The 72,089-nt window shown below is 44.1% G+C and overlaps 2 pseudogenes; one reads left to right on the top strand and one right to left on the bottom strand.

Moving 5' to 3' along the window:
* Window positions 1–15,799: 15,799 nt before the first annotated feature.
* On the top strand, window positions 15,800–16,886 carry LOC129038153 (actin, cytoplasmic 2-like; annotated as a pseudogene).
* Window positions 16,887–27,687: 10,801 nt separating this feature from the next.
* Window positions 27,688–69,034, bottom strand: LOC129039012 (MHC class I polypeptide-related sequence B-like; annotated as a pseudogene).
* Window positions 69,035–72,089: the final 3,055 nt, after the last annotated feature.

The following is a 72,089-nucleotide window of genomic DNA, read 5'->3' as shown; positions in this document are numbered from 1 at the left end:
TCTAAATAAATGAATGCAAACATAAAGCTGCCTTAGGTTCCAAATGCACCATCAACTCCACAGGCAAGTGTTCTATTCTGTTAATTAACCTGTCCTCAAAGTACACTATATACTTTCTGGCACCTGGGCCATTACTCAGCTTTTTCCTGTCACCTGGAATATCTTTCTTCTCTTCTGCCATGCACAGACTTGTAAACACTCAAAGACCACTGAAGTTTCATTCCATGTCTTTGCTTTCCTTTGACCTCCTCATCCCTTCATCCCTATTGTAATGACAAAATTTAATCCTCCCTCAGTGGTTTCCCCTTATCAAACATTGGATGTACTTCTTTTTTTTTTTTTTTTTTTTTGTTCCCCAGGTTGGAGTGCAGTGGCGCGATCTCGGCTCACTGCAAGCTCCGCCTCCCTGATTCACGGCATTCTCCCGCCTCAGCGTCCTGAGTAGCTGGGACTACAGGCGCCCGCCACCACGCCTGGCTAATTTTTTGTATTTTTAGTAGAGACGGGGTTTCACTGTGTTAGCCAGGATGCTCTCAACCTCCTGACCTCGTGATCCGTCCGCCTCGGCCTCCCAAAGTGCTGGGATTACAGGCGTGAGCCACTGCGCCCAGCCCTGGATGTACTTCTAGGAGAGCATTTTTTGCTAGGAGAATGGTAGCCCACAAGGCTAGTATGATAGCTAAATAATGGCCCCCAAACATATCCATATCCTAATCATTTTTATGATTAATGCTTTATGTTGGAGGCCCCTGATGGGAACCCAGGAGATCAGGTATAGTCTAAGCACTGTCCCGCCTGGAAATAGTTAATATACCAATTGCATTCAATAGAAGAAAGCAGAAACCACCTTGGACTTTTAAAAAAACCATTCTTGGCCAGGTGCGGTGGCTCACGCCTGTAATCCTAGCACTTTGGGAGGGCCGAGGTGGGCAGATCACCTGAGGTCAGGAGTCTAAGACCAGGCTGACCATTATGAAACCCTGTCTCTATTAAAAATACAAAAATTAGCCAGGTGTGGTAGCATGCACCTGTAATCCCAGCTACTAGGGAGGCTGAGGCAGGAGAATCACTTGAACCCGGGAGGCGGAGGTTGCAGTGAGCTGAGATTGTGCCATTGCACTCCAGCCTGGGCAACAAGAGGGAAACTCCATTTCAAAAAAACCAAACCAAAATAACACACACACACACACACACACACACACACAAAACAACAACAACAACAACAATAACAACAGCAACAAAAAACAAATAAAAAACCATTCTCAAAGACACTGTCACCCCAGGCCTCTTTCCTTGGACATGGGGGTGGCCTGACCTTGCCTTTTTTCATCTGGGCAATAGAGTGTTCTTCAGAGCTTGCCCACAGGATCAGAGATCCCAACCCCAGGGCCAACCGAGAGAGGTTTCCCACTCCTTTCTCGTGGCCCATAATGACACCCACACCCTGAAGCCACCAGTGAGGTCTGCTCCCTTGATCACCAAAGGGGAAAGAGGGGACTGCACAGAGCAGCAGAATGAAAGTCCTTCCAAGTTCACTATTGTGACAAACCTGGAGACCAGAAATAGAAATAGGGAAGCCTGGTCTTGATGCGGGGCTGACCAGAGACTACAGGTCTCCCACTCCTCCTTCACGGTGCTGGAGGCTTCACAGGCTTCTCCCAGGGAAGATCAGTGTTTGTCCTGGAGAAGAGATTGGTTCTCAAACCCTTGGAATGCAGATCCAGTACCCTAGGCACCTGATTGTACCTGGTCCCCCAGGCACAGCGTGAGGGTGATGGGGTCTCCAGGCCCCTGGGAGCTGCACTGCCCTTCACACCTGGACACTGACTGCATCTTTCTTTAGCTTCTTCTCTGCTTCCACAAGCCACAAGCAGCTGGGCCCTGCAGGAGATCCCAGCCCACCCAGCCCAACTCTGACGGCTCTCCTTGTGCACCTGGTCTCGCTGTTCCAAGGCTTTCCGGAGAGGCCAGCCCAGATTCGGAGGAAAGGGTTACCCATGCTGCAAGCCTCACTCAGCCCAAGAGAGGAGGAGCCCTGGTTCCCTGAGCCCAGGGCCAAATGCTGCCAGACAGGCCCTCAGATCCTGGGTCTGCTAAATTGTCACCTGATCTTCCTCGGCTACCAACTGTGGAAGCCAAGTGGGCAGCTTTACAGGTGTTGAGCTTTTGGTTCCTCAGCAGATGGCTGCAGTTGGGCCTAGGGCCTCCAAACTGCAATGTACAGTACATCTAATGTTCGCTAAGGGAAAACCACTGAGGGAGGACTTATTTTTTTCATTACAATAGGGATGAAGGAATGAGGAGATCAAAGGACAGCAAAGACATAGAATGAAACTTCAGTGGTATTTGAGTGTTTATAAGTCTGTGCATGAGAGAAGAGGAGAAAGACATTACAGGTAAAAGGAAAAGCCTACAGGTTTCTTCTTGTTCTGGAGGCATCTGTGGTTAGAAAAGGACTTTGGTGCTTATTCTCAATTTTTTCTGAGGTCTCAGCCCAATTTCCCCAATCAGTTCAAGCTTATTAGCAAAGAGCACAACAGTAGGGAGAAGAGGGTCTCCAGTGGAGTCCGGAGGAGATCTTGGAGAACCGCTGGACCTGAGGTTTCCACAAGTTCAAGACAGTGGTGTGCACAGAGCTTGATTGGCACATGGATCTGTGAGTCTGGAGTTGGAAGAGGAAAATCAAGGTTATTATATGTACATAATCAAGGTCCTTAAAACATGTATGTAAACTTCATTTAGTAATTATTCTGAACCTTCTAGTATCTATCTCATAGTTAAGAGTTATACCAGCTACCCCCACCCCGCCCCCATCCCCACCCTGCCAGGGCCCAGAAGCCATGTCTCTCCCCCATCACCACCTTCTTCCTTGCCCCTGAACCATCCTGACTAAGCCTGCCTTAGTTTAGAGGTAATTTCTTCATGTTTCTCTGTGTTTTCCCATGATGTTTACACTCTCTATGAAACAAGGGATAGCTTTGTCATTCTGGCTTTTCCTTTCCACCCACAGAAAAATTTTCCCTAGGAGCTGACACCCTCACTGTGGACCTGGAGCCCCAGCCCTGGTGAGCTCTGGTCACTGGGGCAGTCCCTGGTGAGCTATGGTCCCTGGGGCAGTCCCTGGTGCACTCGTGCTCTGGCTGGGCTAGGCGCCCTTGTCACCAACTGGTAAAAACAAACCCCAGAGTATGTGCAGAACAATACTTTGATGACATGTTGGTGGTGTGGGGTACAGGAAATAAGGGGAGGAATTACACTCGAGGAAATGAATTTAGAGAGAATTTGTCATATAACTCTTAGAAAAGGAGCCATGAGGGAGGCTAGAGTATGCCCGGCTGCTCAGATCAGATGAAGACAATTTGGGATCTCAGGGAGCTGCCAGCACTTCCTGGAACCCTGTTTTCTGAGTCGAACTGGCTCCAGAGGCTCCCTGCTTTTCTTTTTCTTCTTTTTTTTTTTTTTGCCGTTTGCAAAATACTGATTCTCCTCTACTCCCTCTCAACCATTCCCACCCACCGCCTTTCAAGTAGACAGCCCCTTTCAAGATTTTTGGCTTATGTTTCTTTTCTTCTTTCTCTCCATGTCTCTTAATAGCATACATTTGAGTGACTTAAAACATTTCAGTTTCAGGCACTCTGTACTAATTTTTCAGTATTGCCTTCACCCTTGGTACCTGGCCCCAACATACCCAATTTCATCCTCCCAGTAAGTATATGGTAATTTTGACTTGATTGGGAATCAGAGATACAATTATTTATGCATGTGAATATTAGCCAAACCCAAGCCGCATGTTAAGCCCCCTTAACTTGTCTTTTCCATGCACACATACTGATGTTTTCCAGGGATTTAATAATTACCTGGTGTTTTCATTTTCTCACTTACCATGATCTTCTACTTTAATAAATGTATCCCCCAAGTCTACCCTAGTTGAGTAAATCCCTTCTTAGCATCTTCAAACTCATGGAGGTTGTTGTCAAGGACATTTTCTTGGGGAAGACTCTCTCTGCCTTCCCACCCACCTGGGCCACCTTGTCACTTTCTGGGCCTGCTGCCTTGTCAACTCTTCTCCTACCCCCACCTACTTCTCTGGTGAGTTTCATCCCCTCTTACCAGTGCCCCAGTTCCCCAGATCCAAAATCTTCCTCTTTGGGTATAGGTCTTCCTTTCTGGAACATATCCCAAAATTTCCTGACAAAGGATTTAATTCTTGATGCATTGCATGTTTGAATTTCTTCCCATTTTACAGAGAAGGATTGTAGAGATGAGGTCATCTTTGGCCGGAAAAACTGGGGCCATAGGAGAAGCTCATCCAAGGGTGTAGGTGGCCCCTCTGATGCACAAAATATCTAAATCATTCCTATCCAATTTCCCCAGCAGGCAGCAGAATAAAACACCAGGGGCTGGAGTCTACTGTTTTGGGCTAAAAGTCGGGCTTTCTACTGTTAGGGCTCTTGCGAGATGTTCCAGAGGTTCAGCTGAAGGGTTGGATGAACTCGGGCAAGCATCCTTAAGGCTCTGGGCCAGAGTTTCCTTCCCCAGGCCTTGAGTCAATCTGATGACCTTCTCATAGCTGAGGATCAGATGTGGGGAAAATGCTTTGAGACCAAGGACAATGTCATTGTCCTCAAATACAGAGGAGTACTGAGTAAAGTATTAAAACACCTGACCTCAGCCTGCATCTGGTCCTTCCTAAGCTACCAGAGGGGAAGAGAGGGGAGAGGCAGTGTGAATGGGGCTTCAGGCCAGGAGAACAGAAGAGGGAGGGAGAGGGTGAGAGGAGAAGAGGAGGGAGGGCAGGCTGGCGTCAGCACACAGAGGGATCCCAGGATTCAGGATTCCTTCCTAGAAAGTGTGGCAGAGGAATGGGCCAGGGAATACATTCATGAGCCCGCATTTGGCTGGTCTCACAGCTTGGATTTCTCCACTTGCTGGAGTCTCTTACCAACGTGATTATAACCTAATAAAGCAGAACCCAGCACCTGTATCTGAGACTGGTGCCATCACCCAGCCCCTAGTTCTTTCTTTATTCCCTTCCTGTCTCCTCATTCCCAGCCACTGACCCCTTTCCCTGGTGATATTCTTCCCATCTTGCCATTCTTCCCATCACAAACTACAAGGAAGCTGCCTCTTGGGCTCCTGTCATGACTGAGAAAGCCTTGAATGACTAAAACATGTAATCTCTTTTTGCTCTGTAGTCTGGGGTGTCTTCCCATCTCCACCTCCCTCTCTGGATCGGCAGAACCCAGGTGACCCCACACATGCCTTTCCCCTCCGATGCCTCCCCATCCTCTGCAGGACAAATCTTTTCACCTCCTGACTCTGTCTGGTGGGGACCTGCTGGACAGCCTGCATGCCTGTCAGCCCCAGGGAACAACCCAACTTCCGGTGCCTCTCTGTACCCACTCACCTCTCCCCAGGACACCTTTCCTGGCTCTAACTTTAAGATCCTCTCCAGCTGTTACAAGCTCCTGGGCAGTGTTTCATTGATCAGAGTGGCAGGGCGCTGGCAGCTCAATTAGTGGCTTGGGAGCTGAGATCCTCTGCTGGGTGTTTTCTATTTTTCAAGAGGAGGAGAGACTTGCTTTTAAAGCGGAGGAGCTAGATAAGATCTTAGGAGGCCTGTTCTAGTTCAGGCACCATCCTCCTGGGGAAAGTTTAATTGACAAGCTGGACTTTTTAGGGGATGGTACAATCCAACTTGACTTTTTCATTTTATTATTTTCTCCAAAGGCATCCTCACTTCCAGGTTTTCTTGGGGCAGAATGGTCCTGGCCTGCCCAGTGTTCGTCTTAAATGTTTCTTGAATTTATCAGATCTTGAAGACTTACCTGGTGGTGCTATCCAAACCCTTATTCTCAAGGGATCTGAGGCTGTGTTAATTGTATTATTCTCTGCTGGCATTGTTACATGCATTCTTTCAAGATCATAATTGGGCTCAAGCACCAAGAGGCAACCACATGGATGATCTGGGTTCCAAACGTATTCTTATCTGCTGGCATTGTGGAACACCACATCCTCTCAGTAGGGTCAACTGACCCCTGCCAGTGCTGGATCTTTTTGGTCTGATTGGTGTTTGAAACCATGAAGGCCAGAGTGTCCAGGCAACAGCTACAGCTTGTATGGCTTTTAGTTCAGTGTAGTTAATGCCATGGCACCGGGGAAGTGAGAACCATAATTTTTTTTTTTTTTTGACACAGGGTGTTTCTCTGTTGCCCAGGCTGGAGTACAATGGTGTGACCTCATCTCACAGCAACCCCCACCTCCTGAGTTTAAGGGATCCTCCCACATCAGCCTCCTGAGTACCTGGGACTGCAGGTGCATGCCACCACGCCCATCTAATTTTTTTTGTATTTTTTGTAGAGATGGGATTTCACGATGTTCTCTAGGCTGGTTTCGAACTGCTGGGCTCAAGTGATCCATCCACCTTGGCCTCCCAAAGTGCTGGAATTGCAGATGTGAGCCACCATGGCTGGCTGAGAGCCATGACTTCTAATCTAGCAGAGCCTCCATTTAAAGAAACCAGAAGCGCTTTTTTTTTTTTTTTCCCCAATGGGCCTTTGATTGTGATGGAAAAAGGCCCACTCCTGCCATCTCTTGATTCCTGGACCAAAGCCCTTTTTTCATTAGGAACAGAGCACCGGATAGCTTATAGGGGTCCCTGATTCAATACCTGCACTGCACGTGTAAACATGATGGAAGTTTACACCCCATCTGAAGAAGTGTTGCCTCTCAGTTGGTTTTTCAGCAGAATAATGCACAGATTATCTCAATACCAGGAGTGACAGAAGCCAGCAGCTTCAGAGTGGTGCAGTGTGTGATACCGTCAGTAGATCCCATGATAATGGGCCATTCCTACACTTTTTTTGTTGTGAAGTTGGTTTCCTGGACAGGGTATGGTGTACGAGATCAGATATGCTGTAAGCCCCTGGATGGTAGTATTTGGCTGATATACTATGAACAGAAGAAGAAGACTTCTACCTAGCTTGCTTCTATTTCTGTGAGAATGAACTGCCGGCTATTTGAGGATGGAGGACTTGCAATATAGTCAACTTGGCATCAAATTGCTGTTTGGTTTCCTCAAAGAATATTGCCATATTGCTGGCTCAACATTGATCTTTGTTGCTGGTGGGAGGGACATTCAGAGGTGGCCCAAACTAAAAATGAAGTCACAAAACCAATTCAATTGACAATAACATCCAATATTTAGGAATCAGTTTATGAAAATATGTCAAAATATGTATGCTAAAAACTACAAAACACTACTGAGAGAAATTAAATCAGATCTTAACAAATGGACAGACATTTAGTGTTCTCGACAGGAAGACTCAATATTGACAAGATGGTATTTTTATCTAAATTGATCTATAAATAAAATTCCCGTCGAAATCTAAGGAAATGTTTTAGTAAAAATAGACTCACTGATGCTAAAATGTGTATTGGATCTAGAAGAGCCACAACAATTTTTAAAATGGAGAACGAAGTAAGAGGACTTATACCACCCAGTTTCAAACGTTCCTCTAAAGCCACAGTAATCAAAACAGTGGTGTATTGCCCCACAGACAAGACAATACCAACTGATGGAACAGAGTTGAGAGTCCAGACTTACTTTCTTGTATCTAGGGTTAATTAATTTTCAGCAAAGGTGCCAAAGGAAAGTTTTTTCAACAAGTAGGGCTTGGACTTTTGGATATGCACTTGCAAAAGATCAAGTTTTACCATTACCTCACATCAAACACAAAAATAACTCAAAATGGATCATAGACCTAAATGTAAGACCCAAAACTATACAAATAGTTTAGAAGGAAATGTAGGAGAAAATCTTCCTGACCTGAGGGTGGACAAACAGTTCTTAGATATTGTGATCTCATGCAAAGAATGCTTGGATAGATACATAATAGAAAAAGATTGATAAATTGGATTTCATCAACATTAATAACTCTTCAGTTTCAAGGACACTATTAAGCAAATTAAAAAAAAAACAAGTCACAGACCCGGAACAAATATTGGCAAATCATATACCTGATTAAAAGGAAAGAAAGAAAATTACCAACTAATGTTACTCAGTATTATAGATATAAAAATATTTAACAAAATATTACCAAAACAGACTTAGGCTACAAGGTCAATAGAAAAATAAAACCAAACTAAAACAGAAACAAAACTAACAACACTCCGCAAATATATTCTTTTATATTGGCAGTAAACAATTGGAGATAAATTTTTAAAATCTTTCCAAGTACAGTAGTGTCAAGATCAGAAAATATTTAGGAATAAATAGTACAAATGATGTCTAAGACTTCAGAAAACTAAGACACTGAAAACCAAAAAACAGTGTGGAGAGAAAATAAAGAAGACCTAAATAAATTGACACCTTGATCATGAATAGCAAGACTCAACATTGTTAAATACGATCCTTCACAAATTGATGTAGAAATTCAACCAAATACCAAACCAAATTCTAGGAGGCTTTTTGTCGGAAATTAATGAACTGATTTTAAAATGTATGCCAAAACATAAAAGACCTAAAAAAACTAAGAGATTTTTAAAAAGATGAACAAAGTTAGAGAACTTACTTTCAGCTCAAAATCTGAGATACTATTGTTTATAATTATTCTTGTACAATTACACCTATTTCTTTTATTTTTATACTGTAAGTTCTAGGATACATGTGCACAACATGCAGGTTTGTTACATATGTACACATGTGCCATGTTGGTATGCTGCACCCATTAACTCGTCATTTACATTAGGTATATCTCCTAATGCTATCCCTCCCCTGTCCCCCCACCCCACGACAGGCCCCGGTGTGTGATGTTCCCCTTCCTGTGTCCAAGTGTTCTCATTGTTCAATTCCCACCTATGAGTGAGAACATGCGGTGTTTGGTTTTCTGTGCTTCTGATAGTTTGCTGAGAATGATGGTTTCCAGCTTCATCCATGTCCCCACAAAGGACATGAACTCATCCTTTTTTTATGGCTGCATAGTATTCCATGGAATTACACTTATTTCTTAAAAAATTTCTGGTTTCTATTACTGCAGCCTTGGGCTTGGTGGCATCACCAAGAGAGGAATGTTTCTACCAAATAAGAACTCATTTTTTTTTTTAAAATAGAAGTTGAGGCAGCATGTAGGTGATTTTTGGCTATTCTTGCTCCTGAACATTTAACACATTCGGGGGTGAACAATACTAATGATCAAGGAGAGAAACAGTAAGGAAAGTAGTTAAAATTTAGTGCAATATAAATTTGACTGAAATACGTTTCAATAAATGATTTTCTAACAGAGATATCATTATTTTCCTCAGCAATACAGTCAAATATGATTTTCTTATGATTAATATTTTCAGCTTTTTGGTCACCTAGCTTTTACTACTAAAGATGACAGTTTAATTGAAATGATAAAAGTGATTGATCGTATAAAACTAAATAAAAAATTATAGAAGAAATAAAGTTGTAGCAATATGAAAATGGAATAAAGTATTTGAAAGTAATAAAAATAAAACAATGACGAAGATGAAACGATCATAAATTACATAGCTTGCATGTTTGCTCCCTAAACTCCTATTGGATGAAGCTTAAGATTTCTTAGCAGTTTAAAAATGTTTCCTGTCACTCACCTACCTCATTTATTTAGGTGCTATGTCCTATTCATTCTACCTCTGAAATAGTGTTAAAAGAATCTGGCCAATGGTTCCAATCCTATTGCACACTTGGTTTGGCTCATATCCCCCCACCCCTTTTCCTTTTTCCTTTTTTAGGTGGAGGGGCGCAAGGGCAGAGTCCAGTCTGCCCTTCTCTGTCTGTCGCCCTGGGGGAGGGGGCAGTGTGACTTCCTTAGTATCTGGCTGGCCTCAGGCGCGGCTGGCGCTGCCCCACTTGGCCGTGGCCACCCCTGGGACAGGGGCCACCAGACAGCCCCCCGACACAGCTGTCGACCTTCCCGCTGCAGCCCAAGTCCCATTCCGAGGCCTTGGGGAGCCCTGGTTGGGCACGTACCTCTCTCCGGGTAAGCCCCTAGGGAGGGAGGAGCGCCTCCCAACCGCACTGCACATTTGGTGCAGGCGAGCTCCTGGGCAAGATGCGCAACCTGCTCTGAGGCTCGAGTCAGGGGGATGTTGTAGGGAGCGCGCCTCCAGCCAAGGACAAACCACGGGGGTTGGAGGAAGGAAGGATGAAATGGACATGCTCGCGGTGGGACAAACCCTTGTGCGGAGAGCTGACTTTCAACAGATCGAAGCTCGGGAGCTGCTCTGCTATTGTGAGAACCTCAGCTATTGTGAGAGCCTTCATCTGGAAGCAGGTCCCCTAGAAATGGTTCAGCACCAGATTCCGCCAAAAATATACATTGCGGGATGAGCGAGGGGGCGGCCACCTTTCTGGCCGCCCCTCCTTTCCTACGAAGAGGGATTCTCTGCACCAAACCAGCTTTTGCACAAGCACTGCGGAGGGGACCGGCTACCCCAGTCCAACCAAAGCCAACCAAAGCTGCCTGCACTGCAGTGTCATTCTTCCTGGTCGGGATTCTGACTTAGAGACTTTCACTCATAATCCCCTTGAATTATTTAATGGTTAAAACCAGATTATTTCCTCACGTCCTCTAAAAGCTATTTGAGGGGTGGTGGCTGTGGCTCATGCCTGTAATCCCAGCACTTGGAGAGGCTTAGGTGGGAGAATCACTTGAGGCCAGAAGCTCAAGATTACAGGGAGCTATGATTTTGCCACCGCAGTCCAGCTTGGGTGACAGAGCCAGACTCTGCCTCTAACTAAATAAATACATAAAGCTACCTTAGATCCCAAATGCACCATCACTGCCACCATCAACTCCATGGGAAAGTGTTCCTATTCTTCTGTTAAGCTCTCGTCAAAGCACACTATAAACTTCCTGGGCCATTACTCAGTTATTTCCTCTACCTGGAAGGTCCTTCTCCTCTTCCCTGATGCACAGATTTATAAATGCTGAAGGACCACTGAATTTTCATTTCATGTCTTTGCTTTCCTTGACCTCCTCATGCCTCATCCCTTTTGTAATGAAAAATTTAGTCCTCCCTCAATGGTTTTCCCTTAGAAAACATTGGATGAACTTCTAGGAGGACATTTTTCATAAGCAGAATGCTGTTTCTCACAAGGCTAGTGTGGTAAGCTCAATAATGGCCCCCAAAGATATCCATGTCCTAATCATCCAAGCCTGTGACTGTTACCTCATATGGCAGAAGGAGCTTTGTAGATGTGATTAAACTAGAGACAGGGAGTGCAGCCTGCCTGATATGGTGCTTCCTAAATATAATCTCGAGTGTCCTCATAAGAGGAGGCAGAGGGAGACCTGACCACAGTAGTAGGGGATGTGAACACCCAAGCAAGAGATGGGAGTGATTCCAGGAAGAAGCCAGGATCCAAGGAATGTGGGAGGAATTGGATTCTGTCTTGCATCCATCAGAGACACCAAATCTACCTGCACCTTGACTTTAACTCAATGAGACTGGTTTTGGACTTCTGACCTCCAGAACTGTAAGAGAGTAAGTTTGTTTTGAGCCAATAAACTTGTGGTAATTTGTTATGGCAGTTATAGAAAAGTAATGCAACTTATCTTAGTTTGATAATCTTTCCTGATTATCTGATGTAGTAAATCCCATCCCTACAAGTGTGCACATGGAAACACACACACACACACACACACACACACACACACCCCTTTAAAAACAAAATGAAACAAACCATTTTTGTTTCCCCAAATCCAGGAGGAAAGATCTTCTGGAAAGCTCTTCTAACCAGGCATCAGGAAGTGAAGAAAACAAGCAAGATTAGCCTCATGGGATCCCCTGAAAAATCCCTCTTGGAAGGAAGGACTCCACCCTCATTTTGGCAGCTTTTGGAATTCCAGAGGGGAAGAAACTTTGAGTAGGGGTCGCAGACAGTGGAGTAGGAGGAGGGGTGAAGAAGTGACAGAAAAGGCCCAGTGAGGAGGAAAGCAGGGCACAGTAGGGCAGAAACTGATGAATCACATGGGGCAGGTCTCACTGGACTCCTCTCCAAGTTGTCAGAGACCCAACAAAATGCACCTGGCACCTGGTACCCAGCATGGTGGGCTCTTCCCTCATCTCTCTTTTTTCTGTTCCTTGTTCTGTGGTTTCCATACTACTCATTCCTTATTCATTAAGTTGGACTGGCCTGCCACTTCCTTTGCTTTCATGACTCCTAAAGTTCTGAGTTACAAAGTCACATGACTCATTTTCATCTGGTGGTCAGAGGTTCCCATCTTCTCACCATTCCCTGCCTCCCACCTTGCCGGGTGATTCAGCAGCTGATGTACTGGGCTAAGTAAGCTCCCAAATACCATTTGTCTCTCCCTGGTGCCCTGCCTAGAAGTCTTTTTCTGCTCCCATATCATCTGTGGACTTGAAAAACAGTGCAGGAGACTCAATAGCTCCTCTCCTGAGGCCAGCGTGCCCCTGGACACACCTGGAGATGGGCAACCCCAAAGGAGTCACCACCCTGACCCTGGGTGTGTCTAGGTGCATTGTGGCCCCAGGAGAGGGCTGTACTAGAGTCCCATGATCTGACTGGGGGCACAGACCAGTCAGAGAGTGAAGGGGACATCTGATCACTGAGGAGGAGCTGCACAAGAGCCCTGATCAGGACCAGCCTGATCTGGGAGACTGATTCCCTGGGCCTGGCTTGTGAGTGCCTTCTCTTGAGTAGACAGTGAAAAGGAACGAGTCATTTTTCTTTGTATAATTCTCTCCAAAGACATCCTTACCCATAGGCTTCCCAGGGCTCAGAGAGGGCCTACCTGGTGCTGGGTTCATGTGGGAAAGCTGAGAAGTCTTTTTGACTCTGTCCTCCTGGGAAGTGATTGGGACCCATCCCAAGGGAGCTGTGGTCAGATTCAGATAAAAAAAAGATTACCCGTTCATTCCATAGTCAGTAGAAGATTCATCACACCTCTCTGCAATAGATACAATTGAACAAAGTGTCCTCAGAAACTGATAATCTCACCCACCCTGATCTAGGTGTCACTTATGCACCATTACTTCTAGGAATAGAAGAATAAAGTTTTTGTTTTTTTCTCCAGTTCATGAGGTAGATACACTGTGCAATTCTGGGGCAATATTCTGAGCTGGAAAATGGCCTCAATTAATTTAACATCATAGAAGTCATCAAAAAAGTAATTCTGGGTATAGAGATGAGTAGACAGTCTCTATAAAGATATATATATTCCTGAATGTTATAATGGCACCATCACCACCTCTATTCTCCTCACAGGACTCTGCTTGCTCCTGGGTGCATTTTCCAGGGTCCCGTAACTGTGTGGACATGAGAGTTTTCAGGACTACAGATGATTTTTTGGATCCTGATCATCCCTTTATTTGGAATGTGATGAAGGAGCATACAGAACATAAGACCCCTCTGGTCATCTCATGGGGGAATTAGAAAACTATTGGCCCCTAGACCTGTCAAGAACAACAGAATGTAGTCTGAGTCCTTCACTTTTCAGAGAAGTAAACAGGGCCCTAGAGCTGGTCAGTTCCACTCTGATAACTAGAAGTAGAGCAGATAAAAGTACCCAAATTCCTGAAATCAGGCCAGGGTGCTGTCGGCTGCAGTGGACTAGAATTAATAGAAAAATGGGGCTCAAGGTCCCTGCCAAAAGAGGCGAGTGATTTTGAGGCCAACTGGCTCTGGTGGACTCTGGGAGGCAGAGGCCAGATCCATCACTAGAGAACAGAAGTGAAGGAGGGAAATAGGAGTGTACTTAAGAGATACGTGTGTATATTTATGTCTTTCTCTGTGTATATGTGTGTTTCATAGTGTGTGTGTGTGCAGAGAGAAAGCTCCTATCAATGATCTAGATTGTACTTTTTGCTTAAGGATCTAGGGGAAGTGAAAAGAGGGGATAGGTTTGAAGGCAAAGGTAAATTGAAAAAAAAGGGCCAAGATCTGTCTCCTTACTCTGTAGAAACCAGAGAGAAGGGCCGCTGGGAGTTATGGAAGGTCAGAGCAGCTCAGGCAGCCCAGGGATGCCACAAAGGTCCACATGGGGTTGGAGGGCACACAGCAAGCGCATGAGATCTAGGGTTGGGAAAGGGATTCTCCACTCCTGTGTCTGTTGCGTCTTCAGGTCAGAGCAAAGCTCTGCAGCCATGGACTCTCCTTCAGTGCCTCTACTCCCAGGGCCAGGTCAGCCCATACTCAGCTCTGCTTCTCCATCGCCTGGAGCACTGGGGTCCCTATTTCCCTTGGGGTTGGGTCATTGCCTTTCAGGGGAATCTGAGGCATTCTCTGAGATCCCTAGATTTGACTTCAGGTGATGTCCAGCAGGGAGGAGGAGTTTGGAGTTTCCTCTGAAGGGGGAGTGAGAAAAGCGTTATCACGGGAACCTCCCATGACACATAGAAGCAGGGTTGGGGGCCACGGGCTTCTTGAAGAAACCTCAGAATTTGGGCTCTGCTGGAGCCAGGAACCATGCCCAGGCAGGAGCTGCAGGGCCCTGAGGGGCCCAGAGCTGCCTTGTGATACCTGCTCTTGGGTCTTCTTTCCTCTCACTGTCCTGCTCGCTTCCTAATCTGCTCCTGAGATTAGGAGCAGCAACTTGACTTGCAACTTGCCACTTGACTTTATGTCCCCGGTCCCATTTTGACCACAAGCCTGATCTCACCTAACATCATTAGGGGCCTGGAGAGGAAACAAAGTCTGAGAACATCTGGGTAGGGTTGCCCTGTGCCAATCATGGAGCCCCCCCAGGCTGACGGGGAGTGAGCATCCCTGGATGTGATGCTCTGGAGCTTAATACCCCAGTCAAATTCCTTCCCTCTCTAAGGGCTCTGACTGATGGCACTTCCAGTAAAGGCAGTGCGGGTGGCATCTCACAGGCCAGTCTGACACCCACTCTGTACCAGCTTCTAGCTCAGCCTGGATAGCAGAGACAGGCAGGACATTGACTGTTGAGGGCTGACCGTCCCACGGCTGTCTGAGTTCTCTTAGGGCCAGGAGCTCACCCCACTCAGGCTGCTGTCCAGTGTCTATCACTGTTCCTGGATGGCCCTGAAAGTTTAAATCAATGAATGAACAAATTAATAAATACCATTCTATAGCAGTTGTGGTTATCAACAGTGTTTTGGGAACATCTTGGTAATACTTTATTCTTTGTGTTTAGAGATCAATTTTACCTCTTGGAAAAACGGATATGAAGATTCAGACAATGATTATTTAAAATGTGAAAACATCCACAGTAATTGTAACATAGAATTAAGAAAAACAAGAACAACATGGTTTAAAACAGATTTGGCCCCTTTAAAAGGCATTGCTCTCTGTGGAAGTCTTGGAAGACACTCTGAGTAAAACAGAATCATTCCATTCCCTATTGAAATGCAAAAAAAGAAGACAATCAAATTGTCCTTTGCTCTTTCTATAAAATCGTTAATCAAGTTTCTTTGGACCTCTGTGGCATAATATTACTGGAACAAAAGCAGTTTCTTACAAAATGGTTTCCTTTTTCTAGGGTGCCAGAAACACTGGCTCTGGTGTTCGGTGGGAACTGCAGCTGCTGAGCATGGCATATCGGGTAGGAAATGCACTTTGGAGTCCTCCACTGTGTTCACCAAATAGAAGCGTTACTCTGTTTGCACACTAAGTCAACCAACAAACATGTGAAAACTTAGAGTGGACTGTGTTTCATGACATTTAAAATTGTTGTAAGGCTGGTCTCAGTTGACACTGCCAGCCCAGGCACTGTGTCCTCTCGCCACTGGCCTGCCCGCTCCTCTGCCAGTCGCAGTGGAAGGAGAGATCGTGGCGTTTGTCATTGACAATGGGTCCGGCATGTGCAAAGCTGGCTTTCCTAGGAATGACGCCCCCGAGCCATGTTTTCCTCCATCTTTGGGCGCCTCCGGCACCAGAGCATAATGGTGGGCATGGGCCAGGACTCCCACATGGGCGATGAGGCCCAGAGCAAGCAAGGCATCCTGACCCTGAAGTATCCCATCGAGCATGACATCATCACCAACTGGGACGACATGGAGATCTGGCACCTCACCTTCTACAACAAGCTGTGCATGGCCCCAGAGGAGCACCCGGTGCTGTTGACCATGGCTCCCCTGAACCCCAAGGCCAACAGAGAGAAGATGACTCATCATGTTCAAGACCTTCAATACTCAGGCCATATACATGGCCATCCAGGCCGTGCTGTCCCTCTACACCTCTCGGCGAACCACTGGCATTGTCATGGACTCTGGAGACTGGGTCACACACATGGTGCCCATCTATGAGGGCTATGCCCTCCCCCACACCATCCTGTGTCTGGACCTGGCTGGCTGGGACCTGACCCACTACCTCATGAAGATTCTCACTGAGTGTGGCTACAGCTTCACCACCATGGCTGAGTGGGAGATCATGCGCGACGTCAAGGAGAAGCTGTGCTACGTTGCCCTAGACTTCTAGCAGGAGATGGCCACGCTGCATCCTCCTCTTCCCTGGAGAAGAGCTACAAGCTGCCCAATGGTCGGATCATCACAATCTGCAATGAGTGGTTTCGGTGTCCGGAGGCACTGTTCCAGCCTTCCTTCCTGGGCATGGAATCTTGCGGCATCCACGAGACCACCATCAACTCCTTCATGAAGTACGAGGCAGACATCTGCAAAGACCTGTGCCAACGCGGTGCTGTCAGGTGGCACCACCATGTACCCGGGCATCGCCAACAGGATGCAGAAGGAGATCCCTGCCCTGGCACCCAGCACCATGAAGATCAAGATCGTTGCACCCCCCAGAGCACAAGTACTCGGTGTGGATCGGCGGCTCCATCCTGGCCTCACTGTCCACCTTCCAGCAGATATGGATTAGCAAGCAGGAGTACCACGAGTCCGGCCCCTCCATCATCCACTGCAAATGCTTCTAAATGTACTGCAAGCAGATGCATAGCATTTGCTGCATGGGTTAATTCAGAAGTATAAATTTGCCCCTGGCAAATTCATACACCTCATGCTAGCCTCACGAAACTGGAATAAGCCTTTGAAAAGAAATTGTCCTTGAAGCTTGTATCTGATACCAGCACTAGATTGTAGAACTTGTTGCTGATTTTGACCTTGTATTCAAGTTAGCTGTTGCCCTTCGTACTTGTTTAATACCCTGTACATATCTTTGATTTCAACCCTTAGTACATGTGGCTTAGTCACTTTGTGGCTGATGTAAGAACGTGCTTTTGGAAGACAAGTCTGTGGTTTGGGGGGGTCTGCGTGGCCAGCAGTCTCTGATCAATGCAGGGTTTTAATGTGTCAGGGCTGAGTGTTCTGGGATTTCCCTAGAGGCTGGCAAGGGCTCCTGAACCAGTTGTTTCTGTCCTGCTGGTCTGTCAGAGTTGGAATAGTCCAAGCCATAGGGCCCAGTTTCCTTTCTTAGCTGATGTTTTCCTGCCAGAATGCTGCGGGCTGTTACTTGCCTTGAGTTGGAAGCGGTTTGCATTTATACCTGTAAATACATTCATCCTTTCAATTTATGTAAGGTTTTTTTGTACACAATTCTTGATGCTTTAAAGAGATGACAACAAATTTTGGTTCTCTACTGTTATGTGAGAACATTAGGCCTCAGCAACACGACATTGTGTAAGGAAAAATAAAAGTGCTGTGGAAAAAAAAAATCATTGTAAGGCTAACAGTATAAGAGGAAACCACATATCAACTCATTTGCTCCTCATGACACTCTCTGTGGTAGGTACTAGCTTTATGGCCCTCACTTAATGATGACCTCACTTAATGGTGGCAGAAGCAGCATTTTAAGAGAGGAAGACAAACTAGGTTTACTAGTTTAGTTTTTTTTTTTTTTTTTTTTTTTGCCACAGTTCTGCAAACAAACAGACATCAACAATAAAGGAAAAACAGCACAATCTCAAAACAAAACAAAAAAAAGTGGGCTGTGCATAATCACCCTCATTCCCATTGATTAGCATTCCCATCAGCCACATTGTTTATTGGAGAGTATACTTCTGCCTGAAGAAGATAAGTAGTTAGTAATGGGTCAATCTGGAGGTCAAATATCCCTTCATTAAATGTCCGGGGGTTTTTGCACAAACACTGTTGGCCTTCTGGACTCTTAAAGACCAGTGGGATGGAGTCTGAACCTGCAAGCCCAGAGTGCCAGAGCTCCCCAGAGGATACAGTCAGGTTCTTGGGAGCGACTGGATGGGAAGGTTCATGATGACTCAGTGAGCAGTTCCCAAGGAGAGCCTGAGGCAGATACAGAGGAAGGAAGACCCAGGGGCTGGGAATGCCCTCGGAAGCCCAGGCTTGACTTGAATCCTCTTCTCTGCATTTTCCCTACTCCCTTGATGGACACCCACTCCCTCTTCCTTTATTTTTGGAAGCTGCTGCTTTTGCTTCACTCAGGACTGCCAGAGGTTTGAGTTACAAACATACCCATTCCCTTTGGGCAATGTGCTCTAGGTTTCCATTGGAGAGCCTGTACTCCTTACCTCTCATCTCCCTCTCCAGTTTGCCACGAAGTCCAAGTGACCCAATGCCCACCTCTACCCTTCCCTCGCCTCTACTAAGGGCACCCTTCCTGCTCCGGAATGGGCCTGGTGAGGACCTGCAGGATGGCCTGAGTGGGAGCTGCCCCACGGGCCCGAGGAGTTCCTGGAACCCCTCCGCACTGGCTCACCTCCCACACCAAGCTCGCTGCATTCTTCCTGCACTGCGCTCTAGGTATTGACCGCTCCTGGACAGTGTGGCGGGTGCCTGGCAGCCCAGGCTGAATTGGAGCTTGGGAGCTGAGATTCTCTGCTGGGGATTCCCGGTTCCAAGAGGTGGGGATTCCGGCTTTAGGAGAAAAGGCCTGGATAGAAACCAGGAGACCAGTACAGGCTCTGGGACCAGTTAATTGATCTGTGTTCAGTAGAGAATAGCAAACATGAATTTTACTTTTTCTCGTGTAACTTTTTTCAGACACCATTACACCCAGGCTCCCTTCCCTGGACACAGAGGCTGCCTGTCCTGGAGGTTTTTTTTGTGGAATTAAAGTCTCTTGGGCTCAGCTCTCCTCAGGGGTGGTCAGAACTCACCAAGCATAGAGCTGCAGACTTCTGGTGGTTAAATAGGGAATAAAAAGACCACACCCATAATCTTTCTTCCTCTTGCTGCAGTGCCCCTCACTTAGTCACCTGCCCTGGGTGGAAGATTCTGGGGCCCTCCTGGGTTCCAAACCTGTGGGCTCCAGGTTCCCCATTTTCACGTCTAATCTCACTGGAACCCCTCCCCCCGACACCATTTTTGACCCCCTCCACAGAACACCCTGGGCTTACTAATGGACCAGGTCCTCCTGAGAGGGGCAGGGAGGTGGAGAGGAAGTGTGGACGCCGAGCATCTGCTGGGCAAACCTGAATCTGGGGCCTGACCTCGCCGGGAGCCAGTGAAGGGGCCCCATGGGCCCGTGATGGCTTGGTGGCTCCTCTCCCATCCTCTGCTCTGGGCCGCAGCCCCAGGCTCACAGCCACGTCCTGAAGCCACCAGCGTTGTGCCCTCTCGGCCACACAGGGGAAGGAGTGGACTGGACAGAAGCAGTGGACTCTGGGCGCTGTCAAGGTCACTGTTGTGAAAAACTGAGAGAACGGATGTGGACACAAGGTGGCCTGGGCCAGAGGCCTTGTGTCTGCCTCTCTTCACAGCTTCCTCCTCCCAGGGAAGCTCCCCGTGTAACCTCAAAGCAGAGAGTGGTTTCCAAATGGACCCCCACAGTGCCCGATTGGGCCATCCTGCCCCAAGCTGGAGGGTGGGTGCTCATGGGGTCCCCAGGCACCAAGGGTCCCACCTGCGCAGACCCAGTCTCTCCTCCAGGCTCGGCTGGGCCTGCAGGGCTGCAATCAGCTTGGCTCCGAGGGAGGCCTCGGCCGGCGCTGCCCAACTCAGACAGCCTTCCTGGCCCACCCTGTCAATAACTGACACTCTAATCAAGAGTGCTAGGTGCCTACGCTGTTTGTGTGTCTCTTCATTGGTAAGGCTGCTCTCATGCTTGACTTATAATGGAGAGCAATAACACACTGCCGCATCCCTCCCCACCACCTGCATGTCCAGTAGTGTGCCTGGTTTGCTCTTGTATGGAAAAATAGAAGGAATCGGACTCATGCCTTCTCTTTACTTAGACTGATTTGAAAGTTCCCTCAAAAGCCTGTTACATAAGGCATAGCATGTGATATTCTGGCTTTTACCCTGAGCCCTGGTGAACAACAGGTGGTGACCCCAAGGGACCTGCTTCGCATGGCAACCTCGCACCTCTCTCAGCCCTCTCCCAGTTTCTCCTCTTTGCCTTGTAAGTTCAGTTTCACCCCAAACACTGCCTTTGGCTATTTTATGGCTGCTATTTGCAGCTTGAGGGACAGATTTTTCCTGCCTTTTGCTCACCATCTGCTCCTGGGACCCCAGCCTGAGTGGAAGAGGTCTTGGAGAGTGGCTTGGACATTATTAATCAGGTTTTCTCCACACCAGCACACATACACGCCCATGTACACACACACACACACGCATGCCAACACACACATGCACTTTCTTGTGGAATCTGGTGGCTATGGTGTTACGTATACCCACACGAATTTGTGCTTAATGGATATATCAAGCAGTCTTCATTGGTTACCCACACCCACTGTTATGCTTTATGAACAAACTCATGCGTTCTTTCCTAATTAGACTGCATATTTCCTTTGCTTTTCTAGCAGACTGGATAAAACTTCCAGCCTTGGAGTCAGGCTGTCTGGGTCCAAATCTCAGCTTAGCTTCTTAGTAATTGTGTACTCTTGAGGAAATTCTTTAATCTTCTCTAGCCATCAGTTTCCTCACCTGTAGAGTGGGGCGATAACTGTTCCTACTTCGCAGGAAGAATGTGAGGATTAAGTGCACACAAAGCATCTCGTATAGCATCTGACACCCAGTGAGCATGGAATAGATGTTTACAGGTCTCAGTCCTCACAGCAATCCTGTGAGTAGGTACAATTTTTATCCATTTCAAGGTGAGGAAAATGAGACTAATTTGGCTACGGCAATGGAGGAACTGAATATAAAATACACTTCAAGTTTCAAAGATTTAGTGTGAAAAAAGAATGTAAAAAGTCTAATGAATACTTTTTATATTGAGTACATGTGGCAATGCTAGTATATTAGCTATACTGGGTTAAATAAATATACTATTAAAATTTTTTCACTTTTTAAAAAAAATTTATTAATATGGCTACAGGAAACATTTAAATTACACATGTGGCTTTCATTCTGTTTTTATTGGACAGAGCTGATTTTGATAATGAAAACAAATCCACTCACAACCTGTTTTCTGAGTGTGAAATAGCTAGCACAGAGAGTGCTGGTAAATCCCTTCTTTGTGCTAAGCACTTTGTAACAGCTAGCTGAGGATTGGAGCCTGTCACTACTGAGCCTAATTTTCAATACTGAGTCTATCAATAGCAGTACTGATACTACCAATATGCAGCATAACTACTAAACTGAAGGCAATTTCTCTTTTTTACTCCAACTCAATTACTTACCTCTGTTCGTTCAACTGAAGGGAATCAGGAAAAGATAAACCACTACCCTTGTCCCCCAACTCCACAAGAACCATGCAGTAGGAGTAGGAATCCTACCTCCTGGCCGGGTGCGGTGACTCATGCCCGTAATCCGGGCACTTTGGGAGGACAAGTTGGGTGGATTGAGGCCAGGAATTTAAGACTAGCCTGGGCAACATAGCGAGACGTCATCTCTACAAAAAATTTAAAAAATTAGCCGGGTGTGCTGGCACTCGCCTGTAGTTGTAGCTCGGGTGACTGAGGTGGGAAAATCACCTGTGCCTTTGGTTTGAGGCTGCAGTGAGCTATGATCACACCACCGTACTCCACCCTGGGTGACAGAGTGAGACCCTTTCTCAAAAAAAAAAAAAAAAGTCTTACCTCCTGAGGGTCCTTCTTACTGTAATTTCTAAAAGTGCCCCACCAGCCTCCTGAACCTAATTGACTCAGTACTTAATGCAAGTGGGTGAGTGAGGGCAAGATGTTGAACTTGCCTCAACCTCAAGCCCTTCTACAATCAGTATTAATCCATTCATAAAGTTGGAACCCTCATGGCCTAAACACCTGTCATAAGACTCCACCTCCTGATATGGTTGCATTGGGGATTAAATTTCCAACACATGCATTTTGGAGGACACATTCAAACAACAGCACAGGTACTTTATATTAGTTTTATAATAACTCTCTCAGGAAAATGGTGTCATGTACAAGATGAGGAACTGGAGCCCAGACAGGTGAAGCCCCACAGCATAAGTCACACAGGTAGGAAATGGCAAAGTAAAAATTAACACCCAGGACTCCCTGGGCTTTGCCACCATGCACATTACCTTCTCACTGGATATCACCTGACAGAATGAGACTCAGGTAATTAGGAGGATCAACCAGGGAGAAGGGGAAAGTGGACATAACCAGAACTAGAACACAGATCAGGGAATGCAGTTCTGGGTGGCCCATGGCATTGGAAGCCCAAGGATGGATTGAAAGTAGTTAAAAAACAAAAAGAATAAGGTGCAAAATGGACAAATGAAATACAAGTGATGCTCAAATACAGCTTTAATTTTACTTTAAAGTTTGCCACAGCTCATCTTGGGAGTGTGAGGAGAATGAAGAAGATTCTGTTAAAGGGTCACGGGAGAGAAACGGTGTTCATGGGAAGTGGATTATGATTTCTTTGGACTCCATTTGCTTCCTTCCAGACACACTAGAGCAGGTGTTGGGTCCCAAGGCCTCAGGTAGCCCTGTGTCTGTGGCTTTGCTTGGTGCAGCCCACGTGACTTCTAGTATGGGTTGGAGGCTGATGCCTGAAGCTTTCCCAAGTGGGCGTTGCGTGCTGCTACCAACTCCAGTTCTGGGGTCCTGCTGGTGGTTGGGTCCTGGTGGCAATCAGGTTCTGCTCTCACCACCACACAAGGCACTCTCTCCGGTGGCCTGGCTTCCACGGCTCCACTAGACATTTTCCTGGTGGGGTCTCTCTGTGGCAGCTCCACCTCACATTTCTACTTAGCATCACTCTAGTGGAGGCTCTCTGTGGTGTCTTCACCTCTGCAACAAATCTCTGCCTAGTCTTCTAGGACTTCAATGACATCTTTGAAATCTGGGTGGAGGAAGCTTCCACAGCTCTTATTTTCTGCAAGCCTGCAGAGTTAGCATACCCTGCACACCACTGAGGTCTATGATTTGTACCTTCTGGAGCTGTGGCATAGGCCACACCTAGAGCCACTGCTGGGGTGGCCACTGAGTGAGTACTGTGCTGGGGTGTAGGGAGCAGCGTCCCAAGGTGGTCCTGGGCAGTGAGCTCTTGGAGACAGCCTGTCCCCTGAAACTATTCTCTCCTCCTAGGCCTCTGGCCCTATGACAGGAGGGGCAGCCTTAAAGATTTCTGAAATGCCTTTGGGGTCTTCCATTCTCTTGAGAAATAGCATCTGGCTGGGCCGGGCACAGTGGCTCATACCTGTAATCCCAGCACTTTGGGAGGCAGAAGTGGGTGGATCATGAGGCCAAGAGACAGAGACCATCCTGGCCAACATGGTGAAACCCCATCTCTAATAAAAATACAAAAAAATTAGCTGGGTGTAGTGGCACGTGCCTGTAGTCCCAGTTACTCTGGAGGCTGAGGCAGGAGAATCACTTGAACTCGGGAGGTGGAGGTTGCAATGAGCCGAGATCACGCCACTGCATTCCAGCCTGGTGACAGAGCACGACTCCATCTCCAAAAAAAAAAAAAAAAAAAAAGAAATAGCATCTCACTGTCTTCTATCCCTTGCTCTTTAACAAATGGTCACTGAGGTATATCCTTGGTTTCCTCCCCTGAAAATGCTTTTTCACTCTTCACATGGCCAGGCTCAGTTTTCCAAATCTTTCTGCTCTGCTTCCTTTTTAATTATAAGTTCTGTCTTTAACTTATTTCTTTGCTCCTGAATCTCAGTGTAAGTGGCCAAAAGTAACCATGTAGCTGTTTTTATATTTTGCTTAGAAATTTCTTCTGCCAGATATGCTAATTAATCACTCTAAAGTTTGGCCTTCCACAAAGAGCTTGGGTATGGACAAAGTTCAGCCAAGTTCTTGGCGAATTTATAACATGGATGGCCTTTAGTCCAATTTCCAATACTTTGTTCCTCAGTCTCATCTGAAACCTCATCAGAATGGTCTTTAATGTCTACATTTCTATCAACATTCTGGTCATGACCATGTAATAAGACCATGTAACAAATCTCTGAGGAGTTCGAAGCTTTCCCTAGTCTTCTTGTCTTCTAATCCCTCACCAGAATCTAGGCTTCCTCCTCCTCCAGATTGTTCCAGTTTCTACCCATTACTCAGTTTCAAAGCTGAATCCACATCTTCACGTATTTGTTATCAGCAACCCCCTACTTCTCAGTACCAATTTCCTGCCTTACTCCATTTTCTGTTGCTTTTAACAGAACATATGAAACTGGGTAATTTGTAAAGAAATGAAATTTATTTCCCATAGTTCTGAAGACTGGGTAGTCCAAGGTTGAGGGGCTGTATCTGGTGAGACCTTCTTGCTGATGAGGACTCTGCAGAGTCCTGAGGCAGTGCAGGGCATTGCATGGTGAGGGAGCTTGGTATGCTAGCTCAGTTCTCTCTTCCTCTTTTTATAAAGCCACCTGTCCCATTCCTGTGATAACCCATTAATCCATTAACCCATGAGTGAAGGCAGAGCCTTATGATCCAATCACATCTTAAAAGTTCCACCTTTAGTATTGTCACATTAGGGATTAAGTCTCAACATGAGTGTTGGAAGGAACATTCAAACCACAGCAGTATGAAAACAATATTCAACTCCAAGGGATATGGTCAAGATTGCAGGTGGTAAGGAATAGCCTAGAGAATAGGAATAGGCTAAATTTGCTAGAGATGTGCTGTGGAATTATTTGTCTGTATTTCTAGCTATCACCTTAGCTTCCTTAACTCCATTTCATCACATGAATATGAACAAATAAATTGAGATCCAGGTTCTTATTTTTAACAGAAAAGTAAGAGGCTGTGGCTCAGTGCACCATGATGTTGAGACAGGGACGGGGACATCTCAGCCACACTCCTCTAGAACAGGGAAGGAACACAGGTCAGTGTAAGAAAGGAGCTCATGATGGAAACAGAGGTGGGCTGTCTCTCCACTTCCTCACATTAACAGGGACACAGATACATTTAGATGCCTTTGCAGAAAGAGAAGCCAGAGTCTCTTGAAGTCACAAAGGGGAGGCGTGAAGAAATCCTGCATCTCCATCCCTCACAAGGCAGTTGTCTCAGGCTACAGAAGAAAATAGCCATGAACAAATTCAGGCCAGTCATGGTAAGTGGTGACACTCTGAACAGCCCACCACACAATAAAAAATTCCCAGTCAACGAATCCCCATTACCCATTACTATCCCCTCTGCCCCACCCCCAACCCACTTCAGGCCCTCCAGGATTTTATCTTTACAAGCCTTGAGTGACACACCAGAGCCCTGGGCACTGTTGCTGCCTGGGGTAGAAGAAAAAATGGACTTGGCCGAGCTTGGTGGCTCATCTTTGTAATCCCAGCACTTTGTGGGGCAGGCAGATTTGCTTGAGCTCAGGAATTCCAGACCAGCCTGGGCAACATGGTGAAACCCTGTCTCCACAACAAAATACAGAAGTTAGCCGAGTGTGGTAGCATGTGCCTGAAATCTCAGCTTCTTGGGAGGCTGAGGTGGGAGTAGTGCTTGACCTAAAATTTTGCCACTGCACTCCAGCCTGGGCAACAGAGCCAGACCCTGTCTCAAAACAAAACCAAAACCAAACACAAACCACTGAAATTCCATAAAATAAAGAAAGGAGGGGAAACAACAATAACAACAAAAAACAGGACCTGGTCAAAGCCCACTGGAGATGTGGCTCGAAGATGAACTGTGGGCTGGGTGAGCTCCTCCATGGGCTCCTGACCACAATATTGCAAGTATTTCAGGGATCAGCCCTCTTCATACTTACCGGCAGCCTGAGAGTCGCTCCCTCCTTTTCTATCTGTAGGAAGAAAATGTCCTGTGAGAGGCCAGGGAGGAGGCAGGGCCACGAGGTCCTAGAGGAACCCCCAGGACTCGGATCCCAGAGTTTTCAGAACTGTGACTGCAGACCCAGGGCAGGATCAGGAACAGGAAGAAAGGAGATGTGGGTTCTAGACCAACCATCCTCCTGAGATCTGTCCTCAGCAGGGAACTTCCCCTGACCTGTGACTGCTGGAATCAGGTCCCCATCACCACAATCATCAAGGTGATAAATCTGTCCTTCGTTGTCACAGGTGCTTTGCAAAAGAGAAAGTGCTGGCACAGTGCCGGGGTCACTCACCAGCCTCGCTCTGGTTGTAGTAGTGAAGCAGGGTCCACAGGTTCACTCGGTGAGTCAGTGCCTGGGCCCTGGCTCTCAGTGTTTCCTCCTCCCAATACTCTGGCCCCTCTTGCCCCACCCACGGCTCCATCCTCGGACTCACGGCGTCGTCGAACTGCACTAACTGCGTGTTGTCCACGTAGCCCACGTCACTGAAGCGGGGCTCCCCGCGGCCGGGCTGGGACATGGCGATGTAGAAATAACTCAAGGAGTGGGAACCTGGGGGCGAGGAGGGGCCAAGTCTGGAGGTTAATGAGCAGAGTAGAGGAAGGGGGCGCAGTGGAGGGGGGCAGGGGGAATGGAGGAAAGGGTTGGGGCAGGGGTGGGGAGTGGGGTGGGGCGTTGACACGGTTTCTCTGGGTCCTGTGCCTCGCCGGGCGGGCCCCTTGGTCCTCCCTCCTGAGGCCGTTTCCCTCCTGACCCTGCACTCACCTGCCCAGGTCTTGGTCAGCAGCAAAGCCATGGAGAGCATCAGGAGGAGGGTTCGGGGCGCCATGACCGCCACCCTCGGGATCTGGGGAGGATCTGAGTTCTGGTGGGTGCGTGGGGACTTTATAGTCGGGAATCGTGGTGACGCTGATTGGCTCTCTAGAAACCTGACACCCAATGGGAATGAGAACTAAGGCCTAAAAGTCCAGGAAGAAGGACCCGACATCAGTTTGGAGAGCAAGAAGTGAAACTCCTGGCAGTGTGGAATCCTCAAAGCTGAATTTCCCAATCCCGACTCTGCCCTCAGGGCCTGAGACCCTGAGAGCCACGCCCAGGGACCTGGAACTTTGTCCTGCTCCTTTTCCTCCTACCTCAACTGCTCTTTGTCACACTATCTCCCTGAGTCCTGGCCCAAGAACTGTTTAAATCAGTGTTTTGTTTTTATTTCCGCCCCACGCCCCACAAGGTCTCACTCTGCTGGCCAGGCTGGAGTGCAGTGGTGCAATCCTAGCTCACTGCAGCCTTGATCTCCTGGGCTCAGGCCTTGATCACCTGGTCTCCAACCTCGGCTTCCTGAATAGCTGGGACTACAGGCCCATGCCACCACACCCAGCTATGGAGTTTCACCATATTGTTCAGCATGGTCTCGAACTCCTGGCCTCAAAGGATTGCCCACCTCTGCCTCCCAAAGTGCTGGGATTACAGGTGTGAGCCACCGCACCTGGCCTTAACTCTGCTTATCTTTGAAAAATAGGATTTGCTTCAGGAAGTTGCCTTTGCAATCAAACCAGCTGAAACTGGTTAGAACGAAGATAGCCGGCCAAACGACTTAAAAAGGGCCTCAGGCTTCATTATCATCCTGTTTCTGTGCTAAATGGCACTCCCACCAGCGCCATGACAATTGGCAATCTCCATGACAATGACTGGAAGAAATCCTAAAAGGACAAAAAAGAAGGCTGTAATGCTGGTTCAGAGAAGTTCACCCGCAGCCCCCACGCCCCCGCCCCGCCCCCGACTTCCCATAAAATACATGATCATTCCTCCCCTCACTTTTAATTCCCTAACGCCTTCATTAGAGCAAGCCTATATTTTTACCCCCTCACCCTTCGCTAGCCGAGAAGTTGATTTGCCAGAGCTGTTCCCACCTTTTCACTTCCTGGCCAGGAAATAAAACTTGCTCTGCTTGATGCTCACTTTTGGTTTCATGTATTGGCTCTGCAACTCCCAATGGGAAAAGATTCCACCTTCTGGAGCTGTTACCAGAAAGGGGTCCCCATCCAGACCCCAAGACAGGGTCTTGGATCTCATGCAGGAAAGAATTCAGGGCAAGTCCACAGTGCAAAGTGAAAGCAAGTTTATTAACAAAGAAAAGGAGTGAAAGAATAGCTACTTTATACAGAATAGGTCATTCCCAAAAGGAAAAGGAAAAGGAAAAGAACAGGCCCGTCCTAGGTACAATGCATGTTCATATATAGGATAACAAAAATCATGGGGAGATGTGCTCTACTACAAAGGTTTGTAATAAAGGATTAATTTTTTAAATCACTGTATTTTTACAAGAATCGATATTATTGTCTTTAAAGCAAATTTAGGAAGGTGTCTGTTCTCAAGATATCAGAATATCAGGACATTCTTGAGTCTGGTCTGTTCAGTAAGCATTATCATTCTGATCTCTTAACCATACACCTCTAGAGGCTAGGAACGCCTAACCTCCTGGAAATACAGCCCAGCAAGTCCCAGCCTCATTTTCCTAGCCCTCATTCAAGATGGAATCGCTCTGGTTTGAAGGCCTCTGACAGACTTTCCAAGATTTTTGATAACAAGAAGAGTGATTATTTTGCATTTTTGCAAGTATCATTCTTGTCTGTCTCAAATGATACATTCTACTTTTTAAGTTGTAACTTTTATTTTAGATACAGGGGGTACATGTGCAGGTTTGTTACATGGCTATGTTGTCTGATGCCGAGGTTTGGGGTATGGATCCTGTCACTCAGGTAGTGAGCATAGTACCCATAGGTAGTTTTTCAACCCATGTGCCCACCCTCCCCACTATAGTCGTCTGCAGTGTCTGTTGTTCCCATGTTTATGTCCATGTGTGCTCAGTGTTTAGCTCCTAATTGTAAGTGAGAAATGCAGTATTTGGTTTTCTGTTCCTGCATTAATTCACTTAGGATTATGGCCTGTAATTGCATCCCAGACATTCTCTTATTTTGATTGACGTGTGTATTTAAAAAAATCTGGCCTTACACAAATATCGAGTTGAAAAAGGGAGGATTATTATTATTGCTGTTGTTTTAGAGACAGCGTCTCGCTGTGTTACCCAGTCTGGAGTGCAGTGGCGTCTGTAGCCTGGAACTTCTAGGCTCAAAGAATTCTCCCGCCTCAGACTTCCCATTAGCTGGGACTACATGTGGGAGCTACCACGCCCAGACTGGGAGGATTTTAATAGCTTTTTCATGTAATTGTGGATATTCATCTTTCACATTACACAAAAGCTATACAAGTGTTCATTTCTTTTGAAAACAAATAATTCATTTTTAATTTTAAAATTTTTATTTTATTTTTTTAAAATATGTTTTACTTCGATAGTTTTTGGGGAACAGGTGGTGTTTGGTTACATGGATAAGTTCTCCAGTAGTGATTTCTGAGATTTTGGTGCACCCATCACCCGGGTAGTGTACACTGTACACAACGTGTAGTTTTTCATCCCTGATCCCCCTCCTGCCTTTCCCCTTGAGTTCCCAAAGTCCCAAAGTCCACTGTATCATTCTTTTACATTTGCATCCTCATAGCTTAGCTCCCACTTATAAGTGAAAGCATATGATGTTTGGTTTTCCATTCCTGAATTACTTCACTTAGAATAATGGTCTCCAACTCCATCCAGGTTGCTGTGAATGCCATTATTTCATTCCTTTTTATGGCTGAGTAATATTCCATGGTGTGTGTGTGTGTGTGTGTGTATGTGTGCATATATATATGTGTGTGTGTATATATGTATACATATACACACACACAGAAACACACATATACATATATGTGTGTGTGTGTGTGTGTGTGTGTGTGTATATATATATATATATAATCACATTTTATTTATCCCCTCATTGATTGATGGGCAGTTAGGCTGGTTCCATATTTTTGCAATTGTGAATTGTGCTGCTATATACATGCTGTGCAAGTACCTTTTTCATATAATGACTTCTTTTCCTCTGGCTGCATACCCAGGAGTGGGGTTGCTGGATCAAATGGTAGGTCTACTTTTAGTTCATTAAGGAATCTAATCTCCATACTGTTTCCCATAGTGGTTGTGCTAGTTTATATTTTCACTAGAAACATAAAATTGTTCCCTTTTCACTACATCCATGCCAACATCTATTTTTTTTACGTTTTGATTATGACCATTCTTGCAGGAATAAGGTGGTATCTCATAGTGGTTTTGATTTACATTTCCTTGATAATTAGTGATGCTGAGCATTTTTTCATGTTTGTTGGCCATTTGTATATCTTCTTTTGAGATCGTCTGTTCATGTCCTTAGCCTGCTTTTTGATGGGATTATTTGTTTTTTTTTTCTTGCTGATTTGTTTGAGCTCCTTGTGAATGCTGGATATCAGTCTTTTGTCGGATGCATAGTTTATGAATATTTTCTCCTACTCTCTGAGTTGTCTGTTTACTCTGCTGATTATTTCATTTTCTGTGTAGAAGCTTTTTAGTTTGTAATCAAGTCCCATCTATTTATTTTTGTTTTTGTTGCATTTGCTTTTGGGTCGTTGGTCATGAACTCTTTGCCTAAGCCAATGTCTAATGGAGTTTTTCTGGTGTTATCTTCTAGAATTTTTATGGTATCAGGTCTTAGATTTATGTCTTTGATCCATCTTGAGTTGATTTCTGTATAAGGTGAGAGATGAGGATTCTTCTACATGTGGCTAGCCAATTATCCCAGCACCATTTGCTGAGTAGGATGTTCTTTCCCCACTTTATGTTTTTGTTTGCTTTGTTGAAGATCAGTTGGCTGTAAGTATTTAGCTTCATTTATTAGTTCTCTATTCTGTTCTGTTAGTCTATGTGCCTATTTTTAGACTAGTATCACACTGTTTGGCTGACTATAGCCTTGTAGTATAGTTTGAAGTCAGGTAATGTGATGCCTGCAAATTTGTTCTTCTTGGTTAGTCTTGCTTTTGCTATGCAGGATCTTTTTGATTCCATATGAATTTTTCATTTGTTTTTTCTAGTTCTGTGAAGAACGATGATGTTATTTTGATGGGAATTGCATTGAATCTGTAGATTGCTTTTGGCAGTATGGTCATTTTCATTATATTGATTCTACCCATCCATGAGCATGGGATGTGTTTCCATTTGAGTGTGTCATCTATGATTTCTTTCAGCAGTGTTTTGTAGTTTTCCTTGTGAGGTCTTTCACGTTTTTGGTTCAATATATTCCTAAGTATTTTATTTTTGGTTTTGCAGGTATTGTAAAAGAGATTGAGTTCTTGATTTGATTCTCAGCTTGGTCGCTGTTGGTATATAGCAGAGCTACTGATTTGTGTACATTGATTTTGTGTGAATTTGACTGAATTTATTTATTGGATCTAGGAGTCATTTGGATGAGTCTTTAGGGTTTCTAGGTACACTAATATATCATTGGCAAATGATGACAGTTTGACTTCCTCTTTACTGATTTGGATGCCCTTTAATTCTTCTGTTGTCTGATTGCTCTGGCTAGACCAATATCCCTGATGACATAGATGCAAAAATCCTCAACAAAATACTAGCTAACTGAATCCAACAGCATATTTAAAAGATAATCTACCACGATTAAGTGGGTTTCCTACCAGGGTTGCAGGGATGGTTTAACATATGTAAGTCAGTAAATCTGATACACCACATAAACAGAATTAAAAGCAAAAATCATATAATCGTTTCAATAAAATGCAGAAAAAGCATTCGATAAAATCCAGCATTGCTTTATGATTAAAACCCTCAGCAAAATTGGCATAGAAGGGACATACCTTAAAGTAATAAAAGCCCTCTATGACACACCCACAGCCAACGTTATACTGCGCAGAGAAAAGATGAAAGCATTCCCCCTGAGAACTGGAACAAGACAAGGACGTCCACTTTCACCACTTCTATTCAACATAGTACTGGAAGTCCTAGCAAGTGGTAATTTCTTAAAGGTTAGATACAACCTGAAACCCTATCATTGAATATTTGTATTCTGTTACGTTAAAATCGATTGGTCTATCTTGCTCATTGAATGGATTTGTACTAATAATGAAAACAAACAAACAAAAACAAAGCCTACACTATGTATGCCCAGTAGTTACCATATTTAACAGTGCATATCTAGAGTGCTCATAGTTTTCAATCTCCCCCAAAATATATGGTGGGACTCTCAGATTGAATATATATTAAATTATCTTCATTGGGAAGTCATGGATTTGTCCACATGGGCCTTAGACACGTTCTTAAAACACAGCAAGCCCAAGAAAGTCTAATTAATATGTATATGTATAAGTGGAGGGTACAGACATTAACCGAAACATGATTTTTCACCTCAACATTTTAAGTGTTCAAAAATGCCCATTGCCAGGGCTAATCATTGTCTATATTGCACTGGGATTCTGTTGTTATTGTTTGCTTTAACCAGGTGAATACAAGGAGACAGATAAGTATCCATTTTTCTCAAGACAAACTATTGAATGTGACATATGTCAAGTATCCTGAAGGCTCTGTAGACATATTTTTTAAATTATAAAACAAGAGATTTAAACTTTAGAATTCTTTACCTGCTGCCCCTCCTCCCCTTGTATTCCAACAATTTTGTTTTCTTCACCCTTGGACTCCTCTTTCCTCATTGCCACAACCTAGCTGGAACTATACATGAAGTGTCTACAATTGGGCAGTGAAGAAGGATTCTCTAAGCATGACCTCAAAATAAACACCATAAAGAAGTATGAGGGTAGTTTTAAGTACTTATAAATTAAAAAACTTCTCTTTGGTAACCACAAACATAGATACATACAGACAGTTTCTCATAATCAACCTCAAAGACACATAAAAAAGTTTATAGACAAAATAATAATGCGTCCACAGCTTTCTTCCAAAGTCCACTAGGAACATATCCTAGTGGGTGAAGAAGTTGGGTTTATTACTTGTTCCTGAGTGCAAGAATAGGTGCTGTGAGCCATGTGGTGTTTTGGTAAGAGGGTGTTAGAAAGAAACTCTTAAAGGATTTGGGCTTCGGTTAGGTGATCCTGGGGAGGGTGAGGAAGTGGGCTTCACTCTAGATTGGGTACTCGTCAGGAAGCAGGGGCAATTCTGTAATGGAATGTCTCAATAAATCTTAGCTCTAGTGAGGGTGGACTAGAGCAGAATAAAGCTGTAATTGGTAGACAAGCATCAGCCCCTGGTATTAGTGGAGAGAGTGCTTAGACAAAATTATGAAGTGTTCTTGTTTTTCCTCACTTTATCATCATCTCAGAGTGAACTTTCTAATGTTGGCGTTTTGTGGTGATTGTGGTCCAACAGGAGAATAACATGGCTTAACAATGAACACTGGGCCAGCTTCATATAACAAGGAGGCCCAGCTATAAGTGTCAGATCAGTTCCTAGATATCAGAGGCTTCTTGGTTTCTTTCTTAAATTCAACATCTAAAAATATCTACATCCCATTTGGAAAAGGATTAATGAATATTAGAGCATAATTTGGAATAGAAAATGCGAGTGTCAAATATAATAGTAACAAGTAAATGTCAACAAAATTAAAATGTGGATCAGGAAATGGGAGGGAAGTTTAATGTATCTTAGCTTGACAAAGATGAAAGTCAATGATAATAATATTGAGTGGAGAATAGGGGAAATTTACTGTCATAAAAGTTGATGGGATTAAATACTGGCATACAATTTCTAAAGAGTCAGGCATGTTGGCTTAATGCCTATAATCCCAGCACTTTGGGAAGTGGAGGTGGGCAGATTGCTTGAGTCCAGGAGTTCCAGACCAGCCAGGGCAACATGGCGAAACCCCATCTCTACAAAAAATACAAAAAAAATTAGGCATGGTGGCACCCTTCTGTAGTCCCACAAGGATCGCCTGAGCCGGGGAGGTCAAGGCTGCAGTGAGCTGTGATCACACCACTGCACTCCAGCCTGAGCAACAGAGTGAGACCCCGTCTCAAAGAAAAAACACCCCAATGTCTAAAGAGCATTTTTGGAAAATGTCTCAAGAAGATCATGTTGATGCAAAAAATTTATCTTCTAAAAATGTAGCCTAAGAAGAAAATCACACGTTTTTAAAAATATGTAACAAGAATATTCCTTGAATTATTGTTTATAAAACAAAAGAATGAAAACAACCTCAATAGTATAATCAATATGATGTTAGCTATGAATAGTGGACACTTTATATGTCTCGGTCAGTAATAATGTGCATAATACATAGACAATATATAATTTAATCATCGGAGAAAACCCATGAGGAATCTACTATGTGACTCAGAGAGGTTGAGGAGGTGGTGAAGCTGGATTGAAGCCAGGAGATTTTCTCTCAGACACCTAATTGACTCATCTTTTGTTGATGCTCTGCCCATAAGGTAGGCAAGTGTGACTCTGTACCCCGTGCAAGTGAACCATTTCAATGTCCCTGAACATTTTTTGACAGGCAGCCGCTAGGCTCAGAGCTCGGGAGGACACAAGGGCACGTGTGACTTCACTGCCCACACCACACTAAAGTCCATCATCCAGTGTATATTTCAAGGTGAATCAAGATATTAGCTAGACATTGAAGATAGAAGAAGAGCTAAAGTAAGATCTTGATGATATGGAACTTGCACTGTCATGAGAGAGACGGACATTTAGCAAAAATTACCAAGATAAATGTGAAACCACTACATTTATGAATTCTGAGAGAAAATTTCATAATATCGTGAAAGAAGATAACAAGGAGACCCAACAGGTCCCCTACTACTATTATCAATAATATATAAAGGATGTAAGAAAATAAGTGGCATTTATGAAATAGGAACTCATTTATGTAAAATTATACACAAGAACAAGCTCTGGAAATTAAAAATATGATTACAGAATCATAGAAGTGAGTAATTCATTAGATAATTTGGAAGATAAAAGTCATAATAAAATGGAATAATGATTGCAAAAAAGAAAGAAAAAGTGTAAGAACATTATACTATCAGGCCAATTGTGGTGGCTCAAGCCTATAATCCTAGTGCTTTGGAGGCTAAGGGAAGAGAATTGCTTGAGCCCAGGATTTCAAGACCAGCCAGGGCGACACAAGGAGACCCCATATCAAAACAAACAAACAAACAAACAACAAAAAATGCAATGTTTCAAAAGACTACATGAGGAATAGACTCAGAGATTGTCCTATGAAGACATATGGCACTATGAAGAGTGCCATAGTAGAGGGCAGTAGTTGCAGGGAGACATGGGATCAGAGATCAGCTGGTAAATTTCGATGGGAAGATTTTGTCTTGATTTGTTTAGTCCAGTTTTGTTTGTTTTTTGGGGGAGATATTACAGCATGTCCACATGTAGGAATGATGGGCCGGTAGAGAGTGGAAATTGATGGTATAGGGGAAGGAAGGATTGATCTTATGCTTGAGTGCAGAGGTGGTCTTAGGAGCAGGGATCATCCATCATCACTGGTGGGAAGGTTGAGGATACAAGTGCAGATTTGGGGATAGTAATGGGATGGTGATGCAGTTCTCACCTGGGTCCTCCTTTTTTTCCTGAGTGAAAGAGAAATAAATGTATAACCTAAAAGTAGGTAGTGTGGAAGGAGTGGAGGGATGTGAGGGCAGAGAACAAAGGAGAAATAGCCACCTGAGGAATTCTAAGAGTGAACAGACCTGGGAGATGGCATCTGGAGAGTGCAGGGCTGTGGGCCACTGAGGTCTGTGGTCATAACTTTGGGGGTGGGAGAGAGAGAGACAGAGAGAGAGAATGGCACAGATCCAGTAATGGGGCAGCAGCAGGAAAATATATAACTGACTAGAAGGAAATGAAACCACATATCTCTGCTGTAAGGATCATGGGATAGTTTAAATTTGTAATTGATCATTTGAAACATTTAATAATTTTTCTGCAGTGAATATATATTACATTATAATGAGAAAAAGTTATATTTACAAATTAAAAAGGGAATGTTGATGGGGAAAGTGTAGATAATTTAGAAATATCAGAGAGGATAGAATATACTGAAGGGAATAAAAATAATTGCCTCTTTCCCCAACCCAACCCGGGTCCCTGTACCAACTACTCACATGCTGTGTTTTTAGAGGTTCTCAAAAGCCTGTTTTATCCCAAATGCTTTTTCATAGGGTGACATGGAACTTTAGGGTAAGACTTGGCCTTTAGAATTCACCATTCCCTAGAGAGCATGGTGCCCTACAGAAGAAAATCATCATCACTAACGTTGTCATTAGCACCACAAATTGCAGTACCAGCAATTGTGTTAAATGTGTTATGAGCGCTATTGCTATTTAATTTAATTTTCACACAAGACAAAGTATTTACAGACAAAGAACTGAGCTCTATGAAGCTTTAAATAGCTTTCTCTATGTCATGCTGATCAGAGCAGTCCCAGGATATCCAGGTCTGTCTGACTCGAAGACCCAGGTCCTTTATGTAAATACATACTATTTTGGCTTTACAAGGAATGGGCAGTTTTTTGCACACGTGCCATATTCTGCTTCCTATGCTGGTGTTTTGCATTCATTATTTCATATCATCCTTATCTAGCCCAGACTATGCCCCACTAGGCTGGATGGACTTACAGTATCAGTGGATTCCCATTTTGGACCATGCAGATTATGTGAATTTCAGCTGCAGATCCTTGTGAAAAGGACCAGTTTTCTTATTCATCCCTACCCAGATAAGCTGTGTGTGTGCTTGTGTGTGTAGCTTAATGTAGATCTCCAATTAAAGTCAGTAGAGAGTGGAATAATCACTGGCTGGTCAAGAATATACTCATAGTCCACAGCATGATTTACCTATCTCTGTACTGTTTTGCTCCCATTAACTGTAACGAGTGCTGGATGCCCCTGAAATGGCCAACAAGGTGTTCTTCTTCCCTAAGTCTGCAGCTCTCTTTCCTTGTCTACCCCTAACCCCAAAATTCCAACTTTGTTCTGCCACTGCACCAAGTGCTTGCTTAAGGGCAACAATTACCATTTTCTTAGCTCTGCATATCTTTAGAGTAGACATCTTGAAGACAAAATATCCTCTCATGGGCTGATGCAAAGTGACACAGCACAGCACAGCACCAATTGATTATTGTGTAGAAACTCTCATCCAGTGAGTGAGAGGAGGGATGAAAACGGTGAAAGGGGCAACCCCATCCTGCTACGTCCTAGTGTTATTAATTGAGGGATATTACTCTTAGTTTATTTATTAAGAAACCAATACTCAGTAATGAGAGTAATTTGTCAATAGTAATAAAAAAATGGTAAAGGCCATGTTCAAATTCAGACCAATTTTATTTCAGGGCCCATGTTTCCTTCATACATCATCGCTTGTGGCCAAAGTCATTGGCAGCAGCCATTGAAGAGGCCTCAGGTGTAGGAATATCCAGAGTTTCCCTTTTTTCTGAGACAGGGTCTTGCTCTGTCGCCCAGTCTGGAGTGCAGTGGTATGAGCACAGCTCACCGCTGCTTTGACTTCTTGGGCTCAAGTGATCCTCCTGCCTCAGCCTCCTGAGCAGCTGGGACCACAGGTATGCACAATTACACCTTATTAATTTTTTTTTTTAAGAGACAGGGTCTTGCCGTATTTCCCAGGCTGGAGTGCAGTGGCATGACTATAGCTCACTGTAGTCTCAACCTACAACCTCAGCCTGCCAAGTAGTTGGGACCACAGGCACGTGTCACCACACTCAGCTAATTACAATTTTTTTTTTTTTTTTTGTAAAGATGCAGGCTCCCTAAGTTGCCTAGGCTGGTCTTAAACTTCTAGGCTCAAGTGATACACCCTCCTCGATCTCCCAAAGTGCTGAGATTACACGCATGAGCCACTGTACCTGGCTACTACTGATTTTTGTATGTTGATTTTGTATTATGCAACTTTACTGAATTTGTTTATCAGTTCTAATAGTTCTTTGATGGAGTCTTTTAGACTTTTCCAAATATAAGATTATATCATCTGCAAACAAGGATAATTAGACTTCTATTTCTTTCTCTCGTCTGATTGCTCTAGCTAGGGCTTCCAATACTATGGTGAATAACAGTGGTGAAAGCAGGCAACCTTGTGTTACTGATCTTAGAGGAAAGGCCTTCAATTTTTCCCCATTCATTTAGTATGATACTAGCTGTGGGTTTGTTGTACATAATGGCTTTTATTATGTTAAGGTATGTTCCTTTTATACTCAGTTTTTTGACAGTCTTTATCATGAAGGAATATTGAATTTTATTGAATGTTTTTACAGCATCAATTGAAATGATTATACGGTTTTTGTCTTTCATTCTGTTGAATATGATGTATCACATTGATTGACTTGCATATTTTGAACCATCCTTGCATCCCTAGGATAAATCCCACTTGGTCATGAGGAATGATCTTTTTAATGTGTTGTTGATTTTTATTCACTAGCATTTTGTTGAGGATTTTTGCAACAATATTTATCAGTAATATTGGCCTGTAGCTTCCTTTTTTTGATGTGTCTTTGTCTGGTTTTGGTATCAGGGTAATACTGCCCTCGTAGGATGATTTTGGAAGTATTCCTTCCTGTATTTTTTGGAACAGTTTGAACAGGATTGGTATTAGTTTTTCTTTAAATGTTTGGTAGAATTCAGCAGTGAAGCCATCAGGGCTTTTCTTTGCTGGGAGACTTTTTGTTATGGCTTTGATCGGATTACTTGCTATTGGTCTGTTCAGGTTTTGGATTTTGTTCACCATTCAATCCTGGTAGGTTTTATGTATCTAGGAATCTACACATTTCTTCTAGGTTTTCCAATTTATTGGCCTGTAGTTGCCCATAGTAGCCACTGATGATCCTTTGAATTTCTGCAGTATCAGTTGTAATGTCTCTTTTTTCATCTTTGATTTTATTTATTTGGGTCTTCTGTCTTTTTCTGTTAGTCTGGCTAATAATTTGTCAATTTTGTTTAACTTTTCAAAAAACTTACTTTTTGTTTCATTGATCTTTGGTATTGTTTTCTTCATTTCAAACTCATTTACTTTGTTCTGATCTTTATATTTCTTCTACTAATTTTGGGTTTGGTTTTCCCTTGCTTTTCTAGTTATTTAAGATGCATTATTACGTTGTTTATTTGAAGTTTTTCTTTTTCTTTTCTTTTTGATGTAGATACTTATAGCTATAAACTTCCCTCTTAGTATTACTTTCACTGTATCCCTTAGGTTTTGGTATGTTGCATTTCCATTATCATTTATTTTCAGAATTTTTTCAATTTCTCTTTCTCGCTGTATATATAAATAAATAAATACATATTCAAGAGATTCTCATGCCTCGGTCTCCCGAGTAGCTGGGACTAAACAGGCATGTGCCACTGCACCTGGCCAACTTTATATTTTTAGTAGAGATGGGGTTTCACCATGTTAGCCAGGATAGTCTTGAACTCCTGGCCTCAAGTGATCCATCCACCTTGGCCTAAGAAAGTGCTGGAATTACAGGTTTGGGCCACCAAGCTTGGCCCTGTTTTAGTCTTGGGAGGGTGTATGTGTCGAGGAATTTATCCATTTCTTCTAGATTTTCTAGTTTATTTGCGTAGAGGTGTTTATAGTATTCTCTGATGGTAGTTTGTATTTCTGTGGGATTGGTGGTGATATCCCCTTTATCATTTTTTATTGCGTCTATTTGATTCTTCTCTCTTTTCTTCTTTATTAGTCTTGCTGGCAGTCTATCAATTTTGCTGATCTTTTCAAAAAACCAGCTCCTGGATTCATTGATTTTTTGAATGGTTTTTCGTGTCTCTATCTCCTTCAGTTCTGCTCTGATCTTAGTTATTTCTTGCCTTCTGCTAGCTTTTGAATGTATTTCCTCTTGCTCCTCTAGTTCTTTTAATTGTGATATTAGGGTGTCAATTTTAGATCTTTCCTGCTTTCTCTTGTGGGCATTTAGTGCTATAAATTTCCCTCTACACACTGCTTTAAATGTGTCCCAGAGATTCTGGTATGTTGTGTCTTTGTTCTCGTTGGTTTCAAAGAACATCTTTATTTCTGCCTTCATTTCATTATGCATCCAGTACTCATTCAGGAGCAGGCTGTTCAGTTTCCATGTAGTTGAGCGGTTTTGAGTGAGTTTCTTAAACCTGAGTTCTAGTTTGATTGCACTGTGGTCTGACAGACGGTTTGTTATAATTTTTGTTCTTTTACATTTGCTGAGGAGTGCTTTACTTCCAACTATGTGGTCAATTTTGGAATAAGTGTGGTGTGGTGCTGAGAAGAATGTATATTCTGTTGATTTGGGGTGCAGAGTTCTGTATATGTCTATTAGGTCCGCTTGGTGCAGAGCTGAGTTCAAGTCCTGGATATCCTTGTTAACTTTCTGTCTCGTTGATCTGTCTAATGTTGACAGTGGGGTGTTAAAGTCCCCCATTATTATTGTGTGGGAGTCTAAGTCTCTTTGTAGGTCTCTAAGGACTTGCTTTATGAATCTGGGTGCTCCTGTATTGGGTGCATATATATTTAGGATAGTTAGCTCTTCTTGTTGAATTGATCCCTTTACCATTATGTAATGGCCTTCTTTGTCTCTTTTGATCTTTGTTGGTTTAAAGTCTGTTTTATCAGAGACTAGGATTGCAACCCCTGCCATTTTTTGTCTTCCATTTGCTTGGTAGATCTTCCTCCATCCCTTTATTTTGAGCCTATGTGTGTCTCTGCACGTGAGATGGGTTTCCTGAGTACAGCACACTGATGGGTCTTGACTCTATCTAATTTGCCAGTCTGTGTCTTTTAATTGGAGCATTTAGCCCATTTACATTTAAGGTTAATATTATTATGTCTGAATTTGATCCTGTCATTATGATGTTAGCTGGCTATTTTGCTCATTAGTTGATGCAGTTTCTTCCTAGTCTCGATGGTCTTTACAATTTGGCATGTTTTTGCAGTGGCTGGTACCAGTTGTTCCTTTCCATGTTTAGTGCTTCCTTCAAGGACTCTTTTAGGGCATGCCTGGTGGTGACAAACAAAATCTCTCAGCATTTGCTTGTCTTAAAGGATTTTATTTCTCCTTCACTTATGAAGCTTAGTTTGGCTGGATATGAAATTCTTGGTTGAAAATTCTTTTCTTTAAGAATGTTGAATATTAGCCCCCACTCTCTTCCGGCTTGTAGAGTTTCTGCCGAGAGATCAGCTGTTAGTCTGATGGGCTTCCCTTTGTGAGTAACCCGACCTTTCTCTCTGGCTGCCCTTAACATTTTTTCCTTTGTTTCAACTTTGGTAAATCTGACAATTATGTGTCTTGGAGTTGCTCTTCTGGAGGAGTATCTTTGTGGTGTTCTCTGTATTTCCTGAATTTGAATGTTGGTCTGCCTTGCTAGGTTGGGGAAGTTCTCCTGGATAATATCCTGCAGAGTGTTTTCCAAGTTGGTTCCATTCTCCCCATCACTTTCAGGTACACAAATCAGACATAGATTTGGTCTTTTCACGTAGTCCCATATTTCTTGGAGGCTTTGTTCATTTCTTTTTATTCTTTTTTCTCTAAACTTCTCTTCTTGCTTCATTTCATTCATTTGATCTTCAATCACTGATACCCTTTCTTCCAGCTGATTGAATCGGCTACTGAAGCTTGTGCATGCATCACATAATTCTCGTGCCATGGTTTTCAGCTCCATTAGGTCCTTTAAGGACTTCTCTGCATTGGTTATTCTAGTTAGCCATTTGTCTAATCTTTTTTCAAGGTTTTTAACTTCTTTGCCATGGGTTCAAACTTCCTCCTTTAGCTCAGAGAAGTTTGATCATCTGAAGCCTTCTTCTCTCAACTCATCAAAGTTATTCTCCATCCAGCTTTGTTCCATTGCTGGTGAGGAGCTGCATTCCACTGGACGAGGAGAAGCGCTCTGATTTTTAGAATTTTCAGTTTTTCTACTCTTTTTTCGCCATCTTTGTGGTTTTATCTACCTTTGGTCTTTGATGATAGTGACATACAGATGGGGTTTTGGTGTGGATGTCCTTTCTGTTTGTTAGTTTGCCTTCTAACAGTCAGGACCCTCAGCTGCAGGTCTGTTGGAGTTTGCTGGAGGTCCACTCCAGACCCTGTTTGCCTGGGTATCAGCAGTGGAGGCTGCAGAACAGCAAATATTGGTGAACAGCAAATGTTGCTGCCTTTTTGTTCCTCTGGAAGTTTCGTCTCAGAGGTGTACTCGGCCATGTGAGGTGTCAGTCTGCCCCTACTGGGGGGTGCCTCCCATTTAGGCTACCTGGGGGTTAGGGACCCACTTGAGGAGGCATTCTGTCCATTCTCAGATCTCAAACTCCATGCTGGGAGAACCACTACTCTCTTCAAAGCTGTCAGATAGGGACATTTAAGTCTGCAGAGGTTTCTGCTACCTTTTGTTCGGCTATGCCCTGCCCCCAGAGGTGGAGTCAACAGAGGCAGGCAGGCCTCCTTGAGCTGCGGTGGGTTCCACCCAGTTCGAGCTTCCTGGCAGCTTTTTTTACCTACTCAAGCCTCAGCAATGGCTGGCGCCCCTCCCCCAGCCTCGCTGCCGCCTTGCAGTTCGATCTCAGACTGCTGTGCTAGCAATGAGCAACGCTCCATGGGCATGGGACCCTCCCAGCCAGGCGTGGGATATAATCTCCTGGTATGCTGTTTGCTAAGACCATTGGAGAAGCACAGTATTAGGGTGGGAGTGACCTGATTTTCCAGGTGCGGTCTGTCACAGCTTTGCTTGGCTAGGAAAGGGAATTCCCTGACCCCTTGCTCTTTCTGGGTGAGGTGATGCCTCACCCTGCTTCGGCTCATGCTTGGTGCACTGCACCCACTGTTCTGCACCCACTGTCCGACAAGCCCCAGTGAGATGACCCTGGTACCTCAGTTGGAAATGCAGAAATCACCCATCTTCTGTGTTGCTCACGCTGGGAGCTGTAGACTGGAGCTGTTCCTATTTGGCCATCTTGGAACCGCTCCCCAGTGTTGTGTAGGTTTTTGTAAAGAGATTGTTCATTTCCTTGCTTAAATTTATTCCTGTCTTTTTGGGAGGATTTTGTAGCTATCGTAAATGGGACTGCTTTTAAATTTCTTTCTTGGCTACTTCATTGCTAATGTATAGACATTATATTGATTTTTGCATGTTGATTTTGCATCTTGCCACTTTACTGAATTTATTTATTGGATCTAATTGTTTTTCAGTGACATCTTTAGATTTTTTTAGACATAGGATTATACCATTGGCAGGAAGGCAAGAGAGGCTGAAGGTTAAGCTGACGGCCATGATATAATGAACCATGCCTAAGAAATATGGCTTCCATGAAAACCCAAAAGGGCAGAGTCAGAGAGCTCCTGTATACCTGAACACAGGGAGGCTTATAGGAAGGTGAACAAGAACTCAGCCATGTGCCAGGGAGGGTAGTGCTTCCCAAATTCATGGGGCAGAAGCTCCTGCACTCAAGACCCTTTCAGCCCTCACCCTGTGTATCTCTTCATGTGGCTCTTTATTTGTATCCTTTAAAATATCTTTTTAAATAAACTGGTTAATGTATGTAAGTGTTTCCCTGCATGCTGTTAGCCGTTCTAGCAAATCAATCAAACCTGAGGGTGGGTTGTGGGAACCCTGATTTATAGTCAGTGAGCTAGCAACACAGGCAAAATAATCTGGGGCTTGAGATTGTCATCAGAAGTAAGAGGGTGACAGTTGTGAGGACTGAGCCCTCAACTTGTGGGATCTAAAATTATCTTCAGGGAGATAGTGTCAGAATTGAGTTAGAGGATACCCAGCTGGCGTCCATAACAGAACCGAATGCTTGCTTGTTGGTGGGGAGAAATCCCCTACGTTTCATCACAGAAGTCTTCTGTGTTGATAGTTTTTGTGGTGTAAGAACAGTAGAAAAAAGACTTTGAATTTTCCCACAAAACTTTACCACAAAAATGTGGTAAAAAGATTTTTTAAAACTGGCACATCTGTCTAGAGCGCTTACCATGAATGGAGCTTACAGGACTGGAAATTGCTCTGGGTGTCAGTGAGTGAGTGGTGAGCGAATGTGAAGTCTAGGGCATTACTGTACACTACTTAGACTTTATAAACACTGTACACTTAGACTACACTAAATTAATTTTAAAAATCATTTTCTTTCTTTAATAATAAATTAACCTTAGCTTACTGTAACTTTTTAATCTTTTTTTCTCCATCCTTTTTTTAAGTTCAGGGGTACATGTGCAGAATGTGCAGGTTTGTTACATAGGTAAATGTGTGCCATGGTGGTTTGCTGCAGAGATCGTCCCATCACCTAGGCATTAAGGCCAGCATCCATTAGCTATTCTTCCTAATGCTTCCCTCCCCAAGCCCCATGCCGTCTGACAGACCCCAGCGTGTGTTGTTCTCCCCCATGTATCCATGTGTTGTCATCATTCAGCTTCCACTTATAAGTGAGAACGCATGGTGTTTTGTTTCCTGTTCCTGTGTCAGTTTGCTGAGGATAATGGCTTCCAACTCTATTCATGTCCCTGCAGAGGACATGGTCTTATTGCTTTATGTGGCTGCATCATATTCCATGGTGTATATGTACCACATTTTCTTTATCCAGTCTATCACTGATGGGCATTTAGGTTGATTCCATGTCTTTGCTATTGTGAATAGTGCTGCAATGAACGTATGTGTGTATATATCTTTATAATAGAATGATTTATATTCCTTTGGGTATGTATCCAGTAATGAGATTGCTAGGTCAATTTCTGCCTCTAGGTTTTTGAGGAATCACCACACTGTCTTCCACAATGGTTGAACGAATTTACATTTCCACCAACAGTGTGAAAGCATTGTTTTTTCTCTGTGACTTCACCAGCATCTGTTGTTTTTTGATTTACTAATAGCCACTCTGGTATTTCATTGTGGTTTTTATTTGCATTTCTCTAATTATCAGTGATGTTCAGCTTTTCTCATATGTTTGTTGGCTGCATGTATGTCTTTTTTTGAGAGGTGTCTGCTCATGTCCTTTGCCCACTTTTTAATGGGGTTGTTTGTTTTTTTTCTTGTAAATTTGCTGAAGTTCCTTGTAAACTCTGGATATTAGACCTTTGCCAAATGTATAGATTGCAAAAATCTTCTCCTATTCTGTAGGTTGTCTATTCACTCTGCTGATAGTTTCCTTTGCTGTGCAGAAGCTCTTTAGTTTAATTAATTCCATTAGTCAATTTTTGCTTTTGTTACAATTACTTTTGGAGTCTTCATCACGAAATCTTTGCCCATGCCTATGTTCTGAATAGTATTGCATAGATTTTCTTCTAGGGTTTTTATAGTTTTGGGTTTTACATTTAAGTCTTTAATCCATCTTGAATTAATTTTTGTATATGGTTTAAGGAAGGGGTCTAGTTTCAATTTTCTACATATGGCAAGCCAGTTCTCCCAGCACCATTTATTAAATAGGGAATTCTTTCCCCATTACTTGTTTTGGTCAGACTTGTCAAAGATCAGATGGTTGTAGGTGTGTGATCTTATTTCACAGTTCTTTATTCTGTTCCATTGGTCTATGTATCTGTTTTTGTATCAGTACCATGCTGTTTTGGTGTTGTAACCTTGTAGTATAGTTTGAAGTCAGGCAATGTGATGCCTCCAGCTTTGTTCTTTTTGCTTAGAATTGTCTTGGCTATTCAGGCTCTTTTTTTGGTTCCATATGAATTTAAAGATAGTTTGTTTTTTTTTTCAGGCCAGGTGCAGTGGCCCATGCCTATAACCCCAGCACTTTGGGAGGTTGAGGTGGACAGATCATGAGGTCAGGAGTTCAAGACCAGCCTGGCCAACATTGTGAAACCCCATCTCTACTAAAAATACAAAAATTAGCTGGGCGTGGTGGTGTGCATTTGCAATCCCAGCTGCTTGGGAGGTTGAGGCAGGAGAATCGCTTGAACCCGGGACGTGGAGGTTGCAGTGAGCCGAGATCACGCCACTGCACTCCAGCCTGGGTGACAGAGCAAGACTCTATCTAAAAAAAAATAGTGTTTTTTTTTCTTCTAATTCTGTGAAGAATGTCTATGATAATTTAATGGGAATAGCATCGAATCTACAAATTACTTTGGGCAGTATGGCCATTTTCATGATATGGATTCTTCCTATCCATGAGCATAGAATGTTATCCTATTTGTTTGTATCCTCTCTGATTTTTCTTTGAGCAGTGGTTTGTAGTTCTCCTTGAAGAGGTCCTTCACTTCCCTTGTTAGCTGTATTCCTAGGTATTTCATTCTTTCTGTAGGAATTGTGAATGGGAGTTCGTGATTTGGCTTTCTGCTTGCCTGTTGTTAGTATATAGGAATGCTAGCGATTTTTGCACATTCTGTATCCTGAGACTGCTGAAGTTCCTTATCAGCTTAAGAAACTGCTGTTCTCATGATGGTGAGACTAATATAAGTGGTGAGAGCCTTGTCTGGTGCCGGTTTTCAAGGGGAGTGTTTCCAGCTTTTGCCCATTCAGTATGATATTGGCTGTGGGTTTGTCATATATTGCCCTTATTATTTTGAGATCTCTTCCTTCAACACCTAGTTTATTAAGAGTTTTTAACATGAAAGTATATTGAATTTTATCAAGTGCCTTTTCTGCATCTATTGAGATAATCGTGTGGTTTTTTTCTTTAGTTCTGTTTATGTTATGAATCACATTTATTGATTTGTGTATGTTGAACCAACCTTGCATCCTGGGGATGAAGCCAACTTGATTGTGATGAATAAGCTTTTTGATGTGCTGCTGGATTCGGCTTGCCAGAATTTTATTGAGGATTGTTGCATTGATGTTCATCATGCATGGCCCGAAGTTTTCTTTTTTTGTTATATCTCTGCCAAGTTTTGGTATCAGGATGATGCTGGCCTTGTAAAATGAGTTAGGGAGGAGTCCCCCTTTTCAATTGTTTGGAATAGTTTTAGTGAAAATGGTACCAGCTCTTTTTTGTACTTTTGATAGAATTCAGCTATCAATCTGTCTGGTCCTCGGCTTTTTTTGGTTGGTAGGCTATTTATTGCTTCAACTTCAGAACTCATTACTGGCCTGCTAAGAGATTCAATTTCTTCCTGGTTCAGTCTTGGGAGGGTGTATGTGTGCAGGAATTTATCAACTTCTTCTAGATTTTCTAGTTTATTTGCATAGAGGTGTTTGTAGTATTCTCTGATTGTTGTTTGTATTTCTGTGGGGCCAGTGGTAATATAACCCTTGTTATTTCTGATTTGTTTATTTGATTCTTCTCTCTTTTCTTCTCTGTTAGTCTAGATAGTGGTCTATTTTATTAATTCTTTCAAAAAAACAGCTCCTAGTTTCATTAACTTTTTGAAGGGTTTTGTGTGTCTCTCTCTCCTTCAGTTCAGCTCTGATCTTGGTTATTTCTTGTCTTCTGCTAGCTTTGGGATTTGTTTTTGGTTCTCTAGTTCTTTTAGTTGTGATATTAGATTGTTAACTTGAGATTTTTCTGGTGTTTTGATGTAGGCATTTAGTGCTATAAATTTCCCTCTTGACACTGCTGTAGCTGTGTCCCAAAGATTCTGATACATTGTCTCATCATTCTCATTAGCGTCAAATAACTTCTTGATTTCTGCCTTAATTTAGTAATTTACCCAACAGTCATTCAGGAGCAGGTTGTTCAATTTCCATGTAGTTGTATTGTTTTGAGCAAATTTCTTACTTTTGGTTTCTAATTTGATTGTGCTGTGGTCTGAGAGACTGTTTATTATTATTTCAGTTCTTTTGCATTTGCTGAGGAGTGTTTTACTTTTGATTATGTGACCAATTTTAGAGTAGGTGCTGTGTAGCAATGAGAAGAATGTATATTCTGTTGTTTTTGGGTGGAAAGCTCTGTAGATGTCTATCAGATCCACTTGATCCAAAGCTGAGTTCAGGCCTTGAACTTCTTTATATCTATAAACCTTAATTTTTTAAAAATTTCAACTATTTTGTAATAGCACTTAGCTTAAAACACCAACACATTATTCAGCTATATAAAAATATTTTTCCTTACATTCTTATTCTAGAAACTATTTCTACTTAATTTTTTAACCTTTTAATCTTTTTTGGTAAAAACAAAGACATACATTAGCCTAGGCTGACACAGGGTCAGGATCAACAATATCACCAACTTCAGCCTTCACATCTTGTCCCACTGGAAGTTTTCACATGTAATAACAAGCATGGAGCTGTCATCTCCTGTGATAACAATGCCTTCTTCTGGAACACCTCCTAAAGGACCTGCCTGAGGCTGTTTTAATTTCGCTTAAAAAATAATTAGAGCACACTCTAAAATCACCATAAAAAGTATAGTAAATACATAAACCAGTAACATATTTATTATCATCAAGTATTACATACTGTGTTTAACTGGATGTGGTAGACTTTTATAGGATTGGCAGTGCAGTAGGTTTATTTACATCAGCATCACCACAAGCACATGATTAATGCATTGTGTTATGACATTACAATGGCTACAATGTCACTAGGTGGCAGGAATTTTTCAGCTCTGTTTAATAGGACAACAGTCGTATACGTGATCCATCATTGACAGAAACATCATTATGCAGTGCATGACTGTATAACACAGTGGTGTGTGTGTTTGTGTGTGTGTGTGTGTGTATTTTGTGTGTATAAGGTTGCTAAAGATGAAACTGAGGTTTCAACTGGGCACTAAGGTGTAACATATTAACTTTTCCTGTGAATTGTCAAATTACCCTATTCAGATTTTCAAATGCAATGACTATTGAAGGATTAGAGGTCTTCTGGCTTGAACTGTGATAGAATAGCTCATTTAAAACTCATCCTCCCACTGTAAACAAGTATAAAAGCCAGAAAAAACATACAATGCAGTTGTGCAGCTGCAAAACAGCAGCCAGAGCAGGACTATCACCCTTCAGAGAATGGAGTCCCTGAAAGAGAGACTCATATCCTCATCAGCTTTCTTTCTAAAAGGATTTTTTTTTTTCAAAATACAGTGAAGGGAAATGGAACCCAAGCAGAGAGAATCAGTCTCACTAGCAAAGGAATCAGAGATCAGAGTTCAGGCTTGGCACGTTGACTGGGATTTAAGGGTAGGGTGCTGAAGGAGGGAGCTACAGAGAAGAAACTCCCAAAATCTGTACTCCAAAGCTGCATATACTCCAGGTGATACTCTAAGAAGACCACCAGAGAACAGCTGCTTGGGGATTGCATGCTACGTAGAAATGCCAAAGGCTTCATAGTGTGAGGAGATGCTGGAATTTTAGCCCAGCCAAACCTGGGTTGAGACATCAGGATGGTGAAGCACCATGAGTGAGGGCCGTGGCCTTGGAGTAAGTACCACACTGAAATAGCAAAGTCTGAAATCAAGCCTAAGCAGAATCAAAGTGGGTCCGATTTTTACTAAAGGTAATTCTTTTATAATTAATGAACTATCAAATTGTTAGCAGTCTGTGGAGGAAGATGGCAAAATCCAGAGACTCTATAATATATCATCCAGAATATGTGGCATGCCAAGCAGAGAGAAAATGCAACAAGTAGAGATAAAATCAGGCTAAGTGTTCCATGGTGTATATGTGCCACATTTTTTTAATCCAGTCTGTCATACTATGCAGCCATAAAAAATGATGAGTTCATGTCCTTTGTAGGGACATGGATGAAGCTGGAAACCATCATTCTCAGCAAACTATTGCAAGGACAAAAAACCAAACACCGCATGTTCTCACTCATAGGTAGGAATTGGACAATGAGAACACAAGGACACAGGAAGGGGAACATCACACACTGGGGCCTGTTGTGGGGTGGGGGGAGGGGGGAGGGGGGAAGGGGGAGGGGGGAGGGGGGAGGGATAGCATTAGGAGATATACCTAATGTTAAATGATGAGTTAATGGGTGCAGCACACCAACATGGCACATGTATACATATGTAACTAACCTGCACGTTGTGCACATGTACCCTAAAACTTAAAGTATAATAAAAAAAAAATCAGGCTAAGAGTTGATGTGGATATTGAAGCCGGCAAGCAAGAACATTCTCAAAATATTTATGATTAATATGTTAAGGAAAATAGAGGAAAAGATGGGTAAACTATTTCAAAATCCCCAGAAAGATCAATGATAAAAAGAGAGAAAACAGAAATGAACAGTATGAGGAACAACATAAAACCATATATTTTATTAAAATGAAAATAAGAGAATATTAGACACAACTTCCTGACAATACCTTTTAAAATTTAGGTGCAATGAAATGAATTCTTAAAAACGACAATTGAACAAACCAACAGAAAACTGAATAGAAAATATAAGTAGTCCTATATCCATTAAGAAATGGAATTCTAATTAAATTCTTTCCCACCAAAAAAACTCTTTGCCCATATTTTTTCCCTGTCAATTCTTTCAAAAACTTTTTAAAAAAAGTCAGTCTTATTCAGTCATCTCTTGGTATCCTTTTGGGATGGGTTCTAGGGCCCCCCGTGGATACCAAAATCTATGAATGCTCAGGTCCCATGTATAAAATGGTCTAGTATTTGCTTATTACCTATGCACATCCTCTCATATACTTTAAATCATCTCTAGATTACTAATACCTAATTCAATGTAAATTATTTGCAAATAGTTGTTATACTATATTGTTTAGGAAATAATGACAAGAAAAAGTCTATATATCTTCAGTACAGATGTAACCACTGTCAGTAGGCCTAACTACATAGTATACATCAGCAGCAAGATAACATTTTCAATCCTCAGGTAGTTAAATTCACAGATGTGAAACACACAGACATGGAGGGCAGACTGTCATATATTCTTTTAGATAATAAAAAAAGAGTAAACACCTTCCAACTAATTTTATGAGGCAACATAGCCCAGAGAAGAACTTAAACATGACAATGATATTACAAAAAAGATATCCACCATCTAAATGAACTGATGAACACAGCCACCAAAATTCCATCTAAAATATTAGTAAATAGAAGCAAGTAATATGTGGAGAGGACAATGCTCAATAGGACCGAATGGGATTTATAAGAGAAATGTGACTTTAAAAAATCAGAGTAATTTACCACATGAATAGAAAAAGGTAGAAAAACATGCAGTTATGTCAACAGATGCATGAAAATCATTTGATAAAGTTCAACAACCATTCATTATAAAAACTCAGTAAACCAGAAATAAAAGAGAACTTCCTTAAGCTAATAAAGTTATTTATAAAAAAGAAATACCTCTATCTAAAGTCAAAATTAATGATAAAAATATTGAACACTCCTCTGTGTTAGGGACAAAATAAGGATATCCAATATCATTCCTGTTTTTTTTTTTTTTTTTGAAATGGAGACTTGCTTTGTCACCCAGGCTGGAGTGCGATGGTGCAATCTCGGCTCACTGAAAACCCCGCCTCTCAGGTTCAAGCGATTCTCCTGCCTCAGCCACCTGAGTAGCTGGGATTACAGACATGTGCCACCATGCCCAGCTAATTTTTGTCGTTTTAGTAGAGACGGGGTTTCACCATGTTGATCAGGCTGGTCTCGAACTCCTGATCTTGTGATCTGCCCGCCTTGGCCTCCCAAAGTGCTGGGATTACAGGCGTGAGCCACCATGCCCGGCCACTTTTTTTAAAAAATTATTTTTTATTTCAAGGTTTTTAGGGGCGGGTGGTGTTTGGTTACCTGAATTAATTCTTTAGTGGTGATTTCTGAGATTTTGGTGCATCCAGCAGTCAGGAAATATTGAGCAACAGGGTGGAGAATAACCATCTCCTCACCTCCCTACCCCGATCAGCCTGAACTGATGGCAGAAACTGACTGCTGATGCTTGCTTTACTCATCCACATTCCCCATTCACTTATTCTTCATCAATTTGGTTCACATGTTCCCAGGAGTCACTTCACCCCAGAAGCAGTCTGACCCCTATTCTTCGATACCAGGGAACCTCAAAACCCTCTCTGCGCCCCTCTCTGATATTACACTTCAGCTCAACATCATCACATGAAGGATCCAACTCTTCAGGGCAGATGTTCCCCCGAGTCAGCCCCTGAATTTTGGCCCCAGATGTGCACCCCCACCCCCGACCCTTCCCTTTCTGTTTTGCTGTGAATCTGTCAATCACTGGGAACTGGCAGGGAGAGGTAGGAAGAGGGAGAGATTTCTTCATGCTGTGTCAAGGCATTGAGACAGACTTCTCCTTTTCCCCTGAACCTCGTATTCTACTCGTCCCGGGTGCATGAAATAAAGCACAGGCCAGAAATGTCTATTTAAAGAGTAAAAATCCACAGTATCAAATTAGGCAGGCATAGTAGACATGGGGTAATTTATAACAGTGTGACAGGGATGAGGGGACCTCAAGGTGCCAAAAAGGCTGGTCCCAGGCTTGCCAGGAAGAGCCGTCACCAGGACACACACTCATAAAGCTTTTATGCACATACAATGTGTTTAAAGGCACATATGTGCTTTTGTGCATGTAATTACTGCACATACAATACATTAAAAGATGATAAGATAACAAACAACAAAAATAATACCAACTAATATGGCACAGCTGCAAACACCTCATAGCAACTAACACTTGTCAATCCCCGACCACAAGAAATAAGTGCTGTTAGTTTCCCCCATTTAATATATGAGGAAACTGAGGCATCAAGAGGGAAAGTGCTGGTGAGACCTAGGTAGGGAGTTGAATCCAGTGGAGCCAGCGGACCCAGGAGCTGACACCAGAGACAAAATCCCAGCTGTATGGTGTCCTGGTGGTCTCCTGTCCCAACCAGGTGTTGATCTGGGCTTCGTAGGCTCATGTGCTCTGGAGAAAAGAGAGAAACCAGCAAATGCTCCACTGGGTGCAGTGCTGCTTTTCATTCCCTGAGGATTTCTCCCTCCTCAGTCACTCCCAAATCAGATTCACCCTTTCTCTGAGGGAAGATGACGCCCCTCCTTTTTCCTCCCTCCCATCCTACTTTCTCCAGCCTCCACCAGTCTCCTCCTGTGATTCCCTCAATGTTGATACCTGCCCTGTGCCCACCACCCACCATGTGGGGAATGAAAGGGCACCATGACTAAAGGACAAGAATCAGACCCAGGAGGGAACCCAGGACCCTCCCCTCCTCCCAAGCTCCACCAGCCTAGACACAGTGGGAAACCTCCCCAAAGAGAGGACTGGTCCTAGCTCCATGTCCTACCAGGCCTGGGCTGGGTCACACACGTGGTCCTTCTCCCTGTTAGTCCTCAGGCCCTCCTCACCTACAGAGGCACCTGCACAACAGAGCAGACCCTGCACACTGGGCTCCCCGCTCCACCTGCAGCTCAGCGTTCCACCCTCCCAGCCCTGAGCAGCCAGCTCCTAACTGCAGAGCCCATGAAGAAGCCTGGGGGCTCGGCACAAAAACACGTGGCCGCCACCGGGTCTGCACCTGACTGGATTCTGGGACCCTCCACGCTTGAGGACACCCAGCCTCTCCAGACCGTCAGCACCCACCCAGGCCCATGACCTGCACTTGGGCCATCCTTGCTCCTGCCTGGTCCACTCGCCCCTGGAAATGCAGCTCCATCCCAGGGCTGCTGCTTGCCGAGGCTGCAAGACCTTCCTGCCCTGTTCCTAGCAGGGCTTCCACCCAGGCCACTGCCCTCACAGCCCACAGGGAATCTTCTTCTTCTCCCTGTGGAGTAGGGGGTTTCTGGAGACTCCTCAGCCTGAGGCTGCCTCCACCCACCCTCTGCACTCTGGGATTGCCACTGCCACAGGCACCATCTCCAACATGGACCCTCCTGGAGAGGAAGCTCCAAGTTTGACTTCCCATTTCATTGTACATGCTTTACAACATCAATATTAGAGGAAATCCTATGAAGATTATCCAGCGGAAATTGTGAACATCTTTATTGGACAACAACATTTAAAGGAGAATTTTTGAGAGATTAGCATATGACTTTCACACACTTTCCCAGGCCAATGCCCCGTGGCCTACGAGGCAGCCTTTCCCGCCCACAGGGACCCGGAAGTGACAACCCCTCTATAGGAGACACCGTAGGTGAGAGCAGGAGCAACCACAGACCTGCACTGCCCCTGCTGTGAGTGCCTCCTGGACGGGGCCCTCTTGCTGCAGGGGAGGGGCTGAACCTTCCCGTCTGCGCAGGCCTGAGGGGCCAACGGACAGTACAATTAGGTTCAAGGATGAAAAACCACCACCCCCACCGCCAGGCACAGAGAAGTGGGGAAATGGCAGAAAGACTCCAGTTTCCTGGACACCCCGGCCTCTCACTGTCCCCTGCACTGCCTGTGTCTTTGCAGAAACACAAAACTTCCTGTTTTCTCTTTGACTCTCCCCTCAAACAACTGACTGTGGGGGAAATCATCCTGACCATCCCTTACTCCAAATTTACAGGAAAGTGACCACCTTGAGAAAGGGGAATTGGCTCAGGGAGGGCAAGGTGAGGCCACAGAGCACAGAACAAAGCCCCAAAAACATGGCCCCCGAGCACTGTGTCCCTGAGGGACTGTGTCCTTCAGGGCCTGGACAAGGAAACACCTAGAAGTAGGATGAAAACAGGGATGACAGCTGCCCTGACAAGGGGCTGGTCCCCACTCCCCAGATGGCCCAGAGACATCTGCATATCTACTCATCCATATTATCTGCAAGGGAACTCAGGGAGGCAGGGCCGTGTGGTGGGAACCTGGAAGGAGCATGGCCTTGAGTGATCCAGAAGACATGACACCTCCGAGACAGCTCCTGGAGGAGGCATGTGGGGAGCTACAAAGTGAACAGAGACGGCTGTGTGCACTCAGGACTCTCCCTGTTACAAGGGGGTCTCCAAGGGGCTGCATAGGCAGACCTCCCAGTCTGGGCCTCATGCGTCTTTTTCTGGGTGTCCTCATGATGGCTGGAGAAACAGGGGAGAGGGATGCAGAGAGGAAGGACTAAGGGTACCGCCTCTCCTCAGATTCCTCTCCAGTTTCTAGCCCCTGCCCAGATCACAGCTGCCTTTACTATTTACTCCTTCTGAGGCCGTCATCATCCAGGCCCTCAGCAATCAGCACACGATTCCCAACTCACCCCACCCTGACGCAGGCTGGTGAGCCCGAGAGACAGAGGGATGGGGATGAGGACAGAGCAGGCTCAAGGGCCCTCCCTGCTGCCCACTCCTCATGTGCAGCAGTAGGAGGCCACAGCTGGACATTCGAGGGCCTTCACCCAGCCCTGGCTTGGGCAGGACTTAGGGGTGTAGATGAAATTGCGGCTCCTGTTCCCCTCCCAAATACCCCAACTTTCAACTCCTGTTCCAGAAGCCTTGTCACCTACATGCTTATCTGTGCAGGAGCTATGAGGGGACCCTACTGCCCAGACAGGGGCCCTCCCGTCTCCAGCCACTACCCCCTTTTTTCACCTGGGTCCTCTGCAGCTGATATTTTCTTCTTGCACCAAAAGACACAGAGAATAATAATAATAATGATAACAAAAGCAGCAGCAGCAGCAGCAACATACGGAATGGTTGCCATAGACTCTGAAGCACCAGGGCTTTCCCTGAAATAAAGGGCCTTATTGCACACTGGGCACCCAGAGTTCCAGTTATCGCTGCTGTGCCCACCTCGGCCTGACCCTTTCTAGGTAAGAACCCTTGAGGGTCGCCCCAGGCTCACCAGAGGGCACCAGGGTAAGTGCTGTGATTCCTGCTGTGTCCCACATAGGAGGTAACCCTCTATTCCTCTCCTTGGGGAATCTTGGTGGCCACCCAGGTCTGGTAGGTCCCATTCCCATTGGGCAGGACACCCACAGACTGCTGGGCATCCTGGCTCAAAAATGCCCCAACCTGACACCAGGCCAGAGAGATATTCTGGGGATAGAAGCTGGAAGCCCAGCATGTGGGGGTGACTTTGTTCTCTGAGGCCTGGCATTCACCACGGTGGGCACCGGATAGGAAAGGGCAGAGCCAGTGAGGCACGTGGCCAAGCCCCACTCCCTCTAAGGGAGACTCAGGGAACAGGGCTGCTTCTCTCCAGTGTTCTCACTCTGGCTGAAGCCCTCATGGACCTTGGACCTTCTGCAAGTCTGTCCTTACCCTGGGGCCCAATTCCTCTGGGCTGGCAGGAGGATGGGCCTCAGACTGTGGCCTCAGTCTCTGGGATCCCCACATTGATGCTGAAGGGGAGGGATGTCAGGGTTGGACTCCTGGGTCATGAGGCCAGGAGGGAATTCTCTGGGATGGCCAGGCTGGGAGGCAGATAGGGCAGCCCTAGCCCTGAGGGCTTCCTCTCCTGCCTAACACCCACCCCAGGGTGAGGATTCTGTTGGGAGTGGGGCGTTGCTTTCCCAGATTACAACACTGGATGTTTCGGTCCCTGACCCACTGTCTTTATCCAGTGGTTCTAACACAAGAGGAAAGTCAGGACACAATACACCAACAGGAAACGCCTGCATCCATAGCACAGGGAGGGTTTCCCTGGACAGAGCTGGCAGGGGGGTGACTGTAGTGAAATGGGGGAGAGGAAAGCCCCTGCCCAGGGTCAGTACCTGTTCTCCTGATGCCCTCCTGGGATTCCAGATATTGCTGTAGTTTTTGCAGACAGTCTGCCATCACAGGGTGAAAGTGTCTTGGCCTGTGTGGCATCTTCATCCCAGAAATTTCTGATATTCATAGCTAAGGTCTGAGCTCTGGAGGACTGGGGCACTGTCCATTCCTGAGTCTCCAGGTTTTGGGAGAGGAAGAGCTCCCCATCATAGTAGAAATGCCAGGAGCCCTTGGTGCTGCTGTCTTCATGGATCTCACAGACCCTAATCTCCTGGAGGGAATGCAAGGCTGCCCCCACCCAGCAGTTCATTCCTGAACCCCTCACCTTCCTACCCAAGTGCGGAACTCAGCCCAGTGGGGACCCCTCCCTGACCCTCCTCCATGTTTCCCTGTGTGGCCTGAGTGCCAGCTCACCACCCTGCTGAGCCCCACTGATTCCTATTTCTCAGCCCACCCTCAGCCAGATTCAGTGGGAAGAGACAGGTCCCTGCTCTCTGCCTCCAACTCTCCTGGAGAAGGCCTCTCCCATTACTCTTGCCCCTGCCAACTCTCACCTCCTTTCTGGCCCTTGATATGAGTCAGGGTCCTCCTGAGGTCCTGCCCATTCTCTGTCAAGTCCTCAGTCTCTGTGTCCCAGGTCTCAGCTCCTAGGACTGCTTCTGCCAACTGTCCCCGGGGCCCCTGCCTTGCCTTTCTGTCTGTCATAGAGCAGGAAATGCTGACCATCCAGATGTCCCTCAGCGAGAAACCCTGACTATAGAGATCCATCCTGGGACAGCACCGTGAGGTTGTAATGAAGACTGTGGGGCCTGGGGAAGAAGAAACCACAGATGAAACTTCTTCCTGGCAATAACTTCACATAGATATTTAACACACAGATCTGCTGCCCCGATCTTCCTGAGGAAGCAGAAGTGGCTAAGTGTTGACAGTTTTGTAGTAATTTACAAGTTGATATGGTTTGGCTGTGTCCCCACCCAAATCACATCTTCAACTGTAACTCCCACAATTCCCACCTGTCATGGGAGGAACCTAGTGGGAAGTGATTGAATTATTGGATGGGTCTTCCCTGCACTGTTCTCGTGATAGCGAATGAGTCTCATGAGATCTGATGGTTTTAAAAAAATGGGAGTTTTCCTGCACGAGCTCTGTCTTCTTGCCTGCTGCCATCCACACAAGATGTGACTTGCTCCTCCTTGCCTTCCACCATGATTGTGAGGCCTCCCCAGCTATGTGGAACCGTTAAGTCTGTTAAACCTCTTTCTTTTGTAAATTGCCCAGTCTCAGGTATGTCTTTACCAGCAGTGTGAAAACAGACTAACACACAAGTGAAACACATTATACATTTTAATCCATTAAAGACTAGTAAGCAGCACTTACCACAAGCTGATATAAGAGCCCGTGGGCTTTAAGGGAAGATTCTCTGGTAATGGTCTGCAAACAGGGATAGTCTGACTTCCGCTCTTCCTATTTAGATGCCTTTTATTTCTTTCTCTTGCCTTATTGCTGTGGCCAGGACTTCCAACACTCTGTTGAATAGGAGTGGTGAGAGAAGGCATCTTTATCTTGTGCTGGGCTTCAAGGGGAATGCTTCCCCCATTTGGTATGATGTTGGCTGTTGGTTTGTCATAGATAGCACTTATTATTTTGAGGTATGTTCCTTCAATACTTAGTTTATTGAGCATTTTTAACATAAAGGAATGTTGAATTTTATCAAAAGGCTTTTCTGGATCTATTAAGATAATTATGTGGTTTTTGTCTTTAGTTCTATGTATGTGATGAATCACATTTATTGATTTGCATGTGTTGAACCAATCTTGCATCCTGGATATGAAGCCTACTTGATCATTGGGATTAGTTTTTTGATGGGCTGCTGGATTTGGTTTGCAAGTACTTTGCTGAGGATTATTGCATCAATGTTCATCAAACATATTGACCTGAAGTTTTCTTTTTTTGTTTTGTCTCTGCCAGGTTTTGGTATCAGGATGATGATGGCCTCATAGAATGAGTTGGGGAGGAGTTCCTCCCTTTCAATTTTTTGGAATAGTTTCAGTAGGAATGGTACCAGCTCTTCTTCACCCATCTGGTAGAATTCAGCTGTGAATCCATCAGGTTGAGGGCTTTTTTTGTTGGTAGGCTATGTATTACAGATTTAATTTTAGAGCTCATTATTAGTCCTTTCAAGGAATCAGTTTCTTCCTGGTTCAGTCTTGGGAGGGTGTATGTTTCCAGGAATTTATCTATCTCTTCTAGGTTTTCTAGTTTGTGTGCATACAGGTGTTCATAGTAGCTTTTGATGGTTATTTTCACTTCTGCAGAGTCAGTGGTGACATCTGTTTTGTCATTTCTAATTATGCTTATTGGGATCACCTCTCTTTTCTTCCTTATTAGTCTAGCTATCAGCCTATCTATCCTATTAATTTTTTCAAAAAATCATCTCCTGAATTTGTTGATCTATTGAATTTTTTTTGTGTCTTGATTTCCTTCAGAACTTAACTCATTCTTAACATTTCACAGCCCATTTTCAGTTAATAATGTACTAGTTCACATAAATATAGAAATCTTGCAACCATTTATCCTCTATACAATGTCCATCTTTTATGCTATAGATATTATATGTAATATATCTACATACGTTATAAGCCCCATCAGAAAGCCTTCTTATTTTACCTTTAAACAATTCTATGTATATAAAGTAAGATTAAAGCGAGGGGAGGGAGCAAGATAGCCTTTCACACTTAATATTTACCACTTCTCACAATCTTCATCTTTTCTGATAATCTCATTTTCCACCTGGTATCATTTGCTTTTAGCTTGAAATATTTTCTTTACCAATTTTTATTGTACAGATCTGCTGGTGACAAATTCTCTTAATTTTCTTTTACCTGAAATATCTCCTTATTTTGCCTTTATCTTGAAGGACATGTGTACTGGATATAGAATTTTTCGTTGACCTTTTTTTCTTCCAGAACTTTAAAGATGTTATTCTAATTTATCTTGTTTCTCTGGTTTCTGATGAGAAATCATTGGTCAGGAAAAGAGGAACAGAGGAAGAAAAACTGAGAAAGTAACATGACAGACCTAAAATCTATTATATCAATAATGACAAAAACCTATATAAATCAACACTTCAATTAAGGGCAGAGATTCTGTGACTGGATTAAAAAAACAACCCAACCATATGCTCAAGACATGAACTTTATTTTTTTTAATTTAACTTTTATTTTTAGTTCAGGGTACATGTGCAGGTTTTTGTGTAGGTAAATTTGTACCATGAGAGTTTGTCATATGTAGGGTCCAGCCCTACAGGGCCTGTGGGTTTTTCTCTTTGTGTGTGGAGATGAGAGATCGTAGAAATAAAGACACAAGACAAAGAGAAGAAAAGACAGTTGGTCCCGGGGGACCACTACCACGAATGCACGGAGACTGGTAGTGGCCCCGAATGCCAGGCTGCGCTGTTATTCATTGGATACAAGACAAGGGGGCAGGGTAAGGAGTGTGAGCCATCTCCAATGATAGGTAAGGTCACGTGAGTCACGTGTCTACCAGACACGGGGCCCTTCCCTGTTTGGTAGCCGAGGCGGAGAGAAAGAGGGGACAGTTTATGTCATTATTTCTTCTATGTATTTCAAAGACTTTAGTACTTTCATTAATTTTGCTACTGCTATTTAGAAGGCTGAGCCAGGTGTACAGGGTGGAAAATGAAAGTGAAACAGGAGCGTGACCACTGAAGCACAGTGTCATAGGGAGATGTTTAGCCCTCCAGATGGCTGTGGGCGGGCTTGACTGATGTCGGGCCTTCCACAAGAGGTGGTGGAGCAGAGGCTTCTCTAACTCCCCCAGGCAAAGGGAGACTCCCTTTCCGGATCTGCTAAGTAATGGGTGCCTTCTCAGGCACTGGCGTTACCGCTAGACCAAGGAGCCCTCTAGTGGCCCTGTCCGGGCATGACAGAGGGCTCACACGTCTTCTGGTCACTTCTCACGGTGTCCCTTCAGCTCCTATCTCTCTGTATGGCCTGGTTTTTTCTAGGTTATAATTGTAGAACAAAGATTATTATAATATTGGAATAAAGAGTAATGTTATAAAATAATGATTAGTAATATTTATACATAATCATATCTATATTTTATGTCTAATATAACTATTTTTATTTTAAGTATTTTCTTTATTATACTGGAAGAGCTTGTGCCTTCAGTCTCTTGCCTCGGCACCTGGGTGGCTTGCTGCCCACAGTCATATAGTTTCTGTACCTATTAGTACCCATCCAGGTATTAAGCCTAGCACCCATTCATTATTTTTCTTGATCCTCTCCCTCCTTCCACCCTTCACCTTCAAGTAGGCCCCGGTGTGTGTTGTTCGCTTCTATATGTCCATATGTTCTCATCGTTTAGCTCCCACTCATAAGTGAGAACATGTGACAATTGGTTTTCTTTTCCTGCATTAGTTAGCAAAGGATAATGGCCTCTAGCTCCATCCATGTTCCTGCAAAGTACATGATCTCGTTCTTTTTTATGGCTGCATAATATTCCATGGTGCATATGTGCCACATTTTCTTTATCCAGTTCACCACTGATGGGCATTTAGGTTGATTCCATGTCTTTGCTATTGTGACAAGTGCTGCAATAAACATACATCTGCATGTAAAACATGCAATTTCAATATGAAGGCACACATAAATAAAAATTGATGAAAAAAGCAATGCCATACAAACAGTAAGCACAGGGAATTGAAATGGTTATGTTACTACCAGTAAAAGATTTTCAAATAATATATATTACCAGAGAGAAAAAGAGGCGCTTCATAATAATAAAAGGGTAAATTCAACAGAAAGGCATGCAACCAGAAATGGATCCAATAGCAAGTCTTCAGAGTTCGTGAAGAAAAATTGACAAAATTACAGAAAGAAGTAGAGAATTCTACAAACATCGTTAGACATTTTAAAGCTTTCTTTCAGCTATTAATACAAAAACTAAGAAAAATTTAGCAAAGATATAGAAAATTGAAAAGCATTATCAAGCACCCAGGCTTAATTTATTTATATGCATATGCACATCAATGAAAAATACAAATTATATCAAGTATGAATGATACATTTACCAGGAGAAACCATATTTCAGGCCATAAAGCAATAAATTTCAAAACATTGAAATCATACAGAATATATTTTCTGGCCATAATGGAAATACATTAGAAATCTGTAACAATAAGATGATCCTGCAGGACTGAATGTTTTTGTCATCCTTAAACTCATAATTGAAACCTAATCTCTAACGTGATGGTGTTTGGAGGTGGTGCCATTAGAAAGTGATCATGCAATGAAGGCAAAATCCTCATTAATAAAATGAATGCCCTTATAAAAGGGACCCCAGATTGCTTACCCCTTCCACCATGTGAGGACACCAAGAAAAGGCAACATCCATGAATCAGGAAGCAGCCCTCACCATACACTGACTCTTCCCAGGCCTTGATCTTTGACTTCTCAGCCTCCAGAACTGTGAGAAATAGATTTCTGTTGTATGCAAGCCACATAGACTATGGAATTCTTTTATAACTGCCCAGATTGACTAAGACGGACGATCATGAAAATACCAAGGATTGGAAATTAAACATCATAATTCTGAATGACAACTTATTCAAAGAGGAAATCACAAGAGAAATTAGAAAGTCTTCTGTTGTCTGAAGGATACTGAAACACAACATATCAAATATATGGGATGCAGTTGAAGTAGTGTTAGATATAAAAAGAGTTCCTCTTCAAAGGGTTAACTTGCTCAGCATCCTGGCTCTTTGTTCCCTGCTTTCAAGGCCAGACTTCCTTACTCCTGTACCCCCTGCCCTGGTAAACAAACTTCCCGCCAGTCCTTATCTATGGAGACCACATCCCACATCTGCTACCCACTCTATAGATTAACCCTCCTGTTGCAACAGCTCCTCCCGCCAAGACTGCACTCGCCGCTGGTATAACCACATTCCTGCACTTTTCAAGTTAGCCAACCGGGTTCAGCTTATATTGTGCAGTCCAACTCCAGCCAATGGAGACAAGACACAATTACAGGGACAAGCTGTGTTGAGAGATTATAAAAAACCCCTGCTCTCCTTTGTTCAGGTGTGCGCTCGCCATTGCTCCATCATGCACCCTTTCTGCAGAAGTCAATTGCCTTGCTGAGAGATCCTTTGTCTCAATGCTGATCTTTCTTTACAACACTGAGCATTTGTTCCCAACAAGTAGTACTGAAGAAAAAACTGAAATCCTTAAATGCCTATATTAAGAAAGAAGGTAGGTCTCAAATTAGTAAATTAGTTTCTCCTGTAAGAAACAAAGAAGAACAAATTAAACAAAAGCATGCAGAAGGAAGGCAATAATAATAAAATAAAAAACTGAAGCAGAAAGAGAAAATTAATGGATCCAAATACTGGTTCTATAGGGAAAAATCAGTACACTCTATAAATTTCTAGCCAGACTGATCAAGACAAAAACATACACATTAACAATGTCAGGAATAAAAGAGAGAACATCAGTACACACTCTAGATCTCAAAAAGAAATATTGATAATCTCATGTCAATAAGTTTGACAAGCAAATGAACTGAACAATTTCCTTGAGAGGGAAAACTTATGAAAACTGACCAGAGAAGAGATAGAAAATGTGGTCAGCCATATATTGATTGTAGAAATTGAATTTGTAATCAAAATCCTTCTCATATAGGAAACTCCATGTCCAGAAGGTTTCACTGATGAATTGTATCAAACATATAATTTAGAAATTACATCAATTTTACACATACATTTTAGAAATTAAAGGAGGCAGTTTTTTTCAATTCAATCTATGAAGCCAGCTGTATTAGTCCATTTTCACACTGCCAATAAAGACATACTCAAGACTGGGAAGAAAAAGAAGTTTAATTGGACTTACAATTCCACATGGCTGGGATGGCCTCAGAATCATGGCAGGAGGTGAATTTTTTTACATGGCAGTGGCAAGAGAAAATGAGTAAGATACAAAAGCGGAAACCCCTGATAAAATCATCAGGTCTTGTGAGCCTTATTCAATACCACAAGAACAGTATGGGGGAAACTGCCTCCATGATTCAAATTATCTCCCACTGGGTCCCTCCTACAACATGTAAGAATTATGGGAGTATAATTCAAGATGAGATTTGGGTGGGGACACAGAGCCAAACCATATCATTCTGCCACTGGCCCCTCCAAATCTCATGTCCTCACATTTCAAAACCAATCATGCCTTCCCAACAATCCCCCAAAGTCTTTCCTCATTTCAGCATTAACCCAGAAATCCACAGTCCAAAGTCTCATCTGAGACAAGGCAAGTCCCTTCCACCTATTAGCCTGTAAAATCAAAACCAAGCTAGTTACTTACTAGATACAATGGGTGTACGGGTATTGGGTAAATACAGCCATTCCAAATGGGAGAAATTGGCCAAAACGAAGGAGTTACAGGGCCCATGCAAGTCCTAAATCCAGTGGGGCAGTCAAATTCTAAAGCACCAAGATGATCTCCTTTGACTCCATGTCTCACATCCAGGTCATGCTGATGCAAGAGGTAAGTCCCCATATCTTGGGCAGCTCTGCCCCTGTGGCTTTGCAGGGCATATGTTCCATCCTGGCTGCTTTCACAGTCTGGTGTTGAGTGTCTGTGGCTTTTCCAGATGCACAGTGCAAGCTGTTGGTGGATCTACCATTTTGGGGTCTGGAACACAGTGGCCCTCTTCTCACAGCTCCACTAGGCAGTGCTCCAGTAGGGACTCTGTGTGGGGGCTCCAGCCCCACGTTTCCCTTCCACACTGCCCTAGCAGAGGTTCTCCGTGAGGGCCCTGCCCCTGCAGCAAACTTTTGCCTGGGCATCCTAGCATTTCCATACATCTTCTGAAATCTAGGTGGAGGTTCCCAAACCTCCATTCTTGACTTCTGTGCACCTGCAGGCTCAAAACCACGTGGAAGCTGTCAAGTCTTAAAGCTTGCACCCTCTGGAGCCATGGGCCAAGCTGTACCTTGGCCCCTTTTAGCAACAGTGGGAGCATCTGGGATGCAGGGCACCAAGTCCCTAGGCTGTACATAGCATGGGGACCCTGGGCACAGCCCATGAAACCATTTTTTCCTCCTATGCTTCTGGGTCTGTGATGGGAGGGGCTGCCATGAAGACCTATGGCATGCCCTGGAGACATTTTACCCCTTGTCTTGGGGATCAACACTTGGCTTGTTGTTACTTATGCAAATTTCTGCAGCCAGCTTGAGTTTCTCCTCAAAAAATGGGTTTTTCTTTTCTACTGCATGGTCAGGCTGTAAATTTTCTGAACTTTTATGTTCTGTTTCCCTTTTAAAATGGAATGCTTTTAAGAGCACCCAAGTCACTCTTTGAATGCTTTGCTGCTTAGAAATTTTATCTGCCAGATACCCTAAATCATTTTAAGGAAAGGCTAGGATGGGGAAGAAGAAGAGAGAAGAGCTCCCTGCTTCTAGTGAGCAAAGGCTGCCACCCAAGCTTCTCAGCCCTTCATATTTATTGGGTAATAAGGGCAAGGAGGAGGAAGTAACGATTGGTCAGCTGCTTAATTGGTCACAGGTTCATATTGTTACTGGCAGGCTTCAATTGTGGCAAATCATAAGAAACATTCGTGCGGCCTCCAACATCTACTCCTTTTTGTTTTAAAATTAATTGAGCAAGGCAATTGCAGGCTGTGCAGCTCTTAATTGCCGGTTGGTGATCCAGCTTCATTTTTCTTAGCCCTTATTCAAAATGGAGTTGCTGTGGTTTGAATGCTTCTTACATATTTCCCCCTTCCCTTTTTATAAGAGGACCCTTAATCCTAAGGGTTGCAGAATGATGAAGGTCTGTCTTCTGCAACTTCTTCATGCTGAATAAGGGCAATGATATTCCTGCCTAACTATTGGGTCTCTTGTATTCAGGGTAGAGAGGAGCTGAGTCAGAAAGCATTGGTCCATTAAACATCGATTGTACTTCTGAGTTCCAGCAAAAGGTGACACCCTGGCACTCCAGCAGTTTCTCAGCTTCCTGTGTGGTTTTCTTGATCAGTCCCCATGTTATGGGGGTTGATGTCAGCATGACTCCGGTCAGTCGTCGTTCCACCTTCGCATTCAGATTCAACTGGCTCATGGCTTGTACTGGGGGAACCAGGTCCAGGGTTGGGATCCATGGGTCTCTCCAGTCTCCCATTCCAAGATGCACCTTGGAAAAAGAGACAAAAATCACTGGCATCTGTGGCCTACACTTTTTCCCAAAAGGGATTTTTTTTTTTTTAAGTATTTATTGATCATTCTTGGGTGTTTCTCGGAGAGGGGGATATGGCAGGGTCATAGGATAATAGTGGAGAGAAGGTCAGTAGATAAACACATGAACAAAGGTCTCTGGTTTTCCTAGGCAGAGGTCCCTGTGGCCTTCCGCAGTGTTTGTGTCCCTAGGTACTTGAGATTAGGGAGTGGTGATGACTCTTAAGGAGCATGCTGCCTTCAAGCATCTGTTTAACAAAGCACATCTTGCACCGCCCTTAATCCATTTAACCCTGAGTTGACACAGCACATGTTTCAGAGAGCACGGGGCTGGCGGCAAGGCCATAGATCAACAGCATCCCAAGGCAGAAGAATTTCTCCTCCCAGACGGGGCGGCCGGGCAGAGGCGCTCCTCACTTCCTCCCAGACGGGGTGGCGGCCAGGCAGAGGCGCTCCTCACTTCCCAGACGGGGTGGCCGGGCAGAGGCGCTCCTCACTTCCCAGAGGGGGCGGCCGGGTAGAGGCGCTCCTCACTTCCCAGACGGGGCAGCCGGGCTGGGGCGCTCCTCGCTTCCTCCCAGACGGGGTGGCGGCCGGGCAGAGGTGCTCCTCACCTCCTAGACGGGGCGGCCGGGCAGAGGCGCTCCTCACTTCCCAGACGAGGCGGCCAGGTAGAGGTGCTCCTCACTTCCCAGACGGGGCGGCCGGGTAGAGGCGCTCCTCACTTCCCAGAAGGGGCGGCCGGGCAGAGGCGCTCCTCACTTCCTCCCAGACGGGGTGGCAGCCGGGTAGAGGCGCTCCTCACCTCCCAGTCGGGGCAGCCGGCAGAGGCGCTCCTCACCTCCCAGACGGGGCGGCTGGGTAGAGGTGCTCCTCACTTCCCAGACAGGGTGGCCGGGCAGAGGGGCTCCTCACATCCCAGACGATGGGCAGCCAGGCAGAGACGCTCCTCACTTCCTAGACGGGGTGGCAGCAGGGCAGAGGCTGTAATCTTAGCACTTTGGGAGGCCAAGGCAGGCAGCTGGGAGGTGGAGGTTGTAACAAGCCGAGATCACGCCGCTGCACTCCAGCCTGGGCAACATTGAGCATTGAGTGAGCAAGACTCCATCTGCAATCCCAGCACCTCGGGAGGCCGAGGCGGGCAGATCACTCAAGGCCAGGAGCTGGAGACCAGCCCGGTCAACACGGCGAAACCCCGTCTCCACCAAAAATACAAAAACCAGTCAGGTGTGTCGGCGCGCGCCTGCAATCCCAGGCACTTGGCAGGCCGAGGCAGGGGAATCACAGGAGCCCGAGGCAGGGAGGTTGCAGCGAGCTGGGATCATGGCAGTACAGTCCAGCTTCGGTAACAGAGGGAGATCGAAGAAAGAAGGAGAGGGAGACGGAAGAGAGGGAGACGGAAGAGGGAGAGGGAGAGGGAGAGGGAGAGGGAGAGTCCTAAAAGGGTTTTGAGGACTTCAGTACTTACAGGGGAAAGAGCAGGCAGAAGGGGAAAAAAACAGTCAACTATGCATTCATCTTGTGCTTAGTAAATCTGAATTTGACATAAGCTAAAGTAAACATAGAGTAGTAAAATATGTGTTTGTCTCCGGGTGGGTGAAGGGATGATTTCTAGTCTTGTCTTTGTCCTGCACCTGTGAAGATAAGCTGTTAATTTACATTGTCAGGGGAAAATTCAACAAAACTCTGTTTCAGGGTAAAGATGTTGGGGCCCACAAGGAATTACCTTGTGAGCAGTTTGTGAGGGAGGCCACCTGGGGAGATATGTGGTCCTCTATCTTTGCAGGTATTTGTTTAGGAACAAAAGAGAGGCAATTTTTCCATGACTCAGTTCCCAAACTTAACTTTTCTGTTTGGCATTGTGAGTTTGGGGTCCCAAGATTTTATCTTTGTTTCACACTCAGTATTGCAGTTTATTATTGTCATAGTTTACATCAGTGGTAATCATAGCTTACCTCAACCTATTTGGCACCAAGGACTGGTTTCATGGAATAAAATTTTTCCACTGACCAGGGCAGGTGGCACAGGTGGGCGGGGATTGGTTTCGGGATGAAACTGTTCCACTTCAGATGATCAGGCATTAGAGTCTTATAAAGGAGCGTGCAGCCTAGATCCCTCGCATGCAGTTTACAATAGGGTTCGTGCTCCCATGAGAATCTAATGCCACCACTGATCTGACCAGAGGCGGAGCTCAGGCGGTCATGCTCATGCTTTCTCGCCCACCCCTCACCTCCTGCTGTGCGGTCTGGTTCCTAACAGGCCACAAACCTGTACCGGTCCACGGCAGGGGAGTTAGGGACCCCTGGTTTAAATTATGCCACTATAACAGAACACCTGAGGCTGGATAACTAACAATGAACACAAATTTAATTGGCTCGTGGTTGTCGAGGATGGGAATTCCAAAATCAAGGGACTGTATCTGGCAGAAGGGAGAAGCGCAAGAGAGGGTGAGAGCTAGAGGGAGTAAGAGGTTGAACTCATAGGCTCAGGTCCTTTATGATCAGCATTAATGAGGGCAACCTTAATCAGTTCATTAATGAAGGCAGAGCTCTGATGGTCCAATCACCTCTCAAAGGTCCCATCTCTTAACATTGTTGCACTGGGGATTAAGTTTCCAACAGATGCTTTTCTGGGGAAACATTCAAACAATAGCAGTTATAAAGGATACAAATGAGCAGCCAGATGAAGTGCAGGAGGCGACGTCTGGAAGCACTCTGAGCACAGGACCCTCTGTCCCCATGGAGATGGGGTGCACCATCATTGTCAAGAGACAAAATCATCTCTTGCTTATACCTCTTTTTTTTAGGAGTTCATGTAACATTGGATTTTCCTCATTACACAACCCATTTATTCATTCATTTACCCTCAGCTACTATTCCTCCTCTTCATTTATACCAAACATTAATAGTTTTGGAAGAAACATTACGTTCTGCTACAGTGCTGGCCTAGACTGAAGGGAGCAATACTGTTCTAGCAAGTGTCTCTCGTTGGTCCATTCCAGTTCATAGAGGGTAGGGTTATGCAGGTAGAGAACTAGTTGGCTATCTGACCCCAGGCAATACAGCAGCATTCAGTGTTAGCCCCAACTTTGCCAGATGCAGTGAAGGCACAACCTACTCCTCCAGGCCCTTAGGAATTCTTGCATAATGGTTTTAAAATATATTTACAGTTTCTTGCTTAGGAATAATTCCTGTTTTGGCACTTTTATATGCATTCCTTATCCTAAGACCACTGAATCAGGTATGAGAAAGGTGAGTTGAGGTGAAGTCTAGTCATCATTCCAGTGTCCTTTTGTCATGGAAAAAATCGTATGTAGAGTCATACCAGCACCTTTCCCTGATCCAGCAGGAAAAAAGAGGACACTCTCTAGTGGGGACACTCCTTTGTCCACACTCATGTCTGGTGTGAGCACACTCATGAACGTGTGTAAGCCCGCCCTTCATGCTTATGTCTCCCCACTCCTGCTTTATACAAGTAATGTGTCATTTGACTATTTTTATTCTCTATGAAACTATTCCTCTGAGCAAAATATTTTTCTGAACATTGTTGGACATTTTGGGCAAATGTGTTTCCTGGTGTGAAGAAATGTGACTCAGTGATGCAAATGGTTGCAATATCTCCCGTCCAGGTTCTATTATAGTACTCTAAGCATTTGCATCTGAGATGAAGTAGGAATTTCTCTTAGAAGCCTGCCAGACCTCCCCAACATGGAAATAAAAGAAAATGTTGAGTTCCTTCAAGAGAAATTCCAGGCACCTAGCCAACCCTGAAAAGCAAGTAGGTGATCTTATAAGCAAGCAGGTAAAAATAGCTTAAAACAATAGCCAAGGAAGTTAGAGTCCCAAGATGTTTGATTCTCTATAGAAACTAAAGAGAACGTCTTAACATATGTCCTTGAGTAGTTTTTCAGGAACCCAGACTCTCACCAAACAGAGCCACTGATAGGGAGACCTCAGATAAGGGGAAAATGAGGACTCAATGCTGATTGTGATTCTTTGTTCTAAATTTTTTCCTGAGGGGCCTGGAAAGAGTCACGTCCACAGACCAGACCTGAACATTCCTTCCTACTGCCCCCAAGTGTGTAGACAAAGCTTTGGCTCCTTATCCAATCACAAATCAGAGAATCTTTCAATCCACCTATGACCTGTATGATCCCTCATCAGGATGTCCCACCTTTTTAGGCCAAACCAGTGTGTAATTTCTATGCATTGATTTTTGATGTTGCCTGCAACTCTGCTTTGCTGAAATTTACTCCTGCCTTAAAAACTCTTGCTTGTAAGCCATTGGGGAGGTTAGGTCTTAAGTGTGAGCTGCCCGATTCTCCTTGCTTGGTACCTTGCAAATAAATGCCTTCCTTTTTCTCCCACTACAAAATCTCAGTGTGGATGTTTGCCCTTATTGCACCAGGTGAGTGGACCCCAGTTCAGTTTGATAACACATCTACCACCAGCTAAGCAATGCTCACTCCAGGGTCAGTATCTATTCCTGCCAAGACCCATTTGCTGTCTCCTAGGGATACTGGTATCAGTCTAATTTGCCAGCTATCTATTTTCAAGGCCTTCCCATGAGAGAATTTGCCACATAGCCATATGCTGTCTCTGTCTCTTCTTAAACAGAACAGTCCTTATGGGTATTTTGTGCCTGTGAGGTGGAGGATGTAAAAGAAATATATCTTGATTTAGCCCATCTCTGCACTGCTGCAGCCCTCAGTGTCTACTTATCTCATGGGCCCAGGTGATCACCACAAGCAAACGTGGATTTTTTTGAGATGTGGTATTGATATTTTCCCCTGGACTCAAAAGTTGCTCAGGCAAAACTAAAACTCCTGGGCTCAAGAGATCCTTCTGCCTCAGCTCTTCTTGTAGCTGGAATTACAGGTACACCTGGAAAGCACTTAGAAATAAATGCTTGTTGATTTCAATCACCTTCCAAACCTGGAGGGGAGTTATTCTGAGGGGCATTGAACTAATTGAACTATGCTGAGGGGACGGTACTAAACGATTCATGAGAAGCCACCCCCATGATCAACTCACCTCCCTCTAGGCCTCACCTCCAACACTGGGGATTATATCTCAACATGAAATTTGGGTGGGGACAACACCCAATTTATATCAGACATCAACATATCTTACATTAATGCACCCCTCAAATTACCATAGTGATTTCCATAGGACTGTGTCCTATATGGGTATTCTTTTCATAGGCCAGTTTTTCATTGCTCTCTTAATTATATGGCCAGGCCATCAGTCACTGCCCATAAGTCAGTAAAAACTAAAACATAGGCACTTTTGTCATTGTTCAATTCTTTCATCACTTCTCAGAAAACATCATGCAATTCAACCAAAAAAAAAAAAAACTGTCCTGTTTTTAACTTCTTTGATCAAAGGGGTAGACTTCCAAACAGGATGTTGTCCACTCATCTTGCAAATGCTGCACACAAACCAACCAGCTCTTTGTGGGTCAGTTGGCTGATATTGCAGTTCAAATCCCAGGACGTCTGCTGCAGAATTCTATCTTGTTTGGGGAGGGTTACATTATAAAGGTCAATCTACTTTACTCAAAGCCTAGCAATTATCGGGTTCAAGCAATTCTCTTGCCTTAGTCTCCTGAGTAGCTGGGATTACAGGCACCTGTCATCACACCCAGCTAATTTTTTTTGTATTTTTAGTAGAGATGAGGTTTCACCATGTTGGCCAGGCTGGTCTTGAACTCCTGACCTCAGGGTGACCTGCCCATCTCGGCCTCCCAAAGTGCTGGGATTACAGGCATGAGCCACCGCACCTGGCCACTCTTCATTATATAAAATATAAGACAGGCTGTCCTCCATGTCTGTGTGTTCCACATCTGTGAATTCAACTACCTGAGGATTGGAAATGTTATGTTGCTGCTAATGTATACTATGTAGTTAGGCCTACTGACAGTGGTTACATCTGTACTGAAGATGTACAGACATTTTCTTGTTGTTATTTCCTAAACAATATAGTATAACTACTGTTTACAATCATGTACATTGCACTAGGTATTGTAAGTAATCTAGAGATGATTTAAAGTATATGGGATGATATACATAAGTAGTAGGAAAATAGTAGGCCATTTTATACTTGGGACCAGAGCATCCATAGATTTTGGTATCCACAGGGGTCCTAGAACCCATCCCAAAAGGATACCAAGGAATGACTATATAAAACTGACATTCCTTTTTTAAGTTTTTGAAAGAATTGACAGGGAAAGAAATGTGGTCAAGAAGTTTTTCTGGTGGGAAGGAATTTAATTAGAATTCAATTTCTTAATGGATAGAGGACTATTTATATTTTCTATTTAGTTTTCTGTTGGCTTTGTTCAACTGTGTTTTTCAAGAACTCATTTCATTGCACCTAAATTTTAAAAGGTATTGTCATGAAGTTGTGTCTAATATTCTCTTATTTTCGTTTTAATAAAATCTGTGGTTTTAT

The sequence above is a fragment of the Pongo pygmaeus genome, chromosome 5 (assembly GCF_028885625.2).
Source record: "Pongo pygmaeus isolate AG05252 chromosome 5, NHGRI_mPonPyg2-v2.0_pri, whole genome shotgun sequence".
Lineage (NCBI taxonomy): Eukaryota > Metazoa > Chordata > Mammalia > Primates > Hominidae > Pongo > Pongo pygmaeus.
Note: the sequence above shows the minus strand (reverse complement) of the source record. Positions and strands in the feature narration are given on the sequence as shown.